We start from the raw sequence: 72,089 nt of genomic DNA on the forward strand, positions 1-72,089 counted from the left end.
AATTGATGAAAGGAAGGTCTGTGAAAAATGATTTGTGTGTAGCAATATTTTATCTATGCAGAAAGCAGCACAAAAGCTTGTTGTGCCCATTCACAAAACAGGACGTTTTAGGGTCTCTAGAATCCTTCAAAAATGTCACCAGTGACGATGCAACATCAATGAAATGTTATGATGTGTTTGGCTAGAGATAAAACATTACTTTTCAGGGATTTTTTTTAGGAGGTAAAACATATATTCGTTTTTAAAATAAGGCATTTTGTTTCTATTATAATAGCTAGGAGATGTATTAAAGAAGTTACACATATCCACCGCGAAAAATATTCAAAATGTTTCAAAATAATAATTGATAATAATCTCTGCCAGCAAGACATGCCAACATTTGAAGCATATTTGATCATTTGTTCTTGTTTCATTTGCTCAGATCCGATGTTGGACGGGTGAGGAATTTGCTTCCAGATGAAGCACAAGACCCCTGGAGAATGGTTTCCCAGTCATGTCTGATGAATGCTCAGCAGGATTTGTGCTGGCTGGCGGCTCATGAAGATCTAGCACTATGCGCTACTATGTTCAGTATATCCTTAGCCCACAGTCTGATGCGTTTGAATGAGGACTGAGAAGAAGAACAAGTAACAGCAAGGCACTTCACGCGGGACTGTGCAATTGACAAGAGAGTCTGTAAAGAAGTAAGGCAAGATTTAGAACAATGTTGCTATGTAAATAAGTAACAGACGAGTTGGTGATTTACAGCAAGACTAAAAGGAACTGGAAAACCTCTGTATACCTTTTCTTAGTTTGAGTCAAAGTGCTGTTTCGGGAAAGCACATAACTTTTGAAGCAGATGCAGTACTATTTTCAGCGAGATGTGCATACACATGAATTGGAATGAATAAAAAACATGCATGGAAAGGTGATTACACTTGAAAGACTGAGGTCTCTAAAAGGCAATGAAGATGTAAGCATAATAGTTTATATGTTGTTTTTACTTTTGTCTTTGTCCAGTCTATGTTTTAGCTTCCAAGCATCCAGTTGTTAAAGTGCCTACTTTCATACAGATTGCACTTTTTGCTCTGACATGTATTGCCTCTTTTTAATGGACTTGTGTTATGTTTTGCATGCATACATGATATTCTTGTTATATTTACTCTCTGCAAGATGTTCCCATTATGAGGTGTTTACATTCTATTATACGGGGTGTTGACATTCTAATCTGAGATCTAGAGTTCTTGAGCTCAGACAGTTGGTTATTTTTTTTCCCCTGCAGCTGTGTCTGCTGCCTGTTCCTCTTACCGGTGTCCTCCTCATCTAACACTGGCGACGAGGATATTGCACGGAACGGGATATCCAGACTACCGCTGCCACGCTCCCGTACTCCACGGGTGGCTGCCACTCCCTTTTGCTGTATTCCCAGCCCCAAGGTGAACGCATTGGAACTGGAGAGCTCGGAGCACCTGCGTAGCGCTACGTGAGGCAGCAGACACTGCAGCCCCTGGCCGGTGACAGGTCAGCGGAGGGGTGCCGTACGGGAGGGGGAGGAGCCAGCAATTAAACTTTTGAGCTTGCACGTCCCAGCCATTGAACGTTTTGACCCGCGCGCTACCATTGGACACGTGGCCTTGTGAGCAGCAACTCATTGGACATTGGGGCTCGCACGCCCCTGTCATTCAACGTTTGGGCCACACGCTCAGTATTTCAAAGTAAACACGCTCACGCGCATGGCCAGTGTAGCGCACTCAAGAAGCCAGAACGAGCCCCTGCACATCATACGCTGCATGTGGGCTGGCCAGCAGGGAGGATAAACAAGTGATTGTGGTTACTAGGTAACCACACAAACATTGCTAATGCATGCTATGTTCCAGCTCTCGCTCTTTCCCTGGAACCTTTCATTATTCCCCATTGTTTCTACAGTCTAGAAGTGCCACATTGTTAAGTCATAAAGCTGCACCAGCCTGTCCATTCACCAGGACACTCCAGGTCTGAATCTTCAAAATAGATTGTTTAGGTGTTCCTCAGAGACAATAAGGAAGCTGTATTAAAGCACATTGGAACCATTTCTCCACATAGTGCAATAATAGAAAAATGGATGCAGCAATTCCCCCACCTGCACCTTTTCTCGCCGAACCAGGCCGCCCCCAGTGAGATGGGACAGATGGATACGCATGTTTGAAAACGACATTGTAGCCATTGAAGGAGACAGATATAGTGCAACCAGAAGAAAGGCACTACTTCTCCACAATTTGGATCCTGAGGGGCGCATTGTTTTTGATGGTCTCACACCAGGTACAGAAGAAGGGGCAGGTGATTTCGATGAATACCTTGTAGCCATCAAGAAGATCGAAGAGCACTTTGAACCCAAAAAAAATGTTACGTTCGAGAGACACAGATTTGTTCAATGCGCCCAGGACAGCTCTGAATCTGTGCAATCATATGTAGCATCTTTAAGGACCTTAAGCCACACATGTGACATCGGTGAGTTGACGGATTCCCTCATAAGGGACCAGTTAGTAGATGCACCAATAGCCTCACAGTCCAAGAAAAACTACTTGAAAAAGATGTTACTTTGGAACAAGCCATAGAACTTACCCACAGTACAGAACAAACCTCTCAATATATGAGGGAAATGAAGATAGCCAAACAAGTTGCACAAGGCTCTACACAAAGTGTGGGTGCAACTGCACCAAGGAAAAAGCTTAAGTCTAAAAGAGATTGGTGGAATCAAAAGCGTTCCAAGTGCGGCAGTCCTAAGCACTCGACCAACAACCCCACATGCCCAGCAAGATTTGCGGACTGTTTCAAATGCAAGCGGAAAGGACATTTCGCCAATATATGTAAAGAATTTTCAATAAATTCAGTGGACAAGAAAGAACAGAACAGTCAGATGCTCAGTCAGCCCATTGTAAGAAAATTAGAAGGTCTGCCTGTCCAAGAAGGAAATACTAGACATATTGTTCACATCTATGCTGTTTCGGGCGAGTACAAAGGTCCTATCGATGATTTTTTAGTTGATGGATGTCACCTAAAAATGAAAGTAGATTCAGCTTCCCCTTGGACCATAATTTCAGAAGACACATTCAAAAATGTTCTTGGCAAGGATCCCGAAATTCTAGTTCCTGCCAAAGTTCAACCTTGTGGATACGGAGAATCCACCATTATACTTATCAGTGAATTTCAAGGCCAAGTGTCATATGAGGGAAGGGAGTGCATTACAGAGATATTAGTAGAGAAAAAGGGGGCATCACTTCTAGGCTGGGACGAACAAAGGAAACTGTGGGTTTGCATTCAGGCAAGTGCTACAAATTCTATAACAATTGCAGTAGAAGATAAGAAGATAAGTTGTCAAAGGAATTTCCGGAAGTCTTCACTCCAAAGTTAGGAAAACTAACGAATTTGAACATCATATCAAACTGAAATGGAGAGCGCAAACTGTTGTGCACAAAGTGAGGCCAGTTCCCCTGAAATTGAGACAGCAGCTTTGTGAAGAACTTGATGACTTAATTCAAAAAGGTGTTATTGAGTGCATTGAGGGTACTAAGTGGCTTTCCCCGGTGGTACTTGTCACCAAGAGCAACACAAATGTAAGACTTTGTGTAGACCTCAGAGATCTCAATTAAAATATACTTATAGAGAGACACCCATTATCCGTCATTGCCGAGACATTAGCAACTTTGGGGGAGCTTACCTGGTTCTCAGTGATTGATTTATCAACCGCTTACCATCAGGTGCCCCTGTCCAAGAACTGCCAGCATGTCACAGCCTTTGTCACACCTGAGGGTACTTTCAAGTATTTACGTATGGCCTTTGGTTTGGCATCCGCTGCCACCGTTTTTCAAAGAGTTATGGAGGAAGTACTAAGGGGTCTTGATAAGGTTGCGGTATTCCAGGATGATATCCTAGTTTATGCCGATTCTGAGAGTGAGCATGATTGTATGTTGATACTCGTGTTACAGAGACTGAGAGAGTCTGGCCTCACCGTACAGAGGAAGCAATGTAGAATTGGTGTCAGGGAGGTTGAATACCTTGGGCACAAAGTATCTGGTCATGGAGTGTCACCCAAGGCCAGTCTAGTTAAGAACATTTGTAAAGTGCCAGCACCTATAGACAAGGACCAGCTTAGATCATTCATGGGGATGGCTGAATTCTACCACAAATTCATTGATAAATTTGCTACCATCTCCACACCATTAAGGAATTTACTGAAGAAAGGCATAACATTCAAATGGTCCGAAGATTGCCAAGTAGCCTTCACAGCCATAAAGAAGGGATCTCCAAAGCTCCTTCATTAGGTGGCTTTGTAAGTGGGAGGAAGACTATAGTTATGGTAGATGCCAGTCTTGCAGGTTTGGGTGCTTCGTTGTGTCAAACAGATTCAGGAAAAGAATTACATGTAATAGCATTTGCCTCCAGACCATTGAGGGGAGCTGAGAGGAATTACTCAGTGATAGAAAGAGAGGCTTTGGCAGTATTTTGGGCCATTCTACATTTTAATTTTTTTCTTTTGGGACAAGAATTCCATGTTAGGTCTGACCACAAGCCTTTGGTGCAACGTTTAAGTAGCAATGATTGGGCTAAAGGTTCCCTGAGAATTTCTAGATGGATGGTAGGGTTACAGGGGTATAATTTCAAGATGAGCTATATTCTTGGTAGAGATAACGTAGTGGCTGACTTTTTATCTAGGGTTCCCGTAGAAAGTGTGGAAGACTCGACTGGAATGGTCAAGGAGGAGGACATGACAATCTCAGATGTTGCAGGGTGTGCTGTAAACAGAGAAGAATGGCTGGAAGCAGACCGAGAAGACACAATTGTGTCTAAAATAAAGGAATGGACAAAAGTGGGATGGCCCAACAAAGAAGTGTTGGACAGGAGTTTTGATCGATATTATGAGGTCAAATTGGAGTTAAGCTTGTCAGAGGATGGTGGTAAATTAAGGAGGGGCTCCAAGATCGTTCCTCCCTTGAGTATGAGACCTTGTTTAGTTCATTTAGCTCATCAGGGCAATGTAGGCATGAGTGGCACCAAAAGACTACTGAGACAATCCTTTTGGTGGCCCGGTATGGGCAGTGAAGTTGAGAAGAGAGTTTGAGTGTGCAAGGAGTTTGTGAGGGCAGATAAAGGTAAGGTGGTCAGGGAGTTTCCCCTTAGTCCTGTTCAAGTTCCCAGAGAACCATGTAAAAAATTGCTGTGGACATAATGGGTCCCATACAAGGACTAGTTGATGGCTTTAAATTCTTGCTGGTGTTCATAGACTACAACTCCAAATGGCTGGAATGGAGGGCTTTAAGAGAAGCCACTACGAATGAGATGATTGCATTCTTTGAAGATATTTTCTTTAGAGAAGGATTTACCACTGAGATTATCACCAACAATGGAGTGCAATTCTGTTCAGACAAAATGTGGGAGTTCCTAGAGCGTTTTCGGATCCAACACTTACACACTGCATTATATCACCCAAGGGCAAATGGCTTAGTGGAGAGAGCTAACAGGTTTATTAAAGGAGGAATACAGTTATCGTTTTACTCTGGTCTAGAGTGGACTGAGGTGTTAAAGGAAATGGTTTGGAGCTACCGCACGACACCCATTCTATCACTAAGATCTTACCTTTTGTGTCTTTGAAGGGCTGCCAACCTGCCACAAAATTGTGCTGGGTGCATTGAGGTAAATAGAGAAGAAGTGATGGAATTAATTGCTGATACCCAAGATAAATATAGACAAAGATTTGATTCCACTTTTAAAGTTAAAGAGGTGGAGTACGAAGTAGGGGATTTGGTGTTAATTAAGAATCCCTGTGTTGGGTTTAAATGTTTGGAAACTAGGTTTCTAGGACCAAAAAAGATTGCTTCAATACGTGGAAGTGTGTTGATACTGGAGGGTGGTGAGTGCTGGTCGAAAGCAAAAATAGTTAAGAGTTCGAATGTTCCTGTTTATGAAGAGATGGGAGTGGACAAAGAGGATTCTGATGTGAACGAAGATTTGAGTGTGGAGTTACTGCGACAAAGTAAAGAGGGTGTTGAAAATCAAGACACCAGTATAGAGATATCCACATCCAAAAGGAGGATAAAGAAAACACCCAACCGTCTCAAAGATTTCTACCTTGAATAATGCTGTTAATGTTCTATGTATATAAGAAGGGAGATGTGTTATGTTTTGCATGCATACATGATATTCTTGTTATATTTACTCTCTGAAAGAGGTTCCCATTATGAGGTGTTTCCATTCTTTTATACGTTGTGTTGACATTCTAATCTGAGATCTAGAGTTCTGGAGCTCACACAGTTGGTTAATGTTTTTCCCTGCAGCTGTGTCTGCTGCCTGTTCCTTAAGACTTAAATAAATCCCCTTTATCTTCTCACCGGTGTCCTTCTCATCTAACAACTTGCTTTATTATGAGAAATTCGGTAGAGTTCTTTTATCACAAGGTGAAGTTGAAGTGAAATAATGGTCATGCAGGATATAAAGGTGAATGAAAAAGTGGAGTCGGTCGGCTACCTTTTAGTGCACATTCAATAAGCAATTAGAAGTCTTTTATGCTGGTTTAGAGGTTTGATTTCATAACATTTTATTTGAAATCATGTTTTAATAATCTTGATTAGATACTTTGTTACTTTGTTTATTGTTTAAAATCCCTTTTTGGTAATGATTTCAGAAAGTGCATATCTTTTAATCATCTTTCAAAGTGGCCTTTGAGTATTTTACTTGTTTTTTTGAAACCTGATATCGATTGTTTACCTTGACCTTCTAGGTGGACAACGTCTGAACATGTCAAATTTTTTGTTCTAGGTTTCCATTCTTATGCTTGTTTTTAAAGAAAAAGAATGTCTGCGGTTAATTCTGATCTTGTGCAGGAGGGATGCAACCTAACAGTTTTGACTGGACTGACCCTTTTGGGGTGCAAGCGCAAGTCTGATTTGCCTATGTTCTTTTCCCTTGCATAAAAGCTAAAAACAACAGTCTGGATTTGCCCATTTCCATGCCGATGTTTTAAATTTAATTCAAACCTTTACAGCCATCACTCCTCAGCATTGCAATTATTTTTAATGGTCTTCAGTTGCTTAAGTGATTTGATTGGTGGAGCCCAATTTAGAGACAGAGATGGCAAACAGTAGTCTACACTGGTGCGGTGTATGTGTGTAGTATAGTGGTAAAATACATGCTTTGGCAACCAAACCGATTTAGTGAACCTTACAGCTGAGTCAAAGGTAACTTCAAGATTCGTTTTCTACCGCATATTCTTTACCGTAGCCCACTTGACCCCAACTCCCACCTTACAGCACAACTTAACCACACCCATTGTCTCCTTGACAATATGCAATAAGTAAAAGTAATGTCTAGTACAATGAATGTAGACACATTAGGTGTGTTCAAAGTTTTCTAGGCAAAGTAAAGGGGGATACCAGTAGAATTTCATCGTTAGACATTCTTAGTCACATTTAGTTGGGCCATACTCAGCTTTTTGTCATACATTTCTCAATATCCACCATATATTTTACCATTGGGCTATATTGATCAAATATACCTGTCATAGTCATATATAAAGTCGTATCTCCTACATAGGATTGGCATCAGATACTTGACTGATTAATCAGCAAACAATATACACATATTTATATTATTAATAACCATGTTGACAATGGGGAGACATGCATTTTATTTTTAGAGAGGAAACTGGACAATCAGCACCTGTTAGACCATTATGTCAATGGATATAGGAAAATCCAGAAGCAGCAGTGGCAGGCCTGCTCTTATGACCACAGATGAAGTATCTGACCCAAGTTGAGATCAATATCTTAAGTGGTGTCTTCATCTGGTATCACCCTCTCCCCTGCAACTGTGTCAGGGGGAGGGACACCACATGTATGGCGTGCAACTCTCACACATACATGCAAATGGGACTCACTTCCAGATTCTGCACTCTTCAATGTGTTTGAGCCTATGACGACAATATTTAGTCGTATTGGGCATGTTGTGGCAGGAGGACAGTGTGACTAGTTCAACACAGAATGTCCTTTATATGTGTTTTTAAATTGATGGTCGTGTGTATAGATTTTGGATTTTGCTTATGTTTTGACTTCAAAATCTGGTGTGATCTGCCAAACAACTCCATGACCCAATCCCTGGCCGACAGTCTAGAGGCACTCAACCTCTCCCGACACACCACAGGTCCAACCCACTCTGGGGGTCACACCCTTGATGCAGCCTTCAGCTCCTATGTTCTCGTCTCTGTATCTAGTCCCAAACCGCTCACCTGGACAGACCACTCTGCCATCTCTTTCTCTGTCCACACTCTACCCCCTCCACCCAAGGCTCAGCCTGCCCACAACCATGACCATAAATGCTGGAACAAAGTCAAGGTACTACCTGACCTAGTTCAAGCCCTGCTACACAGTCTCCCAGCATGCTGACCCAGATAAACCATTAACCATTGAATCCTCTGACTCCTGGCTTAACGAATCACTACTCCCTCTCACCTCCTCATGCCCCGCCGCCTCTTGCAAAAGTCCATCCTCCAGATGGTTCACTTCCCACCTGAAGACCTTCAAAAGCCAAAATGACTCCCTTGAACGCAAATGGCGAACATCTAAAACCTCTTTCAGCAGATCTATGTTTGCCCGCCACCACTGTAATTACAAATCTGAGATCCAAAAGGCCAAAAAAGGCCTATTACAATAAACAAATCCTGAACTGTTGCAACATCAGCAAAGAGCTCCACAGGATCATCTCTGAATTCGTGAAACCCTCCTGCCCCTCTGCCCTGACCACGCCCACACAAACACTCTGTGACTCCCTCTCCCTGCATTTCAACAACACATCTCTAGACAGGATGGCAACTATTAATACCAAACTTTCTACCCTCACCCCCTGCCCCACACCTGCTCCCCATGACTCCACTGCTCCGAAAATGCCTTCTTTCGACTCTTTCAACCCCATCTCTAGAGATGAGTTCCTTGATCTACTATCCGGCAGCAGCCCCTCCAGATCCCCCTCGATCTCTGTCTGGCCTCTCTTCTGAAAGAAATATTCTCCTCTAATTGTACAGGAAAACAAGCAATGGCCATACTAAATGACTCCCTCTCCTCTGGCATCTTTCCTGAGGCCTTTAAAATAGCGCATGTCAAACCTCTTCTAAAAAAAGCCTCCCTCGACCCCTTTGAGCCTAAGAATTACAGGCAAATTTCCAAAACGCGATTCTTCATGAAACTCATGGACCGCGCTGCGTACTCTCAGCTAAACCGTTCCGTAGAATCCAAAAACCTACTCGACCCAGCTCAATCAGGCTTCAGGCTACGACATGGAACAGAAACCACTCTGATCTCAATCTGGGATGATCTAAAGGTCTTGGCAGACTTGGAGGGCTGTGCAGCGATGGTTCCACTTGATTGGTCAGCTGTCTTTGACACCGTTAACCACTCTATCCTCCTTGAGCGACTCCACTCTCGAGGAATCCAAGCCTTGTCACTCAATTGGAGCGCCTCATTCCTCAACAACAGGAAACTTTCCTCTCCCCTTTTCTCTCAAACGCTCGCACCATGAACACTGGAGTACCACAAGGCGCCTGCCTCTCTGATCCCCTTTTCAACCTCTATCTGACCACTCTACCAGGGATCATCCACATGCACATCCACACCGGCTCCAACTATGCTGATGATACCCAAATTTTCCTGAGAAGTCCCAAAAAAAGCGTCAACCTACATCCGACCTTGATGATTGCCTCAGTGACATTGACCAATGGATGACAAGAAACCACCTCCTTCAAAACTGAGATAAAACTGAAATCATGGTGTGCTGCAAAACTACCCTCCTCCCGCAACTACTCCAATGGCGCCCCTCCCTTGGCACCTGCCCCTCCTACTTCTGAAATAGTTTAAAACCTTGGCTCCACTAAAGACTCAGGCTTAACCCTCTCCCATCAGATAAATAATGTATCATAATCCTGTCACTACTACCTGAAGCTCCTAAGACACATTTTCCCTTACCTCACTTACCCCAATAGACTTGCCGCTATTATGTCCACTGTTATGTCGAGACTCGACAATGCCAACTCCCTATATCTGGGTACACCAGCATACCAACTTAACAAACGTCAAAGAGCTAAAAACGCTGCTGCCAGACTCCTTCTTGCACTGGTACGCAGGGATCACATCTCCCTGGCTCTCCGCACCCTTCACTGGCTCCCAGTTGGACAAAGAGCCAGTTTCAAAATCCTATGCATTACCCACCAAGCAGCTTACAAGACCGGCCCAGAACCTACAAGAGAAGATCACACCTTACCACCTATCATGCCTGAAACACTTGTGTGTAAGCGCGTTATACATGACATATCATATCATATCATGCAACCTACGGTCAAGCACTGCCCTCCAACCCTGTGGAACTCACTCCCTCCTCACATTTGACACACCCAAGATTACATGGCTTTCCATAAAGCTCTAAAAATCTGGCTTTCCATAAAGCTCTAAAAACCTGGCTCTTTCCATAAACCATGATTAGGACCATCTAAGGCCACCGAAACCCATCCAAATTTCTAGAACCATGAGTTTCAATGACATTAAATTGGATTAGGAGCATCTAAGGCCACCGAAACTCATCCACATTTCTTGAATCATGAGTTTAATGACATTAAACTGGAAAGTAATTACAGCCGGCCAACGAGTGCTCCTAGGGATACCGAGGGAAGAGACCTCAGAAACCGACCAGTAAGACATCAAGGTGGAATTAGGAACTGTGAGGGCACAGTTGGCAGCCTCAGTGTCCTGCAAGCTCTAGGATATGCGTCTGCTGACTCTCTGCTTCCCATTTCTACTACACAGGCCTAACAGCCCCTGCAATCATGTTGATCAAAACCCACTCACTCTCTACCTTGCCCGACTACATACCTAAGATACGGACCATCCCACAGCACTAGAACAACCAGATTCTACAATGCCACTGGCCAGCCTGTACTTTAGCACCACTTCCTTGGTAGGACCGCGTTGCAGCAAGATATATCCTGACTTATAACCAGTATCCTGCCAAGACTTACCCTATATCCGATCATAAACCACAACCAGGGACCCAGAAAATGAGCTCCCTGACACATTGTACTGAGCCCAAGAATAATGACCCACTGACCGTGCAAAACTTAACTTACTGGATCCAAACTGTAAATCTACCTCGGAGTACTGCTGCTGCGAAACACGAGGACAATCACTATCAGCTCATCCAGACCCAGAAAGCAACCAGGAACAGTAGGCTCCTAGGAGTAAATCATCCACTCAGACACTCAACTCTCCTACCACTACGCTCACTCTCCTCTACACACCAAGATACAATAGAGTGCAGCTATACCCCTCAATCAATTTCAGCCTAGCTACACACATACAAACAATTCTCCATGATCACCACAACAACCTGTTAGAACGCAGCTATATCCCACGAAATAATCGGCCTAGCTGCACACATAAATGTGCTACACAGGCATATTACCACCTGAATGCACACATTCAACTGATCTCTCACTACCACCACACCTGATGTTAGGATGCAGCCTCCATCATGGAAATCACACACGCTGCATACATATTGAGTGCACCCAAGCACTGTATCCTACCCTACTCTCTCGACTGACCCGGACTACGGTTCCCAAGGGCGTTCAACCCACAAGCACCTTGAGATCATACCAATGATATGTAGGACGCTATATAACAAATAACAATAACAACAATAACAATAACTATGTCGATCAGGGTCCAGATTACAGAAACTTTGCACTGATGCAAGTGCAAAGTTTGCACAGTATTAGCACAACAGTCATTCAGAGCCCCTGAATTTCTGCACAGGCAGAGTAAGTGCATATGATCCGATTAACAGTGTAGATAACAGCAAATAGGTCTGACGATGATTCTGCAGTTTTTCCAAGTGCATTGAGGCGCCATCATGCAAGGAGGGGATCTTCAAGGCATGGTATGTTCAGATCTTGTAAGTGCACAGACATACAGGAGAAGGGAGGGAGGGGGAAACAATTGCAGGCGGGGTCGAGGGGGTCTGAGTGTGCCCAGTCAGTCAGGAAACTGGGGTAAGTGCTGAGAGATGCCACTCTCATTGGTCATTGACCAAGTGCAGTAGCAATGAGGCAATTGCAGGCCCGGAGACAGTGCGAGAGGACCGGCAGGGGTGCCAGGGACATGTGAGACTCTGAGGTACACCCGCAGGCCAGGCAGCAGCAATCTGTGTGGAAAAGGAGAAAGAGAGGGAAAGAGTGGAGAGAGAGATTAGCAGGGTAGAGGGAGAGAAAGAGAAAGAGGAGGAGAAGAGGAATGTCTTAAGGAGTTTCCTGAACTTCAGGAGATCAGGCTCAGGATGGAGGGTTACAGGGAGGCTATTCCAGAGGGAGGCCCCTGCTGAGGATAAAGATCTCCCTCCAAATCTCTGCTAGGAGAACCAGCTCACATGCGGCAGGTTGGAGGTAGATGAGCGGAGGGCTCGGGAAGGAGAGTATTTCGATAGGCATCATTGCAGATAGGAAAGTCCCAGGCCCCAAAAAGTCCGGTGGACAATGCAGAGGGTCTTAAACTTGATCATTGCAGCCACAGGGAGCCAGTGGAGGGATTTCGCACCAGAGAGATGCGGTCCCTGGGCTTGAGGCCAAGGATAAGTCTTGCAGTTCTGTTCTGGATGAGTTGCAAAGGGCGCAAAGCAGTGGCAGGGAGGTTGGGAAAGAGGCTGTTGCAGTAGTCCAGCCTTGAGAGAAACAGGACTCTGGAGACAGTGAGCCACTGGGGGAAAGTGAGAAAAGGAAGAGTACCTCTGAGGAGGAGCAGCTGATAGTTGGACTTTTTAGAGATGTCCAAAATGTGAGTGGAGAAGGAGAGAGTGGAGTCGAAGATGACGCTAAGGTTATTTGCCTTGCAGGTGGGTGCGGACGCAGGGCAAAGGGAGGCCGTCCAGAGAGAGAGTGGGAAAGCAGGACCAGGATTTCCACTGCAAATGATCTCAGTCTTACTGGCATTGAGGTGGAGGTCTTTTGCAGCACACCATGACTGAATTGCGGACAGTCAGATATGAGCCAGGTAGAGGAGGTGGCTGAGGGTAGCCTGAAGGAGAGTTGCGTGTGATCCGCATAGCACTGGAAGTTAGAGAGGAAAGTGGCAATCACACGGGGCAGGGCAGCCATGTAGACATTGAAGAACCAGGGGCATAGGTTAGAACCCTGGGGAATGCCACAGGTTGAAAGAGTGATAGTAGAGCTAAAGGGCCCAAGTTCCACCTGGGATGGGCGGTCGGAAAGGAAGGAGGTTAACCACTCCAGTGTTTGACCTGTGATTATGAGGGTGTCATGGTCATGGAGATGTGCAATCAGGATGTTATGGTTTTCCATGTCAAAGGCAGAGGAGAGGTCAAGAAGAATGAGGACAGAAGGTGTGTTAGTGACAAGATTTGAAAGCAGGTCTTCACGGGTGTTCAGATGAGCATTTTCCATGCCTCTGGATGCTCTAAAACCAGACTGATGGTCGTGGGGGCAACCAGCAGATTCAGTGTGGAGGGTGAGCTGAGAGATAGTGATAGAGATGGGGCGGTAAATTGCCGGAATGGAGGGGTCTGCAGAGGGTTTCCTAAGCAGAGGGGGCACAAGGGAGTGCTTAAGAGAAGCTGGGAAAACTCCAGTGGCAAAAGAGAGATTGCAGAGATCAGCTAAGGCTGGAACAATGTTGTCCTTAATGGTTTTGCAGGGGCAGGTGTCCATCTGTTTGGGTGAGGCCTCCATAGACCGGACTTGTGTGGTGACCTTGTCAGGTGTGATGGGAGTGAGAGAAGAGAGGAGAAGTGGTGGAAGGGCCAAGGGAGGCTCCAGAGGTGTTGGTGTATGATATGGTGTGGAAGTGAGAGTGGAAAGGATGTCTTGGGTTTTTGCGGTGAAGTGTGCTGCCACAGCCAAGCAAAGGGCCTAGGTGGGTGTGACAGAAGAGGAGGCTGCTGCAGGATTGTCCAGTTCCTTGCAGTCTTTTCTTGGTGTGGATTCAGAGTCGATATTGCCTTTGAAGGAGGCAGCAGACCAGTTTGTCAGAGAGTCCACCTGACAAATTTAATTTACTCTCAGCTGTCCTACGCTTGGGTTTAAGGGCAGCCAGATCAGAGTCGAACCAAGGAGATTTTGCAAGCAGTTTTTGGAAAGCTTCAGTCGGACCCTCATGACAGGGGCAAGAGTATCAAGGGTGTTAGCGATAGAGAGATTGAAGTTAGCGAGGACTGTGTCAGGCTGGGAGTCAGCTGCAGGAGTAGGAGGCAGGGAGTAGGTGGAGGCAAAGGCAGCAGCTGTCACTGTTTTCATGGGTCTGGTAACTTTGAATTCGAGTGGCTGCCCCATGTGTGCCGATGAAAGAGGAGAGGAGAGCTTCAACTGTGAAGAGAGAAGAGAGTGGTCCGTCCAAGAGAGAGAGGTAGTGAGAGGGATAGAGAGCGGGATGTCAGAAGAGATGAGTGCATCCAAAGTGCGGCCCGCTGTGTGTGTGGAGCCTGAGGCAAAGGTGGAGAAGGAGAGAGAATCGCATAGGTTGCAGAAAGGTCCTGAGGAGTCAGGAGAGTCCAGATGGATGTTGAGATCGCCCAGCAGGAGGAGTTGAGGGGAGGAGGAGAGTACAGAGGAGGCCAGGTCAGTCCATTCCATGAGGAAGAGAGTGGACTGTCCTGATGGCCGATAGAAGGTGGCCATAAGGAGATAAGATTTAGGAGAGAGTGAGAGCCTGCAGACTAGGCACTCGAAGGAGAAGTATTCCTGATTGGGGATGTTGAACACAGGTATCCATTCTGGGAAGATCAATGCCACTCCCCCTCCTGACTCCTTGGGGCTGGGCACAGAGAGGATCTTGTAACCTTCAGGGAGGAGTGTGTCAAAGCATGTGACAGAGATGTCCTTGAACCATGTCTCTGTGATAGCGAGCACATCTAGATCCATGTGTTCAAGTAGGTTGCAGATGTCAGGTGAGTGTTTGAAAGCAGAGCGAGAGTTAAGCATGGCAATATGGAGCAGCTTGCCAGCTTTGAAGGTCTTCCATGGGAGGCGCAGGGGACGGTGATCCCCCCCAAGGGTGGCAAGAGATCCAGAGGGATAATGGAGGATGGCAGAGGATCCAAGGCCGACAAGGGAGCCGGGATAGTGGGTTAAGGCAAGGGCGCCTGTGCAGATGAGGAGGAAGGCACAGCAGGCAAGGGGGCCTGTTCAGAGGATAAGGAAGGCACAGTAGGCAAGGGAGCCTGAGCAGAGGATGAGGAAAGCACAACATGCAAGGGAGCCTGTCCAGAGGAGAGGTAAGGTTTGAGAGGCGAGGTAGGAGCCTGTCTAAGAGAAGAAGGTTGGGTTGAGAACCCGGAACCATGATGATTCTATTCAGATAGACATTAATGATGATCCTAGAAATGGCAAAGAGGTCAAGTAGGACCTCCCAGCGGGTGCCACCATTAATGGGAGAAGAGGCGATAGGAGAGAGAAAGGTGACCATGTACCGGTGCCATAGGTTGAATGAGGTAACGACAAAGAGGATGTCTGTGAGAGTCTCTCTGGCGGAAGCCGTCACATAGGTGTCTGCAATAGGAAGGCCTGGGTTGGAGCTACTCTGCATTCATTCAACTGCACATTTTTAAAGCATTAATTCACTTTCATTTCCACCAGGCCCACTTCACCCGACCTGCATACATCTTTACACTAATACATACAGCATTCACAAACATGCATGCATATATACATACATACTTTATTTATTTTGTAATCAGTAAAATGCTTGCCTGTTTCTCAGCTCACCGCCAGGCTCCCACTCACTGTACAGCAGCTCGGGAAGTTTCACCAGGCACACCCTCCAAGCAGTGAGAGGTGTCAATCAAACACCTCTCATTGATTCCTGCTGCTTGGAGAACGAGCCTGAAGCAGGGACAGACATCCCCATTCCATCTTAAACCAAGGGGAGGCACAGGGCTTCCCCATGGTCCTTTTCAAGATTCAGTACCTCAGGCATCATGGCCAATCAGACATTCAAGACTGAGGGCGCAAAACGCCCCAGGCATTCATGGTTCATTGCCCATGCGCAGCTTGGTTACTTAATCGACAACATAACTGCCCAATGGGCATTACCTCTGCTCATACATTCTGAGGGAGCTTGCAGTTTTTTGCTTGGCAGGCTTCGGCTCAACATAATTGGGGCTGGTAGGTGCTCACATTATGGATAATGCGTCCCTGGCACCACTCTCCCTGCAACTGTGTCCATTTTCCCAAGAAAGTAACATAAGGTCTCCTAAACAAAAGAAAAACACAAGTGTTTTCTCTAAGAAAAAAATAAGGGTTTCTCAACTAGAATAACAAATTATTTCCTAACATGTAAAAACTGACTTCCCAAATAAACTGCATAGGAAAATTGAGGTTTCTCCAACTTAAGTAATACATTTTTCAAATTCCAATCACAATGCTTAACAAAAAAAAAGAAATTGTCTTCCCAAATAAACTGCTGGAGTGCCTGGCACAAAAAATAAGAAAACTAAAATGAAGGTTCACCAGTTAAAAAATATTTTTTTTATTTTTGTATTGACATAGCTGATGCTTTACAATACTTTCAGTATAACCGTTATAAAACATAACACATACCAAATGACATATATTGATCTCATGAATAAGTAAAACAAAATAATACAATCCATCAATTACACATATTTCACCAATAAAACAAATTATTACCATGAATTTCAAAGGAAAAAAAATCATCATATTGACACTACTAATCATACAATTATTGAAAAAAGAATTTAACACACAAAACTTCCCTGAGGGGTTTGGTGCAGGTCTAAATGACTTCCATATGACAGCACAGCGTAAGCAAAGATTGCCACTATCTTCTGTTCTACTACTATAGTTCATGTCAATGCTTATGTGTATTATTCACGCAGCTTTACATCATTTAGAAATGCAATTACAGCAATTCTTAACACTGTCGTTTGCCCACAGTAGATAATCCATCACATAGTATAGGGTGTCAAATATTTAAAGTCCCGAAATGCAACTTTCAAATGTTGTTCACGTTTTTGTCTAAGCATCGTGCATTCTGGGACCAGGTGTGTAAAGTCTCTGGTTGATTCATAAACTTAGCGACATATGTTATCTTGTGCTGGTATAATTGTGCGCTTAACTTGTAGGTCTTTAGTTGTCCACAGGTTAAATCTTAGCCGTAAAAATTGTTCTCTATGTGTTGGTGAAGTTGATCTACACAAATACGGTTCTGTGTGACTAACCTTTTTATGCAAGAACGGATTGTCTGGGAAATCGCGATATGTGAGCCATTTTTCTCTTGTTTTACTCCAATCGTATTGAAATAGCTTAGTTTTTACTCTGGTCGGATTTGTAAATAGATCACTCAGAGACACATCGGCACCTGCTGGAGCATTTATTACCGCTCCGCGCCATTTACATATCAACATGTCCTGTGAATTGAAGACGAAATTAGATAGCGCACGTGTACGTTTTTTGGAGTTATGAGCCATAATACACTTCCTGAACATAGCAGTCACTTGCCACAAGTATCGCACATAAAGTGATATTAACCCTAGTTCAGTCCTGATCCATGCAATTGGAATACATCCAGGTGAACCTAAAATTTGTTTTCAATATTAGCTTTCGAATCTTGACCATATGTTTTCAGCAATGACAAGTTTAGTTTCAGACCCATATAGCAATACCGTTGTAACCTTTTGTCTAAAATAGGTAATCGCCGGCACGATCGGAAATTTGCCATATTTGGCCTGAATGATGATTGCTTGAGATATCATCATATTCAATCATTATTTAGACTCAGCAAATAAGCTGTGTTATTTGCTCCACAAATGACTACACCTAAGTATGTATATTGGGGCACTGTTTCTAGGACCTCATCTTGTACGTGCCATTTCAGGTGTTGTTTATTCTTCTTATTTTTAGGTCCCACATTTGATTTGCACACCATAACCTTGTTTTTTTTAGGTTAATAATCAGCGGATTCTTCGTCACATATATTGCAAGAGAATCAAGGAGATTTTGCAAGCCACGGGGTGTCTTAGAAATTAAAATGAAGTAATTTGCATATAAAAGGGCCGCAATCGCCTTACCTGCTAATTTTGGAGCATCTGCAAATACATCCTCAAAAGCCCTGCCAATGTCGGACATAAAAAAATTAAACAAGGCAGACGCAAGTATGCACCCTTGTCTTAGACCTCGAAAGGTCTTAATAATAGAAGACAAGGATCCTTGGAGATTAAGCCTCACTTGTAGATTGGTATCAGTATGCATGCAGTGCTTCAATTAAAGTGATGCGATAACTAGTGCACCCTTCCCGAACCAATTTAGCATATAACAAAGTGCGAGACACAGAATCAAATGCAGCCTTGAAGTCAACAAAAACGAAATATAAAGGTTGCCTAAGTTGATGATGATATTGAAGAATAGATGTTAACATTAATAAATTAATGGAAGTCCCCATGCCTGGTTTGAAACCTGTTTGATAAGGGTCTTGCTTGTGAGAAAGAGTAGCACAATTGTTAAAATCCCTCAGAATAAAACGAGAGAAAATGTTCCCAGGAATGTCTAAGAGGGCGATGGGCCTGTAGTTAGCAGGACAGGACCAATCACCTCTCTTAAAAATGGGTATAATAACAGAGGACCACCAAGATGTCGGAATGATGATGGTCTTTATAAGTTGAGCGAAGATGTTAAACAGAACAGATTGAGGATGTGGGTCCATCCTGACATTGGTGAGCCCGTCGCGCCCCGGCTTTCTCGAGTTGGTGGATTTATATATATATATTCCAACACATCCTCTTCCTGTATTTGCATGTGTTGATTACTCGCATTTCTCATCACACAGCTATATGAGCATGAAACAGGAGCAGCATATAATTTTGTGTAATAGGCAACCCACATACTCTCCAGCACTCCATTTATCCACACCGGTAGTTGCTTAGCGTGACTTGCTACATTGAGCATAGGCCAGATTTATGCTGTATTCTGAGACACAATCGCCTTAAACATTGCCTCCCCATCAGCTTGATATAATGAGCTCCTTCGGGATCTGATCCAGTTCGTATATGCACGTTGGATTAGATTAATCGTTTGACCTCTTATAACCATTGATAGTAGCTGCGCTGTTTTCTTTTGCAGTCGCATCAAGGCCTTGCGTTTTTGAATTTCATCATTAAAATGATGCTTTGGTATGAAATACGTATGTGTTCTTGAACTAGAATGGAGTTTGTAAATCTGGAGAGTAACATTATATGGTTCTCCAATCCAATATGGATAAGACTGATTATTTAAAATATTATCATTTAAGTGATTTAGGTATGTCTCAATCCAACGAAACCCAATTCTCGAATTATTTGTTGTAAGGTGAGCTTTTCTGATTAACGTTATAAGGTACATGGTCATAATTCCATTTTACAAACAGCATCTCATGATCGCTAAATGCTTGTGGCATATTTTCGAATTGGGTGACATTCTGGAACGTATGTTTATCAGTGTAGATATAATCAATGATTGATCTACTCTGTCCTCTGCACCAGGTATCCCAGGCAGGGATATCACCCAAAACAGCTCAGTTGAGCATCATCATATTATGATGGATAATTAACAAAAACCATCTTTCACAAGCTGGGTTTTTAGCTGATTTAATAGAATTCAAACACTGGAGATTTAGGTCTCCCACGAGAATGGTGTTGGTTATTTCTGGTGTCTGGCAAAATATATGAAATAGCAGTTTAAGTTCATAAAAGAACATGTGGTCTGTTATAGCCAAACGATTACAGTAGATGTTAATTAGAGCTATGGTGCCAGCTGAGTACTTGATTTTGACCAAACAATATTAGGTGCAGCCCGAGGGTAGATAGATAGGCCTTTGCCTGATTTAATAGCAACCATCAAACCTGATGACGGTCACCCTTTAGAGTTATCCTTGGCTGGTTGAAGAACAATATGATGGCCATCCCATGTGGGATGGTCATCCAGCCACGTTTCTTGAAGGACAACTATATCGAAATTGCCCAAACTGTCAGCACTTGGACCAGTTAAATGTGCATGTCCGCAGCTGGTGTTCCAGCTGGCCAACGTGACAGACAGTCCCTTGTTGACTTGTCTTCCATTGTTATGAGGTTGTATTAGGTAACGTGGAGCCCTCAGAGAGTAATTGATAGGTATTATTATGCTTGAATACTGACTTCTGCGTTTGATGTATTTTCATCGATCTTATTGTGGCAGGGCCACCTTTCTCATTCGCACTCTCACTTTCCAAAGTAAGACCAAAGGTCGTCGGGTCTACTGCTAGAAGAAAGCCCATAGAGAACAACTCCATTCTGGCCTGCCAAATAGTGTTTTGGACTAAGTTTGAAGCTATCCAGAGTTAACTACTCCCAGATTCTCATCATTTAAAAACTCCACCTGATTGATGTCTGTGGAGGTAATGTCTCATAGACTTTCAATCTCATCAAATATTGCCAACACACTCGTCCTGCTTAGATCGTACATTGAGTAAGGAGCCGGGTGGCACTTTAATATAAAGCGATGATAGTTGTTTGGGGATAGTATATGTTTGTATTTATGAGGTAAAGGATTTTGTTTTGAATTTGTAGCAAGCCAACGCGTTTTATCAACATTTCCATAATTTGTGACTAAACTACACAAATTGTCTGCATTCGTACAACCCATGATTTGAGAGCAAGTATCACCCTCCAACCTCGAATTTGCGAGTATCTGGTCAGAAATGGTCCTTGCTTGTCTACACTTCAGGAACTCATCAACTGATCTTTGGATTTCTGAACTAATGTCGATAAGAACATCTTTAGGGTGATTACCAGCAGATGCCATGCTTGGTTGCATATCTGTATGTTTATAAGGCTCGATTAGGATTTTGTTACTATCACAGGTGGAGCAATACTAGGTATAACCTCTATCCTAGTTGTCTCATCCCCTATCGGGTTTCAGGCCACTCGCTACCGTGAATGTTCTAATCGAGTGACGTTATCTGTTTTTTCCCTCTGTGAGTCATCAATTAGGGAGACCAACTCACTTAAAGGAGGATAGTCAGAAGGTGAATCAGACACTGAAACCATGCTAGACCCCGGCCATTTTTGATGCCTTAGATTGTTGTATTTAGAGCGTAAAAACCTGCTTATTTTACGTTTAACAAATTGCTAAGTACTTGTTCTTGACATGTGTGGTGTATTTTTTGATTCTTAGTTTTTTTCTTATGTGAATCAGTCTCTCGATTGTCCCCTACGCTTGTTTTCGAGTCAAACATATTGTATACCGCTGTATTACTTTTTTCACACTCTCAGGCAAATCATCAGTGTCGGGAGGGATAGTTGATAGAGAGTTGTTCTCTATGACATGTTCGTTCGGACAAATTATTGCCGGAAATGAGGGAAGGACTGTTTCACTTTCAGTCACCATTATTTTTCCTCTCATGTTCTGATTGCATTGTTGAGGGTCTTTAGCTACGGGAGCATCTGTTTGCATCTCTGTGGCTTCTCATGAGGCGTTCTATTGTTCATGCACATATTGAGATCATCTAGTGGTTTAACTATATGGTCTATTTGTACAGCCTTACGTGTGATTTTTGAGTCCAGGGATTCAAATAGCTTGAACAAGGACATGATCGACATGTTCATGGCATTTAGGGTGATTTCCAGCAAGGTTGCTTAGGTCTCAGTTGAGTTAGAACTCTCAAAGGGCACCTTCAACTGAGGAGGCTTTTGTGATCTGCGTGGAGTTGGGTGCACAAATGAAGATGTTAAGACTTCAGATGTATGCGTGTGATGTTCAAACAGGCTCGCAGAGCAATACATACTAGCATTGTGTTGACTTGTTCTATCGCTTGTTGTTGGGGACGGGCCTGTTGGAGACCCATCAACCGTCACCAATACACAGGACTCATTCTGAATTGACACACATGGATCCACTACGTTAGGTGCAGCTGTTACATGATTCTCACCTTTATCGTTCACTTCAGGCAAGACTAGTGGTACTGTGCTGTGAGTGTCGGCAACACAGGTAATTCCTTGTGTGGTTAGATCAATAAGCGAGGCTGTCTCTACCTCTTGTTGCTTCGTGTACACTTCACTCACTATAATCGTGTCCGAAATAGACATATTTATATCAACTGCATGTTGTCTACCACCAAAGGCTATAATGTTTGAGCCTTCAGAAAGCACTTTGTTATTCTCAGTGTTCGTAACTGGTTAGATATCAGACTCACATGTAGGCAGACAAAAGCCACAAATGTCACCCACTAAATTCCTTCTATCGGGCGTCAACATCGGCTGTCCGCTTTAAAAAATTGTTTTCAAATCACAAATAACACACACTCCCGAAAGAAAAAATAAACTAACCCCTCAAACATCTCTCTTTCACCAACTCCTGGTGTGGATTGGCCCCGTCTTGCGTTTCTGCTGCCAAACACAACCCACAAACGAAGCAGTAAGTTGCAGGTTCTTGATAACGACTCCCAAACTTGTTTCCTGACTAAGAAATTGCCCAAATGTATGCAAGAATACCCAAATTGAATGTCATCATGACGAGATGCAATGTCTCAATCGACGTTCAAGCTTTCTGATCCCGTTTATGCTCGCAAGAGATTCAGATATCACAATCCTTTGGTGGGCTCCCACCTATTCACCTGAATCTAGTGATTGAATCTGGGGTTTATGGAACTTTGCCCGTCCTTAAATAAGTGTTGCATATGTTAATTAAAAAGCTATATTATCCTGTTATAACTGATATGGGATAATTAATTGATGCGATCCTTTTGGCTGTTCTGATTTAGGTCTTAGCATAAATGTGGCCAAGTTTAATGCTTTCAGGCAGATGTTTTTTCACAGTAGAATACCTTATATAAGAAGTCTCATCCATCACTCTTTCATGGGTTGATATCACTTCCTTAGGCGGTTTGAGGAAAACATTGTTATAGTAATCAATTGCTAACTTGGCATCACATGATGTACTGAACGCACACTGCTATCATTATTATCATTAATCAAAAAAGCATTGTTATCATTAATCACAATCTATTCATACACTGCAACGGAACCACAGAGGGCCGGAGGTTATTGGTAAAAAAAGGGAAATCATTGCATACACCACGATTTTCGAATAATTATATTGGGGTTTTAATTTGCATTTACTGTTACGTGCGCCACGTAATATGCTAAAGTATTCCATTTTGTTTAGTACTAAGGATAAAACATGATGTTTTGCAGGTTGAGTTCCTATATGAAGAGGCATCATTAGAAAGCAATGAGCAATGAAAGGAATTTTTGTTCATAGGTGTCTTAACAATGTATCTGAACTGACGTGAATTTCTATGTAATGGCAGAATATAAACAAGGTACATTCTATATGTCTCATCTGACTCCGAATGGATGACTACAGCGTACATCTCATCTTTTTTTTACTATTATATTTGTGTTTTTGTATGTACCTCTGTAGAATGTGCTACAAACAGTATAGTTGCAAGCCACTGTGGCGCCTGAATTCATTAATTCGACATATTCATTGAACACAACCTCAGTACATGTGTGGGGAAGGAAAAAGGCTGCATAACAACAGAATGAATACTTAGATCATAGCAGAATCACAAAGAAAATGAATTTAATGGAATGCAAAAATTCCACGCTAAAATGAAATACATGAAATAAATGATGCTCATATTAAAAAATGTTTCCATCCCTCAGATCAAACAGGGAGCTCTACACACCAGTAGAGTTGTAATCACGTTTTCCGCCCACCCTATAATTTGTGCATTTATCGCATGAGAAGAGCATGCTGCATCGGGCTCTAATACTACATTAATCTATTTTATTTTACCACTTTGACATATTCTGTGAGATTGTTCCATTTCTTGAAAAAAGCGTAAAAATGCTATGCAGCTAAAATAAAGAAACCTTGACTTAAGTATACAAGCACTAACCCGTGCAAACATGTATGTATAAGGAGATGATCATGAGCCGTATCCTATCTTCAACAGGCAGACGTGTTGACTGTCCAAAGTGCTGCTGGCAAAAGTGTCTTTGCTTTTTATCTGACTAGCAGCTTTGATGGCACGATGGAATATTGCCAAGACCAATGGCAGAGCTTCAGAGTCTGTGAAAACCTCCCAGACATACCCCTCTTCGGGGATTCAAGCGTCACGCTGAGTGTGATGTGCATGGACAGATATGGGACTTGCGGAGTTGTGCCTAGACACCAAGCTAAACCTTGCTGATGGCAGACAATGCGACTGAAACATGCCTCTGGTTGCTTATGGACTCAGATGTGACCCAGCAGTTCAGCTGGACTCCCCATTGTATGGTGTGAGGGACAAAGCCTTGTGTGCAAATGGGCTGTCCTCTTGTTTTATGGTGTACTGAAACCCTATGGTCGTGGGTATAGCTCAGAGAAATGTCAGTGGTTTAAATTAATTCAATACCTTCTAGCCATCACTCTTGGTGATGCAAATGTCATACCAAGTGTACCAGGTATACCCAGATGTAGGTCCAGCCCTTTCTGTGCCTATACCCAAACTACTCCTCGCTGATGATGCCCATTGAGGCAGAGACATGTCTGGGGTTGCTTGTGATCCCATTCAGAATAGATATGATCGAGTAGTTAGGGCTTGGTCACTTCCTTTGAGGTGGGACCAAGCCTTATTGGAATATGGTTTTTCCACTCCAGTAATGGCATTGCAGTTGAACACCAAAGGTTTGGAAGCTTGCCCAGTACAATGCCCATGGTTTAAGTTTATTAGAAACCTTTCAAGCATCACTCTTCAGTATTGCAAATGTCACCCTAAGTCTGACTTGTATGGTCAGACGTAAGTCCCAAGCTTGCAGTACCTAAAGACCCAAGCTACACCTGATGATGTACAACCAGGCAGAATTAGGTAAGTGATAGCTTGATCACTTATTGGCTGTGTAGTTAAGTCAAATTGTGATTTCATGGAGTGTGCTGGCTGGCCCAGTGGTCTAGGGAAGAATCATAATCATCTGCTTGAGCCTGGTAGGGCTTCCTTGATTGATCACCATGGTTGGGCCTAGCGTGTGAATGGGTTGAGCAGGTGATCACCTGATAGTCCTTGACTGCCAGTAGCATAATGCGGCCAAGTTGCTATCTTTAGCCCCAAGCAAGTATGCAGCTTTACAACATCTATTTGCTGAAACTGGTCCCTTTTTATCTGACACAAATGAAGCTGGTTTTGAAGCTACAGAAAAATAGAAAGTTACTCTTGATCAACATAATATATAAGAGGTTTTTAAGAGCAGGTTTATTTTGATCAATGCAAATAAATTGTGACTTTAACAGGCCGATTCATGGAATAATTAGCGCGGCGTAAGTGGCCAAAAACGTGCGAATCGCAGTGGAATAGCGAAAATCGCAGTGCGAGGGCGAAAATCGCACGAAAAGCAGCGCACATCGATTCATGGAAGGCCGTGCGCGAGAAAACCATCGGATGTGCGATAAAAAAGTGCACGGCGCACGTTGGCGCACAGCCCCATCTAACTGCGTGCGCCAGGTCACAGCGAAAATCGCACAGGCCACAGCGAAAATCGCACATAGCGCGGCGCACGCAACAAAAGTAGGCGGAACACGGGGCGTAACACTCGGAATGGGGAACAACTTGCCAAAATGTGGGCGTCACGGGGGAAGTACAGGGTACAAGTGCGCGGAACGCCCACACGCTCGCCTACAACACGTATTCATGGAATAGAATAGGGCAAAAAAGCGCACGCTCAAACCAGCGCACAGGCACAAACACCACCGCCACAAGAAAGCAGGCGGTAGCGTCTCTGCGCCTGTAAGAAATGTGCGCCAAAAGGTGCGCCAACAAATAGCACCTATATACAGCCATGATGAATGTCCTATACTGTGGCCCTCCAGGACAAATGACGTGCAAAGGGGTACCCACAAACACGGACACCCGCTGACAAAAAATACGTGTGCGTGTATACCGGGGTGCGCGGGAAGTATCACACGCGAATTGGCAGGGCATGTGAATTTCAGGAGTTTGCGGGAAGTTCCACATGCGATTTGTCAGGGTACGTGGATTGCAGGGGTGCGCGGGAAGTTCCACACGCGATTTGTCAGGGTACGTGGATTTCAGGGGTGCGCAGGAATTTCCACACGCGATTTGGCCGGGTACGTGGATTTCAGGGGTGCGCGGGAAGTACGCACGCGATTTGTCAGGGTACGTGGATTTCAGGGGTGCGCGGGAAGTTCCACACACGATTTGGCTGGGCACGTGTATGACAGGGGTACGCGGGAAATTCTACATGCGATTTGGCTGTGTGCTCCCAGGTATTCCGTGTACACCCTCCACGGCCCCTGCAGGCAGCCCACACCAGAGGGGACTACCCTGCACACCTGCTCATGTCACCCACACCCCCACCGCCCAGCACCCAGGGGCACCCTCCACCAGGCCCCCACTCATGTCTCCCACCACCCCCACCCCCCAGCAGTGCAGGGGCACCCTCCACCAGGCCCCCACTCATGTCTCGCACCACCCCCACCCCCCAGCAGTGCAGGGGCAGCCTCCACCAGGCCCCCACTCATGTCCCCTATCACCCCCACCCCCCAGCAGTGCAGGGGCAACCTCCACCAGGCCCCACCCATGTCTCCAACCACCCCCACCCCCCAGCCACCAGGGGCAGCCTCCACCAGGCCCCCACCCATGTCTCCCACCACCCCCACCCCCCAGCATCCAGGGGCACCCTCCACCAGGCCCCCACTCATGTCTCCCCCCCACCCCCCAGCCACCAGGGGCAGCCTCCACCAGGCCCCCACCCATGTCTCCCACCACCCCCACCCCCCAGCAGTGCAGGGGCACTCTCCACCAGGCCCCCACTCATGTCTCCCACCACCCCCACCCCCCAGCAGTGCAGGGGCACCCTCCACCAGGCCCCCACCCATGTCCCCTATCACCCCACCCCCCAGCAGTGCAGGGGCACCTTCCACCAGGCCCCCACTCATGTCTCCCACCACCCCCACCCCCCAGCATCCAGGGGCACCCTCCACCAGGCCCCCACTCATGTCTCCCACCACCCCCACCCCCCAGCATCCAGGGGCACCCTCCACCAGGCCCCCACTCATGTCTCCCACCACCCCCACCCCCCAGCCACCAGGGGCAGCCTCCACCAGGCCCCCACCCATGTCTCCCACCACCCCCACCCCCCAGCAGTGCAGGGGCACCCTCCACCAGGCCCCCACTCATGTCTCCCACCACCCCCAGCCCCCAGCAGTGCAGGAGCAGCCTCCACCAGGCTCCCACTCATGTCCCCTATCACCCCCACCCCCCAGCAGTGCAGGGGCACCCTCCACCAGGCCCCCACTCATGTCTACCACCACCCCCACCCCCCAGCAGTGCAGGGGCACCCTCCACCAGGCCCCCACCCATGTCCCCTATCACCCCCACCCCCCAGCAGTGCAGGGGCACCCTCCACCAGGCCCCCACTCATGTCTCCCACTACCCCCACCCCCAGCATCCAGGGGCACCCTCCACCAGGCCCCCACTCATGTCTCCCACCACCCCCACCCCCCAGCATCCAGGGGCACCCTCCACCAGGCCCCCACTCATGTCTCCCACCACCCTCAGCCCCCAGCCACCAGGGGCAGCCTCCACCAGGCCCCCACCCATGTCTCCCACCACCCCCACCCCCCAGCAGTGCAGGGGCACCCTCCACCAGGCCCCCACTCATGTCTCCCACCATCCCCACCCCCCAGCAGTGCAGGGGCAGCCTCCACCAGGCCCCCACTCATGTCCCCTATCACCCCCACCCCCCAGCAGTGCAGGGGCACCCTCCACCAGGCCCCACCCATGTCTCCCACCACCCCCACCCCCCAGCCACCAGGGGCAGCCTCCACCAGGCCCCCACCCATGTCTCCCACCACCCCCACCCCCCAGCATCCAGGGGCACCCTCCACCAGGCCCCCACTCATGTCTCCCCCCCACCCCCCAGCCACCAGGGGCAGCCTCCACCAGGCGCCCACCCATGTCTCCCACCACCCCCACCCCCCAGCAGTGCAGGGGCACCCTCCACCAGGCCCCCACCCATGTCCCCTATCACCCCCACCCCTCAGCAGTGCAGGGGCACCCTCCACCAGGCCCCCACCCATGTCCCCTATCACCCCCACCCCCCAGCAGTGCAGGGGCACCCTCCACCAGGCCCCCACTCATGTCCCCCACCACCCCCACCCCCCAGCATCCAGGGGCACCCTCCACCAGGCCCCCACTCATGTCTCCCACCACCCCCACCCCCCAGCCACCAGGGGCACCCTCCACCAGGCCCCCACCCATGTCTCCCACCACCCCCACCCCCCAGCCACCAGGGGCAGCCTCCACCAGGCCCCCACTCATGTCGTCCCACCACCCCCACCCCCCAGCAGTGCAGGGGCAACCTCCACCAGGCCCCCACCCATGTCCCCTATCACCCCCACCCCCCAGCAGTGCAGGGGCACCCTCCACCAGGCCCCCACTCATGTCTCCCACCACCCCCCAGCATCCAGGGGCACCCTCCACCAGGCCCCCACTCATGTCTCCCACCACCCCCACACCCCAGCCACCAGGGGCACCCTCCACCAGGCCCCCACCCATGTCTCCCACCACCCCCACCCCCCAGCAGTGCAGGGGCACCCTCCACCAGGCCCCCACTCAAGTCTCCCACCACCCCCCAGCACTGTGGGGCACCTGCCAGCAGGCCCCCACCCATGTCCAACTCATGTTCCCCACCACCCCCACCCCCCAGCACTGTGGGGCACCTGCCAGCAGGCCCCCACCCATGTCCAACTCATGTTCCCCACCACCCCCACCCCCCAGCACTGTGGGGCACCTGCCAGCAGGCCCCCACCCATGTCCAACTCATGTTCCCCACCACCCCCACCCCCCAGCACTGTGGGGCACCTGCCAGCAGGCCCCCACCCATGTGCAACTCATATCTCCCACCACCCCCACCCCCCAGCCACCAGGGGCACCCTCCACCAGGCCCCCACCCATGTCTCCCACCACCCCCACCCCCCAGCCACCAGGGGCAGCCTCCACCAGGCCCCCACTCATGTCTCCCACCACCCCCACCCCCCAGCAGTGCAGGGGCACCCTCCACCAAGCCCCCGCCCATGTCCCCTATCACCCCCACCCCCCAGCAGTGCAGGGGCACCCTCCACCAGGCCACCACTCATGTCTCCCACCACCCCCACCCCCCAGCAGTGCAGGGGCAGCCTCCACCAGGCCTCCACTCATGTCCCCCTGCACCCCCACCCCCCAGCAGTGCAGGGGCAGCCTCCACCAGGCCCCCACCGATGTCTCCCACCACCCCCACCCCCCAGCAGATCAGGGGCACCCTCCACCAGGCCCCCACTCATGTCTCCCACCACCCCCCAGCACTGTGGGGCACCTGCCAGCAGGCCCCCACCCATGTCCAACTCATGTTCCCCACCACCCCCACCCCCCGCACTGTGGGGCACCTGCCAGCAGGCCCCCACCCATGTCCAACTCATATTCCCCACCACCCCCACCCCCCAGCACTGTGGGGCACCTGCCAGCAGGCCCCCACCCATGTCCAACTCATGTTCCCCACCACCCCCACCCCCCAGCACTGTGGGGCACCTGCCAGCAGGCCCCCACCCATGTGCAACTCATGAACCCCTGCACCCCCACCCCCCAGCACTGTGGGGCACCTGCCAGCAGGCCTCCACCCATGTGCAACTCATGTCTCCCACCACCCCCACCCCCCAGCCACCAGGGGCACCCTCCACCAGGCCCCCACCCATGTCTCCCACCACCCCCACCCCCCAGCCACCAGGGGCAGCCTCCACCAGGCCCCCACTCATGTCTCCCACCACCCCCACCCCCCAGCAGTGCAGGGGCACCCTCCACCAGGCCCCCACCCATGTCCCCTATCACCCCCACCCCCCAGCAGTGCAGGGGCACCCTCCACCAGGCCACCACTCATGTCTCCCACCACCCCCACCCCCCAGCAGTGCAGGGGCAGCCTCCACCAGGCCTCCACTCATGTCCCCCTGCACCCCCACCCCCCAGCAGTGCAGGGGCAGCCTCCACCAGGCCCCCACCCATATCTCCCACCACCCTCACACCCCCAGTCACCAGGGACAGCGTCCACCAGGCCCCCACCCATGTCTCCCACCACCCCCACCCCCCCAGTCACCAGGGGCACCAACCAACAGGCCCCCACCCATGTCTCCCACCACCCCCACCCCCCAGCCACCAGGGGCACCAACCACCAGGCCCCCACCCATGTCTCCCACCACCCCCACCCCCCCCAGTCACCAGGGGCAGCCTCCACCAGGCCCCCACCCATGTCTCCCAGCACCCCCACCCCCCAGCACTGTGGGGCACCTGTCAGCAGGCCCCCACCCATGTCCAACTCATGTTCCCCACCACCCCCACCCCCCAGCACTGTGGGGCACCTGCCAGCAGGCCCCCACCCATGTGCAACTCATGTACCCCTGCACCCCCACCCCCAGCACTGTGGGGCACCTGCCAGCAGGCCCCCACCCATGTCCAACTCATGTTCCCACCACCCCCACCCCCCAGCACTGTGGGGCACCTCCCAGCAGGCCCCCACCCATGTCCAACTCATGTTCCCCACCACCCCCACCCCCCAGCACTGTGGGGCACCTGCCAGCATGCCCCCACCCATGTGCAACTCATGTACCCCTGCACCCCACCCCCCAGCACTGTGGGGCACCTGCCAGCAGGCCCCCACCCATGTCTCCCACCACCCCCACCCCCCAGCCACCAGGGGCACCCTCCACCAGGCCCCCACTCATGTCTCCCACCACCCCACCCCCCAGCCACCAGGGGCAGCCTCCACCAGGCCCCCACTCATGTCTCCCACCACCCCCACCCCCCAGCAGTGCAGGGGCACCCTCCACCAGGCCCCCACTCATGTCTCCCACCACCCCCACCCCCCAGCCACCAGGGGCAGCCTCCACCAGGCCCCCACTCATGTCTCCCACCACCCCACCCCCCAGCAGTGCAGGGGCACCCTCCACCAGGCCCCCACTCATGTCTCCCACCACCCCCACCCCCCAGCAGTGCAGGGGCACCCTCCACCAGGCCCCCACCCATGTCCCCTATCACCCCCACCCCCCAGCAGTGCAGGGGCACCCTCCACCAGGCCCGCACTCATGTCTCCCACCACCCCCACCCCCCAGCATCCAGGGGCACCCTCCACCAGGCCCCCACTCATGTCTCCCACCACCCCCACCCCCCAGCATCCAGGGGCACCCTCCACCAGGCCCCCACTCATGTCTCCCACCACCCCCCAGCATCCAGGGGCACCCTCCACCAGGCCCCCACTCATGTCTCCCACCGCCCCCACCACCCCAGCCACCAGGGGCACCCTCCACCAGGCCCCCTCCCATGTCTCCCACCACCCCCACCCCCCAGCCACCAGGGGCAACCTCCACCAGGCCCCCACTCATGTCTCCCACCACCCCCACCCCCCAGCAGTGCAGGGGCACCCTCCACCAGGCCCCCACCCATGTCCCCTATCACCCCCACCCCCCAGCAGTGCAGGGGCACCCTCCACCAGGCCCCCACTCATGTCCCCCACCACCCCCACCCCCCAGCATCCAGGGGCACCCTCCACCAGGCCCCCACTCATGTCTCCCACCACCCCCACCCCCCAGCCACCAGGGGCACCCTCCACCAGGCCCCCACCCATGTCTCCCACCACCCCCACCCCCCAGCCACCAGGGGCAGCCTCCACCAGGCCCCCACTCATGTCGTCCCACCACCCCCACCCCCCAGCAGTGCAGGGGCAACCTCCACCAGGCCCCCACCCATGTCCCCTATCACCCCCACCCCCCAGCAGTGCAGGGGCACCCTCCACCAGGCCCCCACTCATGTCTCCCACCACCCCCCAGCATCCAGGGGCACCCTCCACCAGGCCCCCACTCATGTCTCCCACCACCCCCACACCCCAGCCACCAGGGGCACCCTCCACCAGGCCCCCACCCATGTCTCCCACCACCCCCACCCCCCAGCAGTGCAGGGGCACCCTCCACCAGGCCCCCACTCAAGTCTCCCACCACCCCCCAGCACTGTGGGGCACCTGCCAGCAGGCCCCCACCCATGTCCAACTCATGTTCCCCACCACCCCCACCCCCCAGCACTGTGGGGCACCTGCCAGCAGGCCCCCACCCATGTCCAACTCATGTTCCCCACCACCCCCACCCCCCAGCACTGTGGGGCACCTGCCAGCAGGCCCCCACCCATGTCCAACTCATGTTCCCCACCACCCCCACCCCCCAGCACTGTGGGGCACCTGCCAGCAGGCCCCCACCCATGTGCAACTCATATCTCCCACCACCCCCACCCCCCAGCCACCAGGGGCACCCTCCACCAGGCCCCCACCCATGTCTCCCACCACCCCCACCCCCCAGCCACCAGGGGCAGCCTCCACCAGGCCCCCACTCATGTCTCCCACCACCCCCACCCCCCAGCAGTGCAGGGGCACCCTCCACCAAGCCCCCGCCCATGTCCCCTATCACCCCCACCCCCCAGCAGTGCAGGGGCACCCTCCACCAGGCCACCACTCATGTCTCCCACCACCCCCACCCCCCAGCAGTGCAGGGGCAGCCTCCACCAGGCCTCCACTCATGTCCCCCTGCACCCCCACCCCCCAGCAGTGCAGGGGCAGCCTCCACCAGGCCCCCACCGATGTCTCCCACCACCCCCACCCCCCAGCAGATCAGGGGCACCCTCCACCAGGCCCCCACTCATGTCTCCCACCACCCCCCAGCACTGTGGGGCACCTGCCAGCAGGCCCCCACCCATGTCCAACTCATGTTCCCCACCACCCCCACCCCCCGCACTGTGGGGCACCTGCCAGCAGGCCCCCACCCATGTCCAACTCATATTCCCCACCACCCCCACCCCCCAGCACTGTGGGGCACCTGCCAGCAGGCCCCCACCCATGTCCAACTCATGTTCCCCACCACCCCCACCCCCCAGCACTGTGGGGCACCTGCCAGCAGGCCCCCACCCATGTGCAACTCATGAACCCCTGCACCCCCACCCCCCAGCACTGTGGGGCACCTGCCAGCAGGCCTCCACCCATGTGCAACTCATGTCTCCCACCACCCCCACCCCCCAGCCACCAGGGGCACCCTCCACCAGGCCCCCACCCATGTCTCCCACCACCCCCACCCCCCAGCCACCAGGGGCAGCCTCCACCAGGCCCCCACTCATGTCTCCCACCACCCCCACCCCCCAGCAGTGCAGGGGCACCCTCCACCAGGCCCCCACCCATGTCCCCTATCACCCCCACCCCCCAGCAGTGCAGGGGCACCCTCCACCAGGCCACCACTCATGTCTCCCACCACCCCCACCCCCCAGCAGTGCAGGGGCAGCCTCCACCAGGCCTCCACTCATGTCCCCCTGCACCCCCACCCCCCAGCAGTGCAGGGGCAGCCTCCACCAGGCCCCCACCCATATCTCCCACCACCCTCACACCCCCAGTCACCAGGGACAGCGTCCACCAGGCCCCCACCCATGTCTCCCACCACCCCCACCCCCCCAGTCACCAGGGGCACCAACCAACAGGCCCCCACCCATGTCTCCCACCACCCCCACCCCCCAGCCACCAGGGGCACCAACCACCAGGCCCCCACCCATGTCTCCCACCACCCCCACCCCCCCCAGTCACCAGGGGCAGCCTCCACCAGGCCCCCACCCATGTCTCCCAGCACCCCCACCCCCCAGCACTGTGGGGCACCTGTCAGCAGGCCCCCACCCATGTCCAACTCATGTTCCCCACCACCCCCACCCCCCAGCACTGTGGGGCACCTGCCAGCAGGCCCCCACCCATGTGCAACTCATGTACCCCTGCACCCCCACCCCCAGCACTGTGGGGCACCTGCCAGCAGGCCCCCACCCATGTCCAACTCATGTTCCCACCACCCCCACCCCCCAGCACTGTGGGGCACCTCCCAGCAGGCCCCCACCCATGTCCAACTCATGTTCCCCACCACCCCCACCCCCCAGCACTGTGGGGCACCTGCCAGCATGCCCCCACCCATGTGCAACTCATGTACCCCTGCACCCCACCCCCCAGCACTGTGGGGCACCTGCCAGCAGGCCCCCACCCATGTCTCCCACCACCCCCACCCCCCAGCCACCAGGGGCACCCTCCACCAGGCCCCCACTCATGTCTCCCACCACCCCACCCCCCAGCCACCAGGGGCAGCCTCCACCAGGCCCCCACTCATGTCTCCCACCACCCCCACCCCCCAGCAGTGCAGGGGCACCCTCCACCAGGCCCCCACTCATGTCTCCCACCACCCCCACCCCCCAGCCACCAGGGGCAGCCTCCACCAGGCCCCCACTCATGTCTCCCACCACCCCACCCCCCAGCAGTGCAGGGGCACCCTCCACCAGGCCCCCACTCATGTCTCCCACCACCCCCACCCCCCAGCAGTGCAGGGGCACCCTCCACCAGGCCCCCACCCATGTCCCCTATCACCCCCACCCCCCAGCAGTGCAGGGGCACCCTCCACCAGGCCCGCACTCATGTCTCCCACCACCCCCACCCCCCAGCATCCAGGGGCACCCTCCACCAGGCCCCCACTCATGTCTCCCACCACCCCCACCCCCCAGCATCCAGGGGCACCCTCCACCAGGCCCCCACTCATGTCTCCCACCACCCCCCAGCATCCAGGGGCACCCTCCACCAGGCCCCCACTCATGTCTCCCACCGCCCCCACCACCCCAGCCACCAGGGGCACCCTCCACCAGGCCCCCTCCCATGTCTCCCACCACCCCCACCCCCCAGCCACCAGGGGCAACCTCCACCAGGCCCCCACTCATGTCTCCCACCACCCCCACCCCCCAGCAGTGCAGGGGCACCCTCCACCAGGCCCCCACCCATGTCCCCTATCACCCCCACCCCCCAGCAGTGCAGGGGCACCCTCCACCAGGCCCCCACTCATGTCTCCCACCACCCCCCAGCATCCAGGGGCACCCTCCACCAGGCCCCCACTCATGTCTCCCACCACCCCCACCCCCCAGCCACCAGGGGCACCCTCCACCAGGCCCCCACCCATGTCTCCCACCACCCCCACCCCCCAGCCACCAGGGGCAGCCTCCACCAGGCCCCCACCCATGTCTCCCACCACCCCCACCACCCCAGTCACCAGGGGCACCCTCCACCAGGTCCTCACAATCCCCAATCATGTGCGTTATGGTCAGCCTCCACAGCCAAAAAGCCCTACCAAGTAACCCATTCACCCACATGGAAATGGAAATTACATGTTACACCCCCAATGTTCATGAAGCTAATGAACCCATGTTCGTCACACACAATGGTTGCAATTGAATGGGAAAACACCCAACATGACATGCATGAAACCAATGAGATGATACCACACAGTGAAGTATGAAAACAAAATTGTATTAAAAAAAAAAGAAAGCAAAATAAATGAAGCAAACTACAATGGCAATGAAAAAAAGATAAGCTGCATGTCCGTTTAAAAAAATAAAAACACCAAATCCTAATCCAAAAAAATGTTGTCCAAAGTCAAATGAAAAATAAAATCAATCCAATGAAGAACTATGTACAAAACATCCAAGGGTCCATGAGCCCAACTGAACAAAGGAAACCTACAAAAAACCCTAACTAAAATGCAACTATATACAAAAAGTAGAGCAGTGTCCGTCGACTCCAAATCATAAGAACAAACAAAGGAAACCTAAAACTAAAGAACTATATACAAAGGCGGCGGGCAAGTCCAGCGGCTCACTCCGTGGTGTTCCGGGCCAGGGCATCATCGAACTCCTGTTCGATGTCCCAGAGGCGGTCCTGTTCCATGGCCCCGAGGGTCCGCAGGGACGACGCTGTGTCCTCCTCCAACCCCCTGCGGATTGCCTCGAGGCACTCGGCCCGCCTCAGGGCCCTCCGCATGGAGTTCTCCGCCCTGACCATTGTGAGCCACGCCTCTTCCGCCCGCCGCCGCTCCGCACCTATCTGCTGGCCCAACCGCTGCCACACAGAAGACAAACCCCGTCCTGGGTCAACCTGCCCTCCGGCCGATGCCTGCCCCTCCGATGTTGAAGGCCCCGAGCCTTCATGGCTCCCACCACGTAGCTGCTGCTGCTGTGCCTCTGCCCGTGCACTGCCTCCTGCTGCCTGCACATCCTCCGCCGGCTGGGGTGCAGTTGTTGATGTGGCCACCCCTGCTGGATGTCCGACTCCCGACTGTGGCAGGGATGCCTCCTCCACCAGCCTGGCCGCACGGTCAGAGGCAGCTCCACAGGGCACCCAGGTGACTGATGGGTGGGAAGATGGCACAGAGGACGACTGGTGCGTAGGGGGTCCAGTTGAGGAGGGGGTCGGAGCAAGCCCCATCAGACGGAGGAATCCGGCCTGGGTGACCTGTCCCAGCAGGCTGACGTGGTCAACGAGCCATTCGAGATGACGTGCAGTCTCTCCATGAAAAGACTGCAGGTCACCTCGCATGGCCCGTTGACGCAACGCCACACCATCCAGGACAGGCTCAACCCAAACCTGGATAGTCACGTCCGCAGGCAGAGGAAGGCCAGTTGACGTCAGCTCATCCCCTGCCTGAAAACGCGTCTGGACGTAGGCATCCCTGCTGGTGCAAGATGATGCAGGGACAGGATCGGGGACAGGATTGCACACAGGCACCTCCGCGGCGGCCTGTGCTGCCTCCTGTCCCTGGTCCTGCACTGCACCACTAGCACCAGTGGGATCCCCACCTCCAGACCCCGTCTCTGGTGCTTGCACGGCCTCCTCCTCCAGCAAACCCCCCACCAACCTGGATGACTCCGTGCCATCTTCCCCTGTTGGGCCCTGTGGGGTCCCAGCTGCCCCTTCTGCTGCCGAGGAGTCCAACTCCAACCTCCGCCTCTTGGACCTCCCCCCGGCAGCTGCGGCCTGGGACGCGGCACCGGACTCCTCACTCCCCGACGAGATGACAACACGGGAGGGGAGCCGGGCCTTGCGTCTCCGGCTGGCAGTGGGATCCCCGCCGCTGTGCTCCACAGCACATTCTCCGCCCTCTTCATCAGTTGACGCTGCAGACAGGGAGAAACAAAACACAGGCATCAGGGCACTGTACAATGGACACATACACACATGACAGTTGCACATGAGTGGCATTGGCAAACCTCAGACATGTCATCACAATCCCTAACACACATGTCATTACAACTCGCACACATGAGCCATACCACAGCCATATCGCAACTGCCACCACCATCCCTACACATACAACAGCATGAGCAGCCAAAGGTGAGCCAGACATCACATGCAACACAGGAAGTTCACCACACATGTACACACACCACCACACTTGCATGCATGTGTACACCTCTGCCAAGTGTCGCACTGTTCAGACGGGCATCCATGTCACATCTGCCAATCAGGCTTCCACATACCGCTGTCACATGCATCCATGTTGCATCACTGTTGCACCCTTGTCAAATACACACACATGCACATGTACACAGTGCTGATACATGCAGCCGAAAACAACATACATGCGTGACATCACGGACATGTCTACTTACATACACATTCATCCAAACATGTGTGCCCACACAACTGCATTTGGCATGCAAGCCTACACACACAAGCACCATCCATGTCTCACACATTACAGCCCTCGCATGTGTCAGCCCCACGGCCCTGTACACCCCCACCCATCCACGCATCACGTCACAGGGGCGCTTGCGCTTGAGGGGCCTTCTGCCCAATGAAAATGCGTATGCGTGCAGACGCGCTTACGCGCTAAGGGCCTTTCCTCGAATTACACGCTGACGTGCAGATTTTTCACGTGCCAAATCACTCCGTATCAAGCTGGCCACGCGTAAGCACACGGAAGACCACGCTTCTGCCCAGAAGGCCGAACTACTGCCCCCCAGAGCCCCGAGCACGCTCCCACCTGCCATCTGCTGCTGCCTGACTGCCTGCTGCCCACGTGCACTGCCATTTGCTGCCTGCACATCAGCCAGGGGTGCTGTTGCTGTGACCACCCCTGCTGGAACCGAAGACTCCCAACTGGGATTCCATCGCTCCACAGCCCAGCCCCAGGACCCAGTTGCCCACCCACTCCTGCCTCTGGGGTTGTCATGTCGGGGCAAACACCATCTGGGACCACTGACAACCCCCGGCCAGAGAGGCAGAGGGGCACCAGCTTCAGTGCCACCGAAGTTGGTGTCCTGGTGGAGCAAGTCCTGGGGCAGTATGATGCCCTCTTCGGAAGTTCCCGCGCCGACAAGGAAGGAAGGACTCGGATCTGGACTGACATCGTGACTGCCATCAACGCGGAGGGGGTGGCAGTCCGCGACTTCCAACATGTCAGGAAGCGCTGGGAGGACTTCAGGTCCAGGACCCTGAACAAGGCCCGGCGCAGCGGATGCCACGGGGCGCCGGGGCCACTTGTCGGAAGAACAGATGAGGGCCCTGGAACGCATATCCCCAGCGCTCCACGTCCAGGTCCTAGAGAAGCAGACCCGTCTGGAGTCGAGCGGTGAGTGTACATGCATCCTGATTGTGAGCAGTGCGTGTGGTGATGTTTCAGTAGTGTGCAGGTTGCACATCTGTTTGTATGGGGTCGAGTATGGGTGGGGGTGTACAGGGCCGTGGGGCTGACACATGCGAGGGCTGTAATGTGTGAGACATGGATGGTGCTTGTGTGTGTAGGCTTGCATGCCAAATGCAGTTGTGTGGGCACACATGTTTGGATGAATGTGTATGTAAGTAGACATGTCCGTGATGTCACGCATGTATGTTGTTTTCGGCTGCATGTATCAGCACTGTGTACATGTGAATGTGTGTATTTGACAAGGGTGCAACAGTGATGCAACATGGATGCATGTGACAGCGGTATGTGGAAGCCTGATTGGCAGATGTGACATGGATGCCCGTCTGAACAGTGCGACACTTGGCAGAGGTGTACACATGCATGCAAGTGTGGTGGTGTGTGTACATGTGTGGTGAACTTCCTGTGTTGCATGTGATGTCTGGCTCACCTTTGGCTGCTCATGCTGTTGTATGTGTAGGGATGGTGGTGGCAGTTGCGATATGGCTGTGGTATGGCTCATGTGTGCGAGTTGTAATGACATGTGTGTTGGGGATTGTGATGACATGTCTGAGGTTTGCCAATGCCACTCATGTGCAACTGTCATGTGTGTATGTGTCCATTGTACAGTGCCCTGATGCCTGTGTTTTGTTTCTCCCTGTCTGCAGCGGCAACTGATGAAGAAGGCGGAGAAGGTGCTGTGGAGCACAGCGGCGGGGATCCCACCGCCAGCCGGAGACGCAAGGCCCGGCTCCCCTCCCGTGTTGTCATCTCGTCGGGGAGTGAGGAGTCCGGTGCCGCGTCCCAGGCCGCAGCTGCCGGGGGGAGGTCCAAGACGCGGAGGTTGGAGTTGGACTCCTCGGCAGCAGAAGGGGCAGCTGGGACCCCACAGGGCCCAACAGGGGAAGATGGCACGGAGTCATCCAGGTTGGTGGGGGTTTGGTGGAGGAGGAGGCCGTGCAAGCACCAGAGACGGGGTCTGGAGGTGGGGATCCCACTGGTGCTAGTGGTGCAGTGCAGGACCAGGGACAGGAGGCAGCACAGGCCGCCGCGGAGGTGCCTGTGTGCAATCCTGTCCCCGATCCTGTCCCTGCATCATCTTGCACCAGCAGGGATGCCTACGTCCAGACCCGTTTTCAGGCAGGGGATGAGCTGACGTCAACTGGCCTTCCTCTGCTTGCGGACATGGCTATCCAGGTCCGGGTTGAGCCTGTCCTGGCTGGTGTGGCGTTGCGTCAACGGGCCATGCGAGGTGACCTGCAGTCTTTTCATGGAGAGACTGCACGGCATCTCGAATGGCTCGTTGACCAAGTAAGCCTGCTGGGACAGGTCACCCAGGCCGGATTCCTCCATCTGATGGGGCTTGCTCAGACCCCCTCCTCAACTGGACCCCCTACGCGCCAGTCGACCTCTGTGCCATCTTCCCACCCATCAGTCACCTGGGTGCCCTGTGGAGCTGCCTCTGACGGTGCGGCCAGGCTGGTGGAGGAGGCATCCCTGCCACAGTCGGGAGTCGGACGTCCAGCAGGGGTGGCCACATCAACAACTGCACCCCAGCCGGCGGAGGATGTGCAGGCAGCAGGAGGCAGTGCACGGGCAGAGGCACTGCAGCAGCAACTACGTGGTGGGAGCCATGAAGGCTTGGGGCCTTCAACATCGGAGGGGCAGGCATCGGCCGGAGGGCAGGTTGACCCAGGACGGGGTGTGTCTTCTGTGTGGCAGCGGTTGGGCCAGCAGATAGGTGCGGAGCGGCGGCGGGCGGAAGAGGCGCGGCTCACAATGGTCAGGGCGGAGAAGTCCATGCGGAGGGCCCTGAGGCGGGCCGAGTGCCTCGAGGCAATCCGCAGGGGGTTGGAGGAGGACACGGCGTTGTCCCTGCGGACCCTCGGGGCCATGGAACAGGACAGCCTCCGGGACATCGAACAGGAGTTCGATGATGCCCTGGCCCGGAACACCACGGAGTAAGCCGCTGGACTTGCCCACCGCCTTTGTATATAGTTCTTTAGTTTTAGGTTTCCTTTGTTTGTTCTTATGATTTGGAGTCGACGGACACTGCTCCACTTTTTGTATATAGTTGCAGTTAGGGTTTTTTGTAGGTTTCCTTTGTTCAGTTGGGCTCATGGACCCTTGGATGTTTTGTACATAGTTCTTCATTGGATTGATTTTATTTTTCATTTGACTTTGGACAACATTTTTTTGGATTAGGATTTGGTGTTTTTATTTTTTTAAACGGACATGCAGCTTATCTTTTTTTCATTGCCATTGTAGTTTGCTTCATTTATTTTGCTTTCTTTTTTTTTAATACAATTTTGTTTTCATACTTCACTGTGTGGTATCATCTCATTGGTTTCATGCATGTCATGTTGGGTGTTTTCCCATTCAATTGCAACCATTGTGTGTGACGGACATGGGTTCATTAGCTTAATGAACATTGGGGGTGTAACATGTAATTTCCATTTCCATGTGGGTGAATGGGTTACTTGGTAGGGCTTTTTGGCTGTGGAGGCTGACCATAACGCACATGATTGGGGATTATGAGGACCTGGTGGAGGGTGCCCCTGGATGCTGGGGGGTGGGTGTGGAGGGAGACATGAGTGGGGGCCTGGTGGGGGCTGCCCATGGTGGCTGGGGGGTGGGGGTGGTGGGAGACTTGGGTGGGGGCCTGGTGGAGGGTGCCCCTGCACTGCTGGGGGGTGGGGGTGATAGGGGACATGGGTGGGGGCCTGGTGGAGGGTGCCCCTGCACTGCTGGGGGGTGGGGGTGGTGGGAGACATGAGTGGGGGCCTGGTGGAGGGTGCGACTGCACTGCTGGGGGGTGGGGGTGGTGGGAGACATGAGTGGGGGCCTGGTGGAGGCTGCCCCTGGTGGCTGGGGGGTGGGGGTGGTGGGAGACATGAGTGGGGGCCTGGTGGAGGGTGCCCCTGCACTGCTGGGGGGTGGGGGTGGTGGGAGACATGAGTGGGGGCCTGGTGGAGGCTGCCCCTGGTGGCTGGGGGGTGGGGGTGGTGGGAGACATGAGTGGGGGCCTGGTGGAGGGTGCCCCTGCACTGCTGGGGGGTGGGGGTGGTGGGAGACATGAGTGGGGGCCTGGTGGAGGGTGCCCCTGCACTGCTGGGGGGTGGGGGTGGTGGGAGACATGAGTGGGGGCCTGGTGGAGGCTGCCCCTGGTGGCTGGGGGGTGGGGGTGGTGGGAGACATGAGTGGGGGCCTGGTGGAGGGTGCCCCTGCACTGCTGGGGGGTGGGGGTGGTGGGAGACATGAGTGGGGGCCTGGTGGAGGCTGCCCCTGGTGGCTGGGGGGTGGGGGTGGTGGGAGACATGAGTGGGGGCCTGGTGGAGGGTGCCCCTGCACTGCTGGGGGGTGGGGGTGGTGGGTAACATGAGTGGGGGCCTGGTGGAGGCTGCCCCTGGTGGCTGGGGGGTGGGGGTGGTGGGAGACATGGGAGGGGGCCTGATGGAGGGTGCCCCTGGTGGCTGGGGGGTGGGGGTGGTGGGAGACATGAGTTGCACATGGGTGGGGGCCTGCTGGCAGGTGCCCCACAGTGCTGGGGGGTGGGGGTGCAGGGGTACATGAGTTGCACATGGGTGGGGGCATGCTGGCAGGTGCCCCACAGTGCTGGGGGGTGGGGGTGGTGGGGAACATGAGTTGGACATGGGTGGGGGCCTGCTGGCAGGTGCCCCACAGTGCTGGGGGGTGGAGGTGGTGGGAGACATGGGTGGGGGCCTGGTGGAGGCTGCCCCTGCACTGCTGGGGGGTGGGGGTGGTGGGAGACCTTGGTGGGGGCCTGGTGGAGGGTGCCCCTGCACTGCTGGGGGGTGGGGGTGATAGGGGACATGGGTGGGGGCCTGGTGGAGGGTGCCCCTGCACTGCTGGGGGGTGGGGGTGGTGGGAGACATGGGTGGGGGCCTGGTGGAGGGTGCCCCTCCACTGCTGGGGGGTGGGGGTGGTGGGAGACATGGGTGGGGGCCTGGTGGAGGCTGCCCCTGCACTGCTGGAGGGTGGGGGTGGTGGGAGACATGGGTGGGGGCCTGGTGGAGGGTGCCCCTGCACTGCTGGGGGGTGGGTGTGGTGGGAGACATGAGTGGGGGCCTGGTGGAGGGTGCCCCTGCACTGCTGGGGGGTGGGGGTGATAGGGGACATGGGTGGGGGCCTGGTGGAGGGTGCCCCTGCACTGCTGGGGGGTGGGGGTGGTGGGAGACATGAATGGGGGCCTGGTGGAGGCTGCCCCTAGTGGCTGGGGGGTGGGAGTGGTGGGAGACATGGGTGAGGGCCTGGTGGATGGTGCCCCTGGTGGCTGGGGGGTGGGGCTGGTGGGAGACATGAGTTGCACACGGGTGGGGGCCTGCTGGCAGGTGCCCCACAGTGCTGGGGGGTGGGGGTGCAGGGGTACATGAGTTGCACATGGGTGGGGGCCTGCTGGCAGGTGCCCCACAGTGCTGGGGGGTGGGGGTGGTGGGGAACATGAGTTGTACATGGGTGGGGGCCTGCTGGCAGGTGCCCCACAGTGCTGGGGGGTGGGGGTGCAGGGGTACATGAGTTGCACATGGGTGGGGGCCTGCTGGCAGGTGCCCCACAGTGCTGGGGGGTGGGGGTGGTGGGGAACATGAGTTGGACATGGGTGGGGGCCTGCTGGCAAGTGCCCCACAGTGCTGGGGGGTGGGGGTGCTGGGAGACATGGGTGGGGGCCTGGTGGAGGCTGCCCCTGGTGACTGGGGGGGTGGGGTGGTGGGAGACATGGTGGGGGCCTCGTGGCAGGCCCCCACCCATGTGCAACTCATGTACCCCTGCACCCCCATCCCCCCAGCACTGTGGGGCACCTGCCAGCAGGCCCCCACCCATGTGCAACTCATGTCTCCCACCACCCCCACCCCCCAGCCACCAGGGGCACCCTCCACCAGGCCCCAACCCATGTCTCCCACCACCCCCACCCCCCAGCCACCAGGGGCAGCCTCCACCAGGCCCCCACTCATGTCTCCCACCACCCCCACCCCCCAGCAGTGCAGGGGCACCCTCCACCAGGCCCCCACCCATGTCCCCTATCACCCCCACCCCCCAGCAGTGCAGGGGCACCCTCCACCAGGCCACCACTCATGTCTCCCACCACCCCCACCCCCCAGCAGTGCAGGGGCAGCCTCCACCAGGCCTCCACTCATGTCCCCCTGCACCCCCACCCCCCAGCAGTGCAGGGGCAGCCTCCTCCAGGCCCCCACCCATATCTCCCACCACCCTCACACCCCCAGTCACCAGGGGCAGCCTCCACCAGGCCCCCACCCATGTCTCCCACCACCCCCACCCCCCCAGTCACCAGGGGCACCAACCAACAGGCCCCCACCCATGTCACCCACCACCCCCACCCCCCAGCCACCAGGGGCACCAACCACCAGGCCCCCACCCATGTCTCCCACCACCCCCACCCCCCCAGTCACATAGCTCTCAACTCACCCGCTTTTGGCGGGTGTCACCCGCCTTGCAAAGGGCTGACTCACCCGCCAAGTCTCCTGCACGCCCATTCATTCCAATGGGTGTCCCACCCGCCAGAAACAAAATCGGGTGATTTCACCCGCCTTTGTGAGACAAATGGTTGAGAGCTATGCAGTCACCAGGGGCAGCCTCCACCAGGCCCCCACCCATGTCTCCCAGCACCCCCACCCCCCAGCACTGTGGGGCACCTGTCAGCAGGCCCCCACCCATGTCCAACTCATGTTCCCCACCACCCCCACCCCCCAGCACTGTGGGGCACCTGCCAGCAGGCCCCCACCCATGTGCAACTCATGTACCCCTGCACCCCCACCCCCAGCACTGTGGGGCACCTGCCAGCAAGCCCCCACCCATGTCCAACTCATGTTCCCACCACCCCCACCCCCCAGCACTGTGGGGCACCTCCCAGCAGGCCCCCACCCATGTCCAACTCATGTTCCCCACCACCCCCACCCCCCAGCACTGTGGGGCACCTGCCAGCATGCCCCCACCCATGTGCAACTCATGTACCCCTGCACCCCGTCCCCCAGCACTGTGGGGCACCTGCCAGCAGGCCCCCACCCATGTCTCCCACCACCCCCACCCCCCAGCCACCGGGGGCACCCTCCACCAGGCCCCCACTCATGTCTCCCACCACCCCACCCCCCAGCCACCAGGGGCAGCCTCCACCAGGCCCCCACTCATGTCTCCCACCACCCCCACCCCCCAGCAGTGCAGGGGCACCCTCCACCAGGCCCCCACTCATGTCTCCCACCACCCCCACCCCCCAGCCACCAGGGGCAGCCTCCACCAGGCCCCCACTCATGTCTCCCACCACCCCACCCCCCAGCAGTGCAGGGGCACCCTCCACCAGGCCCCCACTCATGTCTCCCACCACCCCCACCCCCCAGCAGTGCAGGGGCACCCTCCACCAGGCCCCCACCCATGTCCCCTATCACCCCCACCCCCCAGCAGTGCAGGGGCACCCTCCACCAGGCCCCCACTCATGTCTCCCACCACCCCCACCCCCCAGCATCCAGGGGCACCCTCCACCAGGCCCCCACTCATGTCTCCCACCACCCCCACCCCCCAGCATCCAGGGGCACCCTCCACCAGGCCCCCACTCATGTCTCCCACCACCCCCCAGCATCCAGGGGCACCCTCCACCAGGCCCCCACTCATGTCTCCCACCGCCCCCACCACCCCAGCCACCAGGGGCACCCTCCACCAGGCCCCCACTCATGTCTCCCACCACCCCCACCCCCCAGCAGTGCAGGGGCACCCTCCACCAGGCCCCCACCCATGTCCCCTATCACCCCCACCCCCCAGCAGTGCAGGGGCACCCTCCACCAGGCCCCCACTCATGTCTCCCACCACCCCCCAGCATCCAGGGGCACCCTCCACCAGGCCCCCACTCATGTCTCCCACCACCCCCACCCCCCAGCCACCAGGGGCACCCTCCACCAGGCCCCCACCCATGTCTCCCACCACCCCCACCCCCCAGCCACCAGGGGCACCCTCCACCAGGCCCCCACCCATGTCTCCCACCACCCCCACCCCCCAGCCACCAGGGGCAGCCTCCACCAGGCCCCCACCCATGTCTCCCACCACCCCCACCACCCCAGTTACCAGGGGCACCCTCCACCAGGTCCTCACAATCCCCAATCATGTGCGTTATGGTCAGCCTCCACAGCCAAAAAGCCCTACCAAGTAACCCATTCACCCACATGGAAATGGAAATTACATGTTACACCCCCAATGTTCATGAAACTAATGAACCCATGTTCGTCACACACAATGGTTGCAATTGAATGGGAAAACACCCAACATGACATGCATGAAACCAATGAGATGATACCACACAGTGAAGTATGGAAACAAAATTGTATTAAAAAAAAAAGAAAGCAAAATAAATGAAGCAAACTACAATGGCAATGAAAAAAAGATAAGCTGCATGTCCGTTTAAAAAAATAAAAACACCAAATCCTAATCCAAAAAAATGTTGTCCAAAGTCAAATGAAAAATAAAATCAATCCAATGAAGAACTATGTACAAAACATCCAAGGGTCCATGAGCCCAACTGAACAAAGGAAACCTACAAAAAACCCTAACTAAAATGCAACTATATACAAAAAGTGGAGCAGTGTCCGTCGACTCCAAATCATAAGAACAAACAAAGGAAACCTAAAACTAAAGAACTATATACAAAGGCGGCGGGCAAGTCCAGCGGCTCACTCCGTGGTGTTCCGGGCCAGGGCATCATCGAACTCCTGTTCGATGTCCCAGAGGCGGTCCTGTTCCATGGCCCCGAGGGTCCGCAGGGAAGACACTGTGTCCTCCTCCAACCCCCTGCGGATTGCCTCGAGGCACTTGGCCCGCCTCAGGGCCCTCCGCATGGAGTTCTCCGCCCTGACCATTGTGAGCCGCGCCTCTTCCGCCCGCCGCCGCTCCGCACCTATCTGCTGGCCCAACCGCTGCCACACAGAAGACAAACCCCGTCCTGGGTCAACCTGCCCTCCGGCCGATGCCTGCCCCTCCGATGTTGAAGGCCCCGAGCCTTCATGGCTCCCACCACGTAGCTGCTGCTGCTGTGCCTCTGCCCGTGCACTGCCTCCTGCTGCCTGCACATCCTCCGCCGGCTGGGGTGCAGTTGTTGATGTGGCCACCCCTGCTGGATGTCCGACTCCCGACTGTGGCAGGGATGCCTCCTCCACCAGCCTGGCCGCACGGTCAGAGGCAGCTCCACAGGGCACCCAGGTGACTGATGGGTGGGAAGATGGCACAGAGGACGACTGGCGCGTAGGGGGTCCAGTTGAGGAGGGGGTCGGAGCAAGCCCCATCAGACGGAGGAATCCGGCCTGGGTGACCTGTCCCAGCAGGCTGACGTGGTCAACGAGCCATTCGAGATGACGTGCAGTCTCTCCATGAAAAGACTGCAGGTCACCTCGCATGGCCCGTTGACGCAACGCCACACCAGCCAGGACAGGCTCAACCCGGACCTGGATAGCCACGTCCGCAGGCAGAGGAAGGCCAGTTGACGTCAGCTCATCCCCTGCCTGAAAACGGGTCTGGACGTAGGCATCCCTGCTGGTGCAAGATGATGCAGGGACAGGATCGGGGACAGGATTGCACACAGGCACCTCCGCGGCGGCCTGTGCTGCCTCCTGTCCCTGGTCCTGCACTGCACCACTAGCACCAGTGGGATCCCCACCTCCAGACCCCGTCTCTGGTGCTTGCACGGCCTCCTCCTCCAGCCAACCCCCCACCAACCTGGATGACTCCGTGCCATCTTCCCCTGTTGGGCCCTGTGGGGTCCCAGCTGCCCCTTCTGCTGCCGAGGAGTCCAACTCCAACCTCCGCCTCTTGGACCTCCCCCCGGCAGCTGCGGCCTGGGACGCGGCACCGGACTCCTCACTCCCCGACGAGATGACAACACGGGAGGGGAGCCGGGCCTTGCGTCTCCGGCTGGCAGTGGGATCCCCGCCGCTGTGCTCCACAGCACCTTCTCCGCCCTCTTCATCAGTTGACGCTGCAGACAGGGAGAAACAAAACACAGGCATCAGGGCACTGTACAATGGACACATACACACATGACAGTTGCACATGAGTGGCATTGGCAAACCTCAGACATGTCATCACAATCCCCAACACACATGTCATTACAACTCGCACACATGAGCCATACCACAGCCATATCGCAACTGCCACCACCATCCCTACACATACAACAGCATGAGCAGCCAAAGGTGAGCCAGACATCACATGCAACACAGGAAGTTCACCACACATGTACACACACCACCACACTTGCATGCATGTGTACACCTCTGCCAAGTGTCGCACTGTTCAGACGGGCATCCATGTCACATCTGCCAATCAGGCTTCCACATACCGCTGTCACATGCATCCATGTTGCATCACTGTTGCACCCTTGTCAAATACACACACATGCACATGTACACAGTGCTGATACATGCAGCCAAAAACAACATACATGCGTGACATCACGGACATGTCTACTTACATACACATTCATCCAAACATGTGTGCCCACACAACTGCATTTGGCATGCAAGCCTACACACACAAGCACCATCCATGTCTCACACATTACAGCCCTCGCATGTGTCAGCCCCACGGCCCTGTACACCCCCACCCATCCACGCATCACGTCACAGGGGCGCTTGAGCTTGAGGGGCCTTCTGCCCAATGAAAATGCGTATGCGTGCAGACGCGCTTACGCGCTAAGGGCCTTTCCTCGAATTACACACTGACGTGCAGATTTTTCACGTACCAAATCACTCCGTATCAAGCTTGCCACGCGTAAGCACACGGAAGACCACGCTTCTGCCCAGAAGGCCGAACTACTGCCCCCCAGAGCCCCGAGCACGCTCCCACCTGCCATCTGCTGCTGCCTGACTGCCTGCTGCCCACGTGCACTGCCATTTGCTGCCTGCACATCAGCCAGGGGTGCTGTTGCTGTGACCACCCCTGCTGGAACCGAAGACTCCCGACTGGGATTCTATCGCTCCACAGCCCAGCCCCAGGACCCAGTTGCCCACCCACTCCTGCCTCTGGGGTTGTCATGTCGGGGCAAACACCATCTGGGACCACTGACAACCCCCGGCCAGAGAGGCAGAGGGGCACCAGCTTCAGTGCCACCGAAGTTGGTGTCCTGGTGGAGCAAGTCCTGGGGCAGTATGATGCCCTCTTCGGAAGTTCCCGCGCCGACAAGGAAGGAAGGACTCGGATCTGGACTGACATCGTGTCTGCCATCAACGCGGAGGGGGTGGCAGTCCGCGACTTCCAGCATGTCAGGAAGCGCTGGGAGGACTTCAGGTCCAGGACCCTGAACAAGGCCCGGCGCAGCGGATGCCACGGGGCGCCAGGGCCACTTGTCGGAAGAACAGATGAGGGTCCTGGAACGCATATCCCCAGCGCTCCACGTCCAGGTCCTAGAGAAGCAGACCCGTCTGGAGTCGAGCGGTGAGTGTACATGCATCCTGATTGTGAGCAGTGCGTGTGGTGATGTTTCAGTAGTGTGCAGGTTGCACATCTGTTTGTATGGGGTCGAGTATGGGTGGGGGTGTACAGGGCCGTGGGGCTGACACATGCGAGGGCTGTAATGTGTGAGACATGGATGGTGCTTGTGTGTGTAGGCTTGCATGCCAAATGCAGTTGTGTGGGCACACATGTTTGGATGAATGTGTATGTAAGTAGACATGTCCGTGATGTCACGCATGTATGTTGTTTTTGGCTGCATGTATCAGCACTGTGTACATGTGAATGTGTGTATTTGACAAGGGTGCAACAGTGATGCAACATGGATGCATGTGACAGCGGTATGTGGAAGCCTGATTGGCAGATGTGACATGGATGCCCGTCTGAACAGTGCGACACTTGGCAGAGGTGTACACATGCATGCAAGTGTGGTGGGTTGTGTACATGTGTGGTGAACTTCCTGTGTTGCATGTGATGTCTGGCTCACCTTTGGCTGCTCATGCTGTTGTATGTGTAGGGATGGTGGTGGCAGTTGCGATATGGCTGTGGTATGGCTCATGTGTGCGAGTTGTAATGACATGTGTGTTGGGGATTGTGATGACATGTCTGAGGTTTGCCAATGCCACTCATGTGCAACTGTCATGTGTGTATGTGTCCATTGTACAGTGCCCTGATGCCTGTGTTTTGTTTCTCCCTGTCTGCAGCGTCAACTGATGAAGAGGGCGGAGAAGGTGCTGTGGAGCACAGCGGCGGGGATCCCACCGCCAGCCGGAGACGCAAGGCCCGGCTCCCCTCCCGTGTTGTCATCTCGTCGGGGAGTGAGGAGTCCGGTGCCGCGTCCCAGGCCGCAGCTGCCGGGGGGAGGTCCAAGACGCGGAGGTTGGAGTTGGACTCCTCGGCAGCAGAAGGGGCAGCTGGGACCCCAAAGGGCCCAACAGGGGAAGATGGCACGGAGTCATCCAGGTTGGTGGGGGTTTGGTGGAGGAGGAGGCCGCGCAAGCACCAGAGACGGGGTCTGGAGGTGGGGATCCCACTGGTGCTAGTGGTGCAGTGCAGGACCAGGGACAGGAGGCAGCACAGGCCGCCGCGGAGGTGCCTGTGTGCAATCCTGTCCCCGATCCTGTCCCTGCATCATCTTGCACCAGCAGGGATGCCTACGTCCAGACCCGTTTTCAGGGAGGGGATGAGCTGACGTCAACTGGCCTTCCTCTGCTTGCGGACATGGCTATCCAGGTCCGGGTTGAGCCTGTCCTGGCTGGTGTGGCATTGCGTCAACGGGCCATGCGAGGTGACCTGCAGTCTTTTCATGGAGAGACTGCACGTCATCTCGAATGGCTCGTTGACCAAGTAAGCCTGCTGGGACAGGTCACCCAGGCCGGATTCCTCCGTCTGATGGGGCTTGCTCCGACCCCCTCCTCAACTGGACCCCCTACGCGCCAGTCGACCTCTGTGCCATCTTCCCACCCATCAGTCACCTGGGTGCCCTGTGGAGCTGCCTCTGACGGTGCGGCCAGGCTGGTGGAGGAGGCATCCCTGCCACAGTCGGGAGTCGGACGTCCAGCAGGGGTGGCCACATCAACAACTGCACCCCGGCCGGCGGAGGATGTGCAGGCAGCAGGAGGCAGTGCACGGGCAGAGGCACTGCAGCAGCAGCTACGTGGTGGGAGCCATGAAGGCTTGGGGCCTTCAACATCGGAGGGGCAGGCATCGGCCGGAGGGCAGGTTGACCCAGGACGGGGTGTGTCTTCTGTGTGGCAGCGGTTGGGCCAGCAGATAGGTGGGGAGCGGCGGCGGGCGGAAGAGGCGCGGCTCACAATGGTCAGGGCGGAGAAGTCCATGCGGAGGGCCCTGAGGCGGGCCGAGTGCCTCGAGGCAATCCGCAGGGGGTTGGAGGAGGACACGGCGTTGTCCCTGCGGACCCTCGGGGCCATGGAACAGGACTGCCTCCGGGACATCGAACAGGAGTTCGATGATGCCCAGGCCCGGAACACCACGGAGTAAGCCGCTGGACTTGCCCACCGCCTTTGTATATAGTTCTTTAGTTTTAGGTTTCCTTTGTTTGTTCTTATGATTTGGAGTCGACGGACACTGCTCCACTTTTTGTATATAGTTGCAGTTAGGGTTTTTTGTAGGTTTCCTTTGTTCAGTTGGGTTCATGGACCCTTGGATGTTTTGTACATAGTTCTTCATTGGATTGATTTTATTTTTCATTTGACTTTGGACAACATTTTTTTGGATTAGGATTTGGTGTTTTTATTTTTTTAAACGGACATGCAGCTTATCTTTTTTTCATTGCCATTGTAGTTTGCTTCATTTATTTTGCTTTCTTTTTTTTTTAATACAATTTTGTTTTCATACTTCACTGTGTGGTATCATCTCATTGGTTTCATGCATGTCATGTTGGGTGTTTTCCCATTCAATTGCAACCATTGTGTGTGACGGACATGGGTTCATTAGCTTTATGAACATTGGGGGTGTAACATGTAATTTCCATTTCCATGTGGGTGAATGGGTTACTTGGTAGGGCTTTTTGGCTGTGAAGGCTGACCATAACGCACATGATTGGGGATTATGAGGACCTGGTGGAGGGTGCCCCTGGATGCTGGGGGGTGGGTGTGGAGGGAGACATGAGTGGGGGCCTGGTGGGGGCTGCCCATGGTGGCTGGGGGGTGGGGGTGGTGGGAGACTTGGGTGGGGGCCTGGTGGAGGGTGCCCCTGCACTGCTGGGGGGTGGGGGTGATAGGGGACATGGGTGGGGGCCTGGTGGAGGGTGCCCCTGCACTGCTGGGGGGTGGGGGTGGTGGGAGACATGAGTGGGGGCCTGGTGGAGGGTGCCCCTGCACTGCTGGGGGGTGGGGGTGGTGGGAGACATGAGTGGGGGCCTGGTGGAGGCTGCCCCTGGTGGCTGGGGGGTGGGGGTGGTGGGAGACATGAGTGGGGGCCTGGTGGAGGGTGCCCCTGCACTGCTGGGGGGTGGGGGTGGTGGGAGACATGAGTGGGGGCCTGGTGGAGGCTGCCCCTGGTGGCTGGGGGGTGGGGGTGGTGGGAGACATGAGTGGGGGCCTGGTGGAGGGTGCCCCTGCACTGCTGGGGGGTGGGGGTGGTGGGTAACATGAGTGGGGGCCTGGTGGAGGCTGCCCCTGGTGGCTGGGGGGTGGGGGTGGTGGGAGACATGGGTGGGGGCCTGATGGAGGGTGCCCCTGGTGGCTGGGTGGTGGGAGACATGAGTTGCACATGGGTGGGGACCTGCTGGCAGGTGCCCCACAATGCTGGGGGGTGGGGGTGCAGGGGTACATGAGTTGCACATGGGTGGGGGCATGCTGGCAGGTGCCCCACAGTGCTGGGGAGTGGGGGTGGTGGGGAACATGAGTTGGACATGGGTGGGGGCCTGCTGGCAGGTGCCCCACAGTGCTGGGGGGTGGGGGTGGTGGGAGACATGGGTGGGGGCCTGGTGGAGGCTGCCCCTGCACTGCTGGGGGGTGGGGGTGGTGGGAGACATTGGTGGGGGCCTGGTGGAGGGTGCCCCTGCACTGCTGGGGGGTGGGGGTGATAGGGGACATGGGTGGGGGCCTGGTGGAGGGTGCCCCTGCACTGCTGGGGGGTGGGGGTGGTGGGAGACATGGGTGGGGGCCTGGTGGAGGGTGCCCCTCCACTGCTGGGGGGTGGGGGTGGTGGGAGACATGGGTGGGGGCCTGGTGGAGGCTGCCCCTGCACTGCTGGGGGGTGGGGGTGGTGGGAGACATGGGTGGGGGCCTGGTGGAGGGTGCCCCTGCACTGCTGGGGGGTGGGTGTGGTGGGAGACATGAGTGGGGGCCTGGTGGAGGGTGCCCCTGCACTGCTGGGGGGTGGGGGTGATAGGGGACATGGGTGGGGGCCTGGTGGAGGGTGCCCCTGCACTGCTGGGGGGTGGGGGTGGTGGGAGACATGAATGGGGGCCTGGTGGAGGCTGCCCCTGGTGGCTGGGGGTGGGGGTGGTGGGAGACATGGGTGGGGGCCTGGTGGATGGTGCCCCTGGTGGCTGGGGGGTGGGGCTGGTGGGAGACATGAGTTGCACACGGGTGGTGGCCTGCTGGCAGGTGCCCCACAGTGCTGGGGGGTGGGGGTGCATGGGTACATGAGTTGCACATGGGTGGGGGCCTGCTGGCAGGTGCCCCACAGTGCTGGGGGGTGGGGGTGGTGGGGAACATGAGTTGGACATGGGTGGGGGCCTGCTGGCAGGTGCCCCACAGTGCTGGGGGGTGGGGGTGCAGGGGTACATGAGTTGCACATGGGTGGGGGCCTGCTGGCAGGTGCCCCACAGTGCTGGGGTTTGGGGGTGGTTGGGAACATGAGTTGGACATGGGTGGGGGTCTGCTGGCAAGTGCCCCACAGTGCTGGGGGGTGGGGGTGCTGGGAGACATGGGTGGGGGCCTGGTGGAGGCTGCCCCTGGTGACTGGGGGGGTGGGGTGGTGGGAGACATGGGTGGGTGCCTCGTGGTTGGTGCCCCTGGTGGCTGGCGGGTGGGGGTGGTGGGAGACATGGGTGGGGGCCTGTTGGTTGGTGCCCCTGGTGACTGGGGGGGTGGGGGTGGTGGGAGACATGGGTGGGGGCCTGGTGGAGGCTGCCCCTGGTGACTGGGGGGTGGGGGTGGTGGGAGACATGGGTGGGGGCCTGGTGGAGGCTGCCCCTGCACTGCTGGAGGGTGGGGGTGGTGGGAGACATGAGTGGGGGCCTGGTGGAGGGTGCCCCTGCACTGCTGGGGGGTGGGGGTGGTGGGAGACATGGGTGGGGGCCTGGTGGAGGGTGCCCCTGCACTGCTGGGGGGTGGGGGTGGTGGGAGACATGAGTGGGGGCCTGGTGGAGGCTGCCCCTGGTGGCTGGGGGGTGGGGCTGGTGGGAGACATGAGTTGCACACGGGTGGGGGCCTGCTGGCAGGTGCCCCACAGTGCTGGGGGGTGGGGGTGCAGGGGTACATGAGTTGCACATGGGTGGGGGCCTGCTGGCAGGTGCCCCACAGTGCTGGGGGTTGGGGGTGGTGGGGAACATGAGTTGGACATGGGTGGGGGCCTGCTGGCAAGTGCCCCACAGTGCTGGGGGGTGGGGGTGCAGGGAGACATGGGTGGGGGCCTGGTGGAGGCTGCCCCTGGTGACTGGGGGGGTGGGGGTGGTGGGAGACATGGGTGGGGGCCTGGTGGTTGGTGCCCCTGGTGGCTGGCGGGTGGGGGTGGTGGGAGACATGGGTGGGGGCCTGTTGGTTGGTGCCCCTGGTGACTGGGGGGTGGGGGTGGTGGGAGACATGGGTGGGGGCCTGGTGGAGGCTGCCCCTGGTGACTGGGGGGGTGGGGGTGGTGGGAGACATGGGTGGGGGCCTGGTGGAGGCTGCCCCTGCACTGCTGGGGGGTGGGGGTGCAGGGGGACATGAGTGGAGGCCTGGTGGAGGCTGCCCCTGCACTGCTGGGGGGTGGGGGTGGTGGGAGACATGGGTGGGGGCCTGGTGGAGGGTGCCCCTGCACTGCTGGGGGGTGGGGGTGGTGGGAGACATGAGTGGGGGCCTGGTGGAGGGTGCCCCTGCACTGCTGGGGGGCGGGGGTGGTGGGAGACATGGGTGGGGGCCTGGTGGAGGCTGCCCCTGGTGGCTGGGGGGTGGGGGTGGTGGGAGACATGGGTGGGGGCCTGGTGGTTGGTGCCCCTGGTGGCTGGGGGGTGGGGGTGGTGGGAGACATGGGTGGGGGCCTGTTGGTTGGTGCCCCTGGTGACTGGGGGTGTGGGGGTGGTGGGAGACATGGGTGGGGGCCTTTTGGAGGCTGCCCCTGGTGACTGGGGGGGTGGGGGTGGTGGGAGACATGGGTGGGGGCCTGGTGGAGGCTGCCCCTGCACTGCTGCGGGGTGGGGGTGCAGGGGGACATGAGTGGAGGCCTGGTGGAGGCTGCCCCTGCACTGCTGGGGGGGTGGGGGTGGTGGGAGACATGGGTGGGGGCCTGGTGGGGGGTGCCCCTGCATTGCTGGGGGTTGGGGGTGCAGGGGTACATGAGTTGCACATGGGTGGGGGCATGCTGGCAGGTGCCCCACAGTGCTGGGGGGTGGGGGTGGTGGGGAACATGAGTTGGACATGGGTGGGGGCCTGCTGGCAGGTGCCCCACAGTGCTGGGGGGTGGGGGTGGTGGGAGACATGGGTGGGGGCCTGGTGGAGGCTGCCCCTGCACTGCTGGGGGGTGGGGGTGGTGGGAGACATTGGTGGGGGCCTGGTGGAGGGTGCCCCTGCACTGCTGGGGGGTGGGGGTGATAGGGGACATGGGTGGGGGCCTGGTGGAGGGTGCCCCTGCACTGCTGGGGGGTGGGGGTGGTGGGAGACATGGGTGGGGGCCTGGTGGAGGGTGCCCCTCCACTGCTGGGGGGTGGGGGTGGTGGGAGACATGGGTGGGGGCCTGGTGGAGGCTTCCCCTGCACTGCTGGGGGGTGGGGGTGGTGGGAGACATGGGTGGGGGCCTGGTGGAGGGTGCCCCTGCACTGCTGGGGGGTGGGGGTGGTGGGAGACATGAGTGGGGGCCTGGTGGAGGGTGCCCCTGCACTGCTGGGGGGTGGGGGTGATAGGGGACATGGGTGGGGGCCTGGTGGAGGGTGCCCCTGCACTGCTGGGGGGTGGGGGTGGTGGGAGACATGAGTGGGGGCCTGGTGGAGGCTGCCCCTGGTGGCTGGGGGGTGGGGGTGGTGGGAGACATGGGTGGGGGCCTGGTGGATGGTGCCCCTGGTGGCTGGGGGGTGGGGCTGGTGGGAGACATGAGTTGCACACGGGTGGGGGCCTGCTGGCAGGTGCCCCACAGTGCTGGGGGGTGGGGGTGCAGGGGTACAATCGTTGCACATGGGTGGGGGCCTGCTGGCAGGTGCCCCACAGTGCTGGGGGGTGGGGGTGGTGGGGAACATGAGTTGGACATGGGTGGGGGCCTGCTGGCAGGTGCCCCACAGTGCTGGGGGGTGGGGGTGCAGGGGTACATGAGTTGCACATGGGTGGGGGCCTGCTGGCAGGTGCCCCACAGTGCTGGGGGTGGGGGTGGTGGGGAACATGAGTTGGACATGGGTGGGGGCCTGCTGGCAAGTGCCCCACAGTGCTGGGGGGTGGGGGTGCTGGGAGACATGGGTGGGGGCCTGGTGGAGGCTGCCCCTGGTGACTGGGGGGGTGGGGGTGGTGGGAGACATGGGTGGGGGCCTGGTGGTTGGTGCCCCTGGTGGCTGGCGGGTGGGGGTGGTGGGAGACATGGGTGGGGCCTGTTGGTTGGTGCCCCTGGTGACTGGGGGGGTGGGGGTGGTGGGAGACATGGGTGGGGGCCTGGTGGAGGCTGCCCCTGGTGACTGGGGGGGTGGGGGTGGTGGGAGACATGGGTGGGGGCCTGGTGGAGGCTGCCCCTGCACTGCTGGGGGGTGGGGGTGCAGGGGGACATGAGTGGAGGCCTGGTGGAGGCTGCCCCTGCACTGCTGGGGGGTGGGGGTGGTGGGAGACATGGGTGGGGGCCTGGTGGAGGGTGCCCCTGCACTGCTGGGGGATGGGGGTGGTGGGAGACATGAGTGGGGGCCTGGTGGAGGGTGCCCCTGCACTGCTGGGGGGCGGGGGTGGTGGGAGACATGGGTGGGGGCCTGGTGGAGGCTGCCCCTGGTGGCTGGGGGGTGGGGGTGGTGGGAGACATGGGTGGGGGCCTGGTGGTTGGTGCCCCTGGTGGCTGGGGGGTGGGGGTGGTGGGAGGCATGGGTGGGGGCCTGTTGGTTGGTGCCCCTGGTGACTGGGGGGGTGGGGGTGGTGGGAGACATGGGTGGGGGCCTGGTGGAGGCTGCCCCTGGTGACTGGGGGGGTAGGCGTGGTGGGAGACATGGGTGGGGGCCTGGTGGAGGCTGCCCCTGCACTGCTGCGGGGTGGGGGTGCAGGGGGACATGAGTGGAGGCCTGGTGGAGGCTGCCCCTGCACTGCTGGGGGGGTGGGGGTGGTGGGAGACATGGGTGGGGGCCTGGTGGAGGGTTCCCCTTCACTGCTGGGGGGTGGGGGTGGTGGGAGACATGAGTGGGGGCCTGGTGGAGGCTGCCCCTGGTGGCTGGGGGGTGGGGGTGGTGGGAGACATGGGTGGGGGCCTGGTGGTTGGTGCCCCTGGTGGCTGGGGGTGGGGGTGGTGGGAGACATGGGTGGGGGCCTGTTGGTTGGTGCCCCTGGTGACTGGGGTGGTGGGGGTGGTGGGGGACATGGGTGGGGGCCTGGTGGAGGCTGCCCCTGGTGACTGGGGGGTGGGGGTGGTGGGAGACATGGGTGGGGGCCTGGTGGAGGGTGCCCCTGCACTGCTGGGGGGTGGGGGTGGTGGGAGACATGAGTGGGGGCCTCGTGGAGGGTGCCCCTGCATTGCTGGGGGGCGGGGGTGGTGGGAGACATGGGTGGGGGCCTGGTGGAGGCTGCCCCTGGTGGCTGGGGGGTGGGGGTGGTGGGAGACATGGGTGGGGGCCTGGTGGTTGGTGCCCCTGGTGGCTGGGGGTGGTGGGAGACATGGGTGGGGGCCTGTTGGTTGGTGCCCCTGGTGACTGGGGGGGTGGGGGTGGTGGGAGACATGGGTGGGGGCCTGGTGGAGGGTGCCCCTGGTGACTGGGGGGGTGGAGGGGGTGGGAGACATGGGTGGGGGCCTGGTGGAGGCTGCCCCTGCACTGCTGGCGGGTGGGGGTGCAGGGGGACATGAGTGGAGGCCTGGTGGAGGCTGCCCCTGGTGGCTGGGGGTTGGTGGTGGTGGTAGACATGAGTGGGGGCCTGGTGGAGGCTGCCCCTGCACTGCTGGGGGGTGGGGGTGCAGGGGGACATGAGTGGGGGCCTGGTGTAGGCTGCCCCTGCACTGCTGGGGGTGGGGGTGGTGGGAGACATGGGTGGGGGCCTGGTGGAGGGTGCCCCTGGACTGCTGGGGGGTGGGGGTGGTGGGAGACATGAGTGGGGGCCTGGTGGAGGGTGCCCCTGCACTGCTGTGGGGCGGGGGTGGTGGGAGACATGGGTGGGGGCCTGGTGGAGGCTGCCCCTTGTGGCTGGGGGGTGGGGGTGGTGGGAGACATGGGTGGGGGCCTGGTGGTTGGTGCCCCTGGTGGCTGGGGGGTGGGGGTGGTGGGAGACATGGGTGGGGGCCTGTTGGTTGGTGCCCCTGGTGACTGGGGGGGTGGGGGTGGTGGGAGACATGGGTGGGGGCCTGGTGGAGGCTGCCCCTGGTGACTGGGGGGTGGGGGTGGTGGGAGACATGGGTGGGGGCCTGGTGGAGGCTGCCCCTGCACTGCTGGGGGGTGGGGGTGCAGGGGGACATGAGTGGAGGCCTGGTGGAGGCTGCCCCTGCACTGCTGCCGATGCCGGACCACACGTGCAAACGCCCCGCGAACACGGCAGGGGTGCTGCACCGGCAGGCCCCGCCCCCACGGCCGCAAGAATCAAAAAAAAAAAAAAAGATATAATCCCTGCCCCACGGGCACAGCAGGGTCACGAGGACGGCCAGCACGGCACAACTGCCTCATCAGGAGCAGGACCAGCAGGCACAGCCCCGCAGCTGCCAAAGAGGTGTGGACACACACCACCAATAAGGGCACACCGGACGGCGGCAAGCGGGTAAGATGTCTGACACCGCTAGCACGCCCGCATCGTCCACTGGAGGTGCAAGCACCGCAGCGGCCGCGCCAGGAAATGGCGACCATCAGCCCCCTCACTCCGAGGCGGCGCAGGTGATCCACATGCCAAGCCCCTTTGATATCAGGGATACGTCAAACTTGGTGCCCCGTTGGACGATATGGCTCAGGGACTTTAAATTCTACACGGGAGCAATAGGACTTACCGATGATGCCAGATTGAAGAACACTCTTTTCATGGCGGTTGGGCCAGCAGTGAGAGACATAGCCGGAGAGCTACTCGATGTTGACACAGTAACCTACGGCCAACTTCACACTAAACTATCCGAATACTTCGCTCCACACACAAACGTCGATTATGAACGCCACGTATTTCATACAACCAGGCAGGAAAAGGGCGAATCCATCGACAATTTCGTGATGCGCCTGCGCATAAAACTAAAACACTGCGAATTCCACAGGTATTCAAACGAAGAAGCCCTCAGATCGCAGGTGATCGCAGGTTGCATCTCGCAACCGTTTCGCAAACAGCTCCTGCAAAAACAAAGGTCACTCGAAGAGATCCTAGCACTGGCTCGCATGGAGGCCGCCGTGGACTCACAACTAGACAACCTGGGGAAAGTCTCCATACAACAACCAGGAGAACCCACAGAATCCGTCAACAAGCTATACACAAGCCCCAGCCAGAGTGGGAGACGCGCAGAAGCCACCTGCTACAAGTGCGGGTATGAATATCCGCACGTCGGGGACTGCCCGGCCCTGGGACAACAATGTGCAGCATGCGGAGGCATGGACCACTTCAGGGCCACGTGCAAGAACGCCCCCATGAATGCACAGGCGAGACCCCGAACTCAAGACAGACGTCGATACAGCCGGCAAAGCCCGCCCAAATCCAGAGGAGAGAGCGACAGGAAGCCGACCAAAAGAGAGGACAGCAGCAGATCCGGCCACTACTCCAGGGACGACAGGAGACCGTCAGAGGACACGCGTCGCTCTCACAGAAGACGATATGTCCGATACATAGAAACGCGATCCCCCACCAGCAGCGACACCCCGTCATCAGGGGATGACCTGAGGAAAAAGGGCTACGTGTGGGCTGTCAAGACCAATACGACAGCCACTCAGCATAGCCCCATACTCACCTTGACGGTAAACAACACGCCGGTGAAATTCCTCATCGACACCGGGGCCACGGTGAATATTATAAATGAACAAACCTATGAAGCACTAACTCCACCTCCCAAAATCAGGAAGGCTGACATAGACATTTACCCATATGGATCCACGACGCCTCTACCGTGCAAGGGCACCATAACAGCGTGGTGCTCCCACAAGCAGCACTCCGCAAGAATCCCACTGCACATCCTCAAAACTGAAGCAGACAGTGGCTGCATCCTAAGCTTCCGGACAGCAGTGGAGATGGGAATGGTACACATCCTCTATCAGTTGATGGCCCACAAGTACTTTGCCAAGCCGGAGGTCATCGAACAGACTTTCCCTAAACTATTCCACGGCCTGGGAAAACTAAAACACCGGAAAGTACACCTGCACATAGATCCACTCGTCAAACCAGTGGCCCAACACTACCGTGGCATTCCATTCAACATCCAAAGACAAGTGGAAGAAGAACTGGACAAACTGATCAAGATGGACGTCATTGAACCAGTCTCGGGGGGTGGGGGTGGTGGGAGACATGGGTGGGGGCCTGGTGGAGGGTGCCCCTGCACTGCTGGGAGGTGGGGGTTGTGTGAGACATGAGTGGGGGCCTGGTGGAGGGTGCCCCTGCACTGCTGGGGGGCGGGGGTGGTGGGAGACATGGGTGGGGGCCTGGTGGAGGCTGCCCCTGGTGGCTTGGGGATGGGGGTGGTGGGAGACATGGGTGGGGGCCTGGTGGTTGGTGCCCCTGGTGGCTGGGGGGTGGGGGTGGTGGGAGACATGGGTGGGGGCCTGTTGGTTGGTGCCCCTGGTGACTGGGGGGTGGGGGTGGTGGGAGACATGGGTGGGGGCCTGGTGGAGGCTGCCCCTGGTGACTGGGGGGTGGGGGTGGTGGGAGACATGGGTGGGGGCCTGGTGGAGGCTGCCCCTGCACTGCTGGGGGGTGGGGGTGCAGGGGGACATGAGTGGGGGCCTGGTGGAGGCTGCCCCTGGTGGCTTGGGCTGGGGGTGGTGGTAGACATGGGTGGGGGCCTGGTGGAGGCTGCCCCTGCACTGCTGGGGGGTGGGGGTGGTGGGAGACATGCATTGTTGATCAGTAGTGCAAGGTGACATGTGGGTTGACTGGGGGGCATGCCCATGGTGGATGGGCTGCCTGCGAGACATGAGCAGGGGTGCAGGGTAGTCCCCCGTGGTGTGGGCTGCCTGCAGGGGCCGTGGAGGTTGTGGAGCGAACAGCTGGGAGGACCCACACGGCCAATTCACGTGTAGTACTCCCCAGAACCCCTGAAATACACATACCCTGCTGAAATCGCGTGTGGAACTTCCCGCGCACCCCTGGAATACACGTACCCTGCTGAAATCGCGTGTGGAACTTCCCGCGCACCCATGGAATACACGTACCCTGCTCGCACTGGGCCAATCACTTGTGGAACTTCCCGCGCACCCCTGTAATACACGTACCCTGATGGAATCGCGTGTGGAACTTCCCGCGCACCCCTGAAATACACGTACCCTGCTGAAATCGCGTGTGGAACTTCCTGCGCACCCCTGGAATACACGTACCCTGCTCGCACTGGGCCAATCGCGTGTGAAACTTCCCGCGCACACCTGAAATACACGTATCCTGCTGAAATCGCGTGTGGAACTTCCCGCGCACCCCTGAAATACACGTACCCTGATGGAATCGCGTGTGGAACTTCCCGCGCACCCCTGGAATACACGTACCCTGCTGAAATCGCGTGTGGAACTTCCCGCGCACCCATGGAATACACGTACCCTGCTCGCACTGGGCCAATCGCGTGAGGAACTTCCCGCGCAACCCTGAAATACACGTACCCTGATGAAATCGCGTGTGGAACTTCCCGTGCACCCCTGAAATACATGTACCCTGCTTGCACGGGGCCAATTCCGTGTGGAACTTCCCGCGCACCCCTGAAATACACGTACCCTGATGGAATCGCGTGTGGAACTTCCCGCGCACCCCTGAAATACATGTACCCTGCTGAAATCGCGGGTGGAACTTCCCGCGCACCCCTGGAATACACGTACCCTGCTCGCACGGGGCCAATCGCGTGTGGAACTTCCCGCGCAACCCTGTAATACACGTACCCTGATGGAATCGCGTGTGGAACTTCCCGCGCACCCCTGAAATACACGTACCCTGCTGAAATCGCGTGTGGAACTTCCCGCGCACCCCTGGAATACACGTACCCTGCTCGCACTGGGCCAATCGCGTGTGAAACTTCCTGCGCACCCCTGCAATACACGTATCCTGCTGAATTCGCGTGTGGAACTTCCCACGCACCCCTGAAATACACGTACCCTGATGGAATCGCGTGTGGAACTTCCCGCGCACCCCTGGAATACACGTACCCTGCTGAAATCGCGTGTGGAACTTCCCGCGCACCCATGGAATACACGTACCCTGCTCGCACTGGGCCAATCGCGTGAGGAACTTCCCGCGCACCCCTGAAATACACGTACCCTGATGAAATCGCGTGTGGAACTTCCCGTGCACCCCTGAAATACATGTACCCTGCTTGCACGGGGCCAATTCCGTGTGGAACTTCCCGCGCACCCCTGAAATACACGTACCCTGATGGAATCGCGTGTGGAACTTCCCGCGCACCCCTGAAATACATGTACCCTGCTGAAATCGCGGGTGGAACTTCCCGCGCACCCCTGGAATACACGTACCCTGCTCGCACGGGGCCAATCGCGTGTGGAACTTCCCGCGCAACCCTGTAATACACGTACCCTGATGGAATCGCGTGTGGAACTTCCCGCGCACCCCTGAAATACACGTACCCTGCTGAAATCGCGTGTGGAACTTCCCGCGCACCCCTGGAATACACGTACCCTGCTCGCACTGGGCCAATCGCGTGTGAAACTTCCTGCGCACCCCTGCAATACACGTATCCTGCTGAATTCGCGTGTGGAACTTCCCACGCACCCCTGAAATACACGTACCCTGCTTGCACGGGGCCAATCGCGTGTGGAACTTCCCGCGCACCCCTGAAATACACGTACCCTGATGGAATCGCGTGTGGGACTTCCCGCGCACCCCTGAAATACACGTACCCTGCTGAACTCGCGTGTGGTACTTCCCGCGCACCCCTGGAATACACGTACCCTGCTCGCACGGGGCCAATCGCGTGTGGAACTTCCCGCGCACCCCTGAAATACACGTACCCTGCTGAAATCGCGTGTGGAACTTCCCGCGCACCCCTGTAATACACGTACCCTGCTGATTTTGGTGTGGAACTTCACGCGCACCCCTGATGCACACGTACACAGGACAATCGCGTGTGGAACTTCCCGCGAACCACTGAAATACACGTTCCCAGCTTGGCGTTTGCTGTTTGCCAGCCCGGTGAACTGGTCCAGGGTTAGCGCAGCCCTTTGCGATTATTTGGGGATTTTGAAGGCTTTTCCTTGCGCAAGGGCGTTCTTGGGGGCATTACTGGCGCTGCTGCAGGGTCGCTGCGATACTCTGCTCCACGGCTGGTTTGGGAGCCTAAAATCCATGAATACGCTGTGCGCGGAAATCGGTTTTAGCGCACGTGCCTGGCGCAGACAATCGCACGCGGACACTCTGCGCCAGCCGCTTGCGACACTTTTCTGCGAAATTCTATGAATTACCCTGTAAATGTAAGCAGTATAAAGTGTCCTCTTCGATGAGATTTTGTATGAAGAGTTCTAAAAAGGATTCCCATTGATTTATTTTGTCTACAGGAAAGGAGATTGTTAGTTTAAATACGGTTCTAGGAGTTTTAAACCAAGTGTTACTGGTTATACCTGGTGTTTGGTAGATGGATCTTGAAAATCCAGTATGATATGATATGGCATTTGTAACGCACCTGTATACAAGTGTTTCAAGTATTGATTGCGTATTATTTTCCCTTGATTAAGAATATATTGATTGTAATTTTGTATCGAAACCTTTGAGAGATGAGTGTTAGTCTTCATTGAAGTTGTTGTGGCAAACATCTACTTCATGAGAAAGGACTATGGAAATGTAATACATTGATGAAACAAGAAATTAAAGTACAAGTTAATTAAAGAGGAATATGAATAATGGCAGTATTTAATGTGTTTTTATAAGAAATTAGACTGCATGATTTTTAAAAAGAAAATAAATATATTTTCATAGCTTCAGTGAAAATAAAGCATTTTTGGAAAGAAGAAAACAAATGTATTTGCAAAGCAAATTATGGATATTATGGGCCCGATTCATGGAATTTTTTGGACTGTGACCTTGCACTCCTGAAAAGTGACTTTGCACTGCTCACACAAACCCTGATTCATGGGACTATGCAAAGTATATTTTTGCAGTTCAAAATGACTTTGTACTTACTTTGCACTGCAAAAATAAACTTTGCACAGTTCCATGAATCAGTGTTTGTGTTGGCAGTGCAAAGTAACTTTGAACCGTGCAAACAATTCCATTAACCGGTCCCTATATATTTTGTCAAAGGCTCGGTTTGATGCAATCAGACATACTAAAATGATAAAAGAACATTTTATACACTTGGCATAGGAACTGAGGAGATTGTGTACACTTAAGTGTAGAGCAGAATGTAGCAATCAAAATGATGAAAGATGCAGAAGGTGATTTCTTTCTAATGAAATGAGTTAGCTGAAAGACATAAAAAGAACTGATCATACAGACTCTTAAATGTGATCTTTAAGACAAGTTTGTGTGGTGAGATCACATTAGTGTTGTCAGAGGACCACCACATTGAACTCCCCAAGACACCCTTTGTAGCCCTCAAGCTCCCAAATATCAGAAACACCAATTTGTAGGTGTTTGTGGGATTCATGGATCTGCATGAATCCATGAAGATCTGGACTCCAGATTTGTTATGTTATGTTAAAGGTTCTTATGCAGTACACTGTTGCCACCTGCATGGTCTCTTGTTACTCTGGTGGATTTGTAATGCAAGGAGGGTGTAGAGGGTTAGTAGGATTGAGCGGGGAAAAGGGCAAGAGAGCTGTGAAGTGCTTTTGACCTCTTCAGTTCCAATACAAAGTTCACTGAGCGTAGGTGTGATTTTAGGTTGGTGGCCGCCATGTGGTGTTGGACAAAGTTATGTGTGGTTTGTTTAGTTCTTGTGGTTGTGTTGTGACATATGTGCGGTTTGTAGTGCTGAAGAGGTATGGTTGTGTTTAGTTCAGAGTTTGAGAGGTGTATGCAGAAGGGTGGATTTTGAGTATGATTTGTTAGTGGCAGTACATTTCCTACCTCAGCTGTTCTGACTAAATGCAATCCATATTCCTTCCCCTGTCGACCATTCTAGAGATTAGCAATTACTGCCCCCACAAGTTCCTCCATAGGTAGTGTGTTCCATGTGCCCCGTGGTTAGCCAGTGGGCTGCCTGGTTTCTGTGTCCAGCTCTATTAATTTATGTGTGATGAGTTTCACACCCTCAGTTGTCCGATTAAGTGGGACAGACATCCCTCCCCTGTTTCCACCTTTGGCCCTCTATCAGGATGGGTACACTTAAGGTCTCAAAACAATCTTTCCCAGTCAGATGCCTCTCTTCTCTCCTGCCCTCCACTCCAGTCCGGCCTACTCCCCACAGCTTTTCTGTTGTGTGATCATTTCATGGTGTTTAAATGTTAATCAGTCGTTCAGAATTGGAGAGCAAGGTTCTGCAAAGTTTTCTGAATTTTAGATGGTCTGTCATAGTTTGCATTTCTCTGGGGAGAGAGTTCCAAGTGAACAGAAAGTCCCAACACCATCTCTAGGTCTTGGCACCCCGAGATCAGGAAAGGTAGGCTGAAGCACATCAAGACACTCAGACTGGATTCTCAAAGGCATCTGTTTATTCTTTGCAGCAGAGCATGACACAGCATGCAGCATACTGAAGAACAATCTGCAACCCCCCACTTTCCCTGGGCTCTGAACCACTTATATACAAAAGGTGAGGTAATGAATGCATTGGTCAATTTACAACCCCTTTTCCTGCCTGTGATTAGTTGGCCTATCTGTCACTCAGACCTTGTCTGAACAGGTTTCATCTAAGCCATTATACACCAGTGGACTCTTCATGAACTTCTATGAAAAATGTAGCCACTGACCTCATCATGACTAGCAGAAATCGACCATTTTGTATGCTCAACCATCCATCTTAGAGTGGACTGACTTGTCTTATCAAACATGGCTGACCAAATAACAAAATGCCTGACCAACACATTTTCACTCATAACTTGGTCCCTGCTCAATTTTGAATCTAGTTTGTTTGATAATTTATGATAAACATGTACTACTTTGTATATTCTCTACTGCGCATGACATTCTGACCCCACAAAATAGATTGCTTTCAAAGTGCTTTTCTGAAAGGTACTATATTTCTGAATTTTCACAGTGTTAGAGTCATGGATCAACCTGATAAGTTATCTACATTTGGTTTGATGAGGGTGGGGTCGATTTCCTATACATTCAGTTTGTGGGGGACGGGGGCTCGTCCCTGTATACTCCCCCCTTCTGGATTGTATTTAGTCATCTACTCAATACATACCACTACACCCATGTCCACCCTCCCTAAATTTCAGTGTACCTAAACATCCCTGTCCTACTCACCCTTTTCTGTAAAACAATTTATTTCAATCCAAGAGGTATCCTAAAAACATTTCTACAACATCAGTACTAACACATTATACTCTGCTAGTCTAAACATGTATGTGTCCCTAAAGAATACCTTTATTTACCCATATCTGAGTCCCACCTCTATTACCCAGTTAATATTTATACTAATGATACATTAGGTAGATTACGGCCACTATGAGAATCAAAAGTTGGTATTACTGCGAACCCCAGTAATACACGTACCCCACTCGCACAGTGCCAATCGCGTGTGAAACTTCCCGCGAGCCCCAGTAATAAACGTACCCCACTCGCACAGGCCCTTTCGCGTGTGAAACTTCCCACGCACCGCCGAAATACAAGTACCCCACTTGCACAGGGCCAATCGCATGTGAAACTTCCCGTGAACCCCAGTAATACACGTACCCCACTCGCACAGGCCCTTTCACGTGTGAAACTTCCCGCGAACCCCAGTAATACACGTACGCCACTCGCACAGGGCCAATCGCGTGTCAAACTTCCCGCGAACCCAATTAATACACGTACCCCACTCCCACAGGCCCTTTCTTGTGTGAAACTTCCTGCACACCCCCGAAATACACGAACCCCACTCGCACAGGGCCAATCGAGTGTGAAACTTCCCACGAACCCCAGTAATACACGTACCCCACTCGCACAGGCCCTTTCTTGTGTGAAACTTCCCGCGCACCCCCGAAATACATGTACCCCACTCGCACAGGACAATCGCGTGTGAAACTTCCCGCAAACCCCAGTAATACACGTACCCCACTCACACAGGCCATTTCGCGAATGAAACTTCCCGCGCACCCCCGAAATACTCGTACCGCACTCGCACAGGGCCAATCGCTTGTGAAACTTCCCGAGAACCCCAGTAATACACTTTCCCCGCTTGCCGTGCTGGAACAGGGTTAGCGCAGCCCTTTGCGCTGGATTGGGGATTTTGATGGCTTTTCCCTGCGCGAGGGGCGTTCTTGGGGGCGTAACTGGCGCTGCTGCAGGGTCGCTGTGCCACTGTGCCCCACGGCTGGTTTTGGTAGCTAAAATCCATGAATACGCTGTGCGGGGAAATGGATTTTAGCGCACGCGGCTGCTGCAGAGATTCGCACGCGCACACTGTGCACCAGCCGCATGCGCCACTTGTGCACTAAATTCTATGAATTAACCCCTTAGTCTTTTTCTCTGCTTTGCTGAATGGTCTTCATCTGCTTTGCTGTAAATGCTTCATTCTGCTTCACTGCATGTGCTTCACCTGCTTTGCTGCATGAGCTTCACCTTTCCTTTGCCATCTTCCTTTCGATCGCATTGGACCATGGTCATTTTCCTTCTGTGCTGTATTTTTATCCTGTTTGAGACACAATAAACATCTTGCTACGCATTATCTCCTCCTTACCCCACTACACTAATCTAGCCTACTGCTGTTTTTCTAGATTATGGCACCCATTTTATCATGAAACTACATTGGCCCTCATTACAAGGGCTATTGGCACCATGGTCCATGCCGGATTCCGCCATGGTGGATGGCGGAATTACCGCCCCATTCCAAGGTGAGTGGGGCGGTAATTCCCCATTCACCATTTGCCCTTCCCCATTCCCATTTTTGCCCCATTGGGCATGATGGGGATGAGGAAGGCGCTAATTACGGCACCATAAATTACGGTGCCGTAATTAGCACCAAGGTCGCTTAGCGCCTTGGACTTTAACGCCTGCAAAAAGTGTGAATCAGGCGTTAAGGGTTAATCCCTTAACGCCTGACTTGTAATGAGGGCCATTGTTTGCCTAATGTAAACATTTTTTATACGTTTGCCAAATCTACCCTTGTTGGCATCCTGCCAACTATCAAAAATTAAAAAAGGTTACCCACCTTTTATTTGACGTCTTCTATGTCCTGCTACTCTGTTTACACCTATTTGCACCTATTTTAGGAACAAATGGCTACATAATTGAAATACTCTGTCTCTATCTGCCTCTTTTTCTGTTATTCACCTGGGATCTTTTACTCCTAATAATGATCATCAGTGTGCTCACACCCTGTGGTGTGAACCAGTACTTACCTCTTTTTTCTTCTCCCTATTCACTAACACTTACCTGTGTTGTGATATACTGTCTCTTCCCCTATTTAAGGCCTTGCAGACATTCCTCCAATCTTCACTGAAGGTCCATGGTATTCATCTATAAAATAAACCAACATCATTACATACACTTAAATAATTGTATTTTACTTACAATGTTCCTTGTATGGTTAACTCAATTTTGGTCAACCATACCCTTTTGGTCATTTATTAATCCATCAATCTTTTTTATTGCACTGCACATCTTTTTCAATTTTGGCCTTTAATCTTTAATGGTGCTGTTTATTTTCCAAATTTGAAAATATTTGCTTATTTTATGCTCCCTGTTACTCTACTATCCACTCATTCATTCATCCAATCATGTCTTCATTAATTGTTCAGTCCATTCATTTTTATTTACTTATTTATTTATTTATTTGTTTGTTTATTTATTTATTTATTTATTTCATCCAAATGACGTCAATTTTTTAAACTGAGCTCTTTTTTCCTATACTGTTTAAAGTAAATTATTTTATTTCATCTTCTTTTTCTGGACCCATGCCAAAAAGGCCCAACATCCATCTGACATTTTGACACTCTCTCCAAATCTTCCTTAAATTATACTGAATGCTGCTACATTATTGCCATATGTAATAAAATGTTTCATTTCCTTTATTTTTTAGTGTGTGATGTTCCTAAAGAAACATCACTTCATCCTTCTGAAAACCCTACCTAAATATGTCGCCATTAATCATGTTTAATCAACCTGGACTTTTCTCTTGAGTACCATCACTGGCCTCTGTGGTGCATTTGTATTATTCATTCCTTGATCATTTGCCATGTTCCCTTATACTATGGCTGTATCTAAGTTCATGGGGTCATCTGTCCACCCTCTTTGGTCGTTCATATCTGTGGTCTGAGACAAAATGTATCAAATACTCTCACCATTTATCCACTATATCACACAGCTATCTGCAATACTGTGCTTTCATTACAATAATAAAAACCTCTGGTTTCTACCAGAAACGTCTCATAGGGCCTCTTGCCCTGTACATGCCACTATGAACTCACCCATATTTAAATGGTGCATTCCCAAAACAAAACATACTTTCCCTTAATCACCTAAAAAATATAATCATGTTTAGGCTTGTATCATCCAATCCCTTTCTCAAAATATTAACAGGTGCCTGTGTCAAATGCAACAAACATTTGTCACAACATACTCTTCTCCATAGACTACTAATTAATCACTAGGCAAAAAGACTGCGTTTATAATTTTCAACAAAATCCTCAATTGTTCTAATAATCATTCAAAAATGTTCTGTCTTCGCTGTATGGACATACAGTCCTACTGTCTACCACTAGAACTAAAATTGTTCTCCCTTTGCCATATTAATTTTCGACACTCCTTGAGGCTTAATGCCACCAACAATTCTGAACACACCAAGTCACCCTATGAGGCGTTCCCATTGTGGTTGCATGCATACCCTTGCTTTTTGTGAAAGCTTTTCTTTCTTTCCTAATGACGTGCCTTCCCTGCATGCCTGGATTATCGTTCTGTATGTTTTAAAAATCCATTTTGACTATTCTGGACATTTCCCTGATTATTCTGGAAGTCTCTGCCTTGGAAGCCTCCCCCACCCTGTGGCATGAATCAATTTTTACCTTGTTCAAACTGCCTTTGGTTTATTCACCTGTTTCATGACTGTAGTTTGCTGCAAACCTGACCCTTTCTCACTAATCAACATCGCCTCTTAAATGGCGTATTTTGACGTCTTTCTGCACTAATTTCACTTCTTTACCTTCACAAACATCATCTTTCTGTTGATTCTTTTCTTGCAAACATCTGCAATAATGTGCAATGGTCAGCTGAATTTCTGCAAATTAACAAGGGGGGTTCTGGGAGTCCCTCTGCCAGACATTAGTCCTGGTTACGAGAGACTTGCCCAGAATCTTTAGCTCACTATCACAGAGAAGAAATATCCCAAACATATCAGTCTTTGTCCTACCCTGGGGCAGTCCAGCACCGAAATGCTAGGCAAATCTCCTCTGAACAAGAGTACCAACAGCATCCCCAGACACGTGTTTCGGTCTGGTTGGACCTCATCAGTAGGGAGGAGCTTTGCATCTCTAAGAGTAGTGAGCAAGGGGTCCACGTCTAGACTCCCCTAGTAACTTAGGGTGAGACCCAAAGTTACTTGAATATGCAAATTAACAAAGGGGGTACTGGGAGTCCCTCTGCCAGACATTAGTCCTGGTTACGAGAGACTTGCCCAGAGTCTTTAGCTCACTTTCTTTCACAGAGAAGAAATATCCCAAACATATCAGTCTTTGTCCTGCCCTGAGGCAGTCCAGCACCGAAATGCTAGGCAATTCTCCTCTAAACAAGAGTACCAACAGAATCCCCAGACACGTGTTTCAGTCTGGTTGGACCTCATCAGTAGGGAGGAGCTGTGCCTCTCTAAGAGTAGTGAGCAAGGGGTCCACGTCTGGATTCCCCTAGTAACCTAGGGTGAGACCCAAAGTTACTTGAATATGCAAATTAACAAGGGGGGGTCCTGGGAGTCGCTCTGCCAGACGTTAGTCCTGATTACGAGAGACTTGCCCAGAGTCTTTAGCTCACTATCTTTCACAGAGAAGAAATATCCCAAACATATCAGTCTTTGTCCTGCCCTGGGGCAGTCTAGCACCAAAATGCTAGGCAATTCTCCTCTGAACAAGAGTACCAACAGCATCCCCAGACACGTGTTTCGGTCTGGTTGAACCTCAACAGTAGGGAGGAGCTTTGCCTCTCTAAGAGTAGTGAGCAAGGGGTCCACGTCTAGACTCCCCTAGTAACTTAGGGTGAGACCCAAAGTTACTTGAATATGCAAATTAACAAAGGGGGTCCTGGGAGTCCCTCTGCCAGACGTTAATCCTGGTTACGAGAGACTTGCCCAGAGTCTTTAGCTCACTATCTTTCACAGAGAAGAAATATCCCAAACATATCAGTCTTTGTCCTGCCCTGGGGCAGTCCATCACCGAAATGCTAGGCAATTCTCCTCTAAACAAGAGTACCAACAGCATCCCAGACACGTGTTTCGGTCTGGTTGGACCTCATCAGTAGGGAGGAGCTGTGCCTCTCTATGAGTAGTGAGCAAGGGGTCCACGTCTGGACTCCCCTAGTAACTTAGGGTGAACCCAAAGTTACTTGAATATGCAAATTAGCAAGGGTGTTCCAGGGAGTCTCTCTGCCAGACATTAGTCCTAGTTATGAGAGACTTGTCCAGAGTCTTTAGCTCACTATCTTTCACAGAGAAGAAATATCCCAAACATATCAGTCTTTGTCCTGCCCTGGGGCAGTCCAGCACCGAAATGCTAAGCAATTCTCCTCTGAACAAGAGTACCAACAGCATCCCCAGACATGTGTTTCAGTCTGGTTGGACCTCATAAGTAGGGAGGAGCTGTGCCTCTCTAAGAGTAGTGAGCATGGCTTTGTTTCCATACTCACTAACTTCCTGAGCTACTTCTGTACTAGCTCTGGCAACCCTTGACATAATATATGGTAGAACACAGGTATAGATTGTCCCAAAGGTTTGCAAGTCTCCAGGCTACATTCCTCCTGAAAGTTCTAAATGTAAATGAGAGGATCATCCCTTTTCTGCATCTTTTTCGTCATTA

The sequence above is a fragment of the Ambystoma mexicanum genome, chromosome 3p, assembly GCF_040938575.1.
Source record: "Ambystoma mexicanum isolate Mex_15411 chromosome 3p, UKY_AmexF1_1, whole genome shotgun sequence".
Taxonomy (NCBI): domain Eukaryota; kingdom Metazoa; phylum Chordata; class Amphibia; order Caudata; family Ambystomatidae; genus Ambystoma; species Ambystoma mexicanum.